At 36.4% G+C, this 53,574-nt stretch overlaps 4 protein-coding genes across 5 annotated transcripts; 1 reads left to right on the top strand and 3 right to left on the bottom strand.

The window, feature by feature from the left end:
* Positions 1-644: 644 nt before the first annotated feature.
* Positions 645-16,298, bottom strand: LOC114528017 (adhesive plaque matrix protein 2-like). 2 transcript variants are annotated; one of them, XM_028549638.1, is made up of 20 exons: positions 16,209-16,298; positions 12,273-12,350; positions 11,354-11,515; positions 10,935-11,102; positions 10,233-10,346; positions 9,755-9,871; positions 9,515-9,634; positions 9,153-9,266; positions 8,156-8,275; positions 7,446-7,559; positions 7,210-7,329; positions 6,998-7,111; positions 5,686-5,805; positions 4,797-4,910; positions 4,186-4,305; positions 3,725-3,838; positions 3,396-3,515; positions 2,291-2,513; positions 1,392-1,692; positions 645-1,165 (listed from the first exon to the last, which is right to left on the bottom strand). In XM_028549638.1, exons 2-19 carry the CDS (start codon positions 12,334-12,336, stop codon positions 1,410-1,412), a joined length of 2,421 nt encoding a protein of 806 aa, XP_028405439.1. In that variant the 5' UTR covers positions 12,337-12,350; positions 16,209-16,298; the 3' UTR covers positions 645-1,165; positions 1,392-1,409. The 2 variants fall into 2 exon arrangements, with proteins under 2 accessions (XP_028405439.1, XP_028405440.1); XM_028549639.1 differs by lacking the exon at positions 16,209-16,298 and adding an exon at positions 14,161-14,475.
* A 3,321-nt stretch (positions 16,299-19,619) lies between these two features.
* On the top strand, positions 19,620-21,502 carry LOC114526364 (ras-related protein Rab-9A-like). Its single transcript, XM_028547955.1, has 2 exons — positions 19,620-19,903; positions 20,726-21,502. Exons 1-2 carry the CDS (start codon positions 19,744-19,746, stop codon positions 21,187-21,189), a joined length of 624 nt encoding a protein of 207 aa, XP_028403756.1. The 5' UTR covers positions 19,620-19,743; the 3' UTR covers positions 21,190-21,502.
* Positions 21,503-25,528: 4,026 nt separating this feature from the next.
* On the bottom strand, positions 25,529-30,090 carry LOC114530456 (ubiquitin-like protein 3). Its single transcript, XM_028552057.1, has 5 exons — positions 29,806-30,090; positions 28,440-28,554; positions 26,666-26,752; positions 26,245-26,322; positions 25,529-25,563 (listed from the first exon to the last, which is right to left on the bottom strand). Exons 1-5 carry the CDS (start codon positions 29,857-29,859, stop codon positions 25,529-25,531), a joined length of 369 nt encoding a protein of 122 aa, XP_028407858.1. The 5' UTR covers positions 29,860-30,090.
* A 2,219-nt stretch (positions 30,091-32,309) lies between these two features.
* LOC114530441 (lactase-phlorizin hydrolase-like) lies at positions 32,310-51,508 on the bottom strand. The gene is given in 14 exon segments (XM_028552056.1): positions 32,310-32,790; positions 33,494-33,727; positions 34,315-34,499; positions 35,138-35,408; positions 36,067-36,215; positions 37,100-37,319; positions 41,365-41,665; positions 44,338-44,624; positions 45,360-45,593; positions 46,469-46,641; positions 47,256-47,526; positions 47,988-48,136; positions 49,102-49,321; positions 51,146-51,508. Coding segments are annotated over 14 exon segments (3,261 nt in total). The 5' UTR covers positions 51,435-51,508; the 3' UTR covers positions 32,310-32,512.
* Between the last annotated feature and the right edge of the window lie 2,066 nt (positions 51,509-53,574).

Here is a 53,574-nt window from a genome sequence, read left to right as displayed (position 1 = left end):
TTCACAGCTATAAATATAATTGCACACCAAGTCTTATTAAATAACTCTACTTCTCTTGCTCTCCCAAAAACTGCTCTCAAAATCTTTATGAATATGGTTAAGAAATGAAGTAAATCAAGAACATTTAAAAGTTTGTTTATATCTTGGACTGGTGCACAGTCAGCACAGAGTACAAGCATGCACACGAAGACACAGTTTCTTATTTTACTCAAACCTTTTTCCAAGGATTTTATATGAGAGAAAAATATTCGGCTGAGGAACAAGAACCTCCGCTTTAAAATTCGGGAGAAGTTCGCCATCATCAACAGACCATCCGAACTTGCGGTGAAATGCTGCATTTTTCTATTTAACTTAATCTTTTTCGACGAGTTTATATGAAAAAATATTTTCAAATAGAAAAACATCCCTTAAACATCCCTAGGCAGAGTTCTTGTGGAGAAAGGCTAGAGTTTTAAATTTCTGTTTTAAATGCAATGAGAGAAATTCCAGCATGGTTTTACATGTTACTAATGGTTACAGTTGTTGTATTTTAAATGAAATCAAGCCTGTCGAGTCTAAAAACTAAACATAATATAAACAGGGAAAGTGTAATTATTTCTTTGTTTTCATCATAACAAATTGTAATGTTACTTATTGTGCCAAATCAGGTTTCCTCGATTGCGTGTGCAACATAATGATATTCCAATTTTTTTTTTCATTTTTTGTTTCCTCTTTCCTATTATCTTTATCACGGGTTCGGCACCCATATAGGCAAAATATGTAGCTACTCTCCCCTGAGGAAAGCCCTAGCTAGGTCGAAAAATTAAAAGGTTTTTTGTCATCTTCAGGCAGTTGTTATACCACATTTGACGCGAAGTTGTTTGAAGACGCTGCCAGGCTACATTGTAATTAGGCTACATTCGAGTGTTATTTGACTTCACGCGCGAGATTAACTCTTCGTGTTTATTTAATTTTTTTATAAAACAACAAGTTGCGATTAGACATATCACAAATCCATTTCCTATGAATCTGAAAAATAATCACCTATCGGGAAGGACACAAAACGCTACTATAGCTACGTCACTGAACCTCAGTTAAAGGTTTTACTAAAATAACACGAAAATGTTGATAAAAGCAGTTCTTCATCAAACTCCACGCATGCGCACGCATATCCCAAGTGGTGGAACTGCAAATTAGAAAATAATTTACATATGAACTTTTAAGTTTGAGTCATTCACTTTTAAGTTTGAGCTTGTAATCTATAGGGATGTGATAACTGTGTAACTAGACTAGTTTTCGGTCACTTAGTTAACAGTTTTTGGTCATATAGACATACAGTCATTTAGTACGCACATGCAACGATGCACAACTCCCAAGGAGGACGTACCAGTTATACTACACGAATTACTAACCTTATTGAAATAAAAAATCTACAGTTCGCAGCATTTGAATTCCTCGATACAATACAGGAGGTCGCAAGTGGACCTGTATAGACCAGTTATATAATGACCAGGTTTTGAGCACGACACCATCCCCTGCCTATTGTAGTCGAATTTAGTCCAAACGTTCTCATTGTAGCAGGACTTGTAGGAATTCGGCGCCCCTCTGGGCTTGCAACACCACGCTTTCTCAATATTGTGCAAATTTTGTCCTCGTGAACGAGACAGGCCTGACAAATAGTACCCGGTTTTACACAAGTTCCATGTGTTTTTTCTATATTTATTCAAAAAAAAAGGAATAGTTTTCATGACGCAGTGAAATTTCAGTAGTGAAAAAATCAAAACACAGACAGTAGGTAATAACTAAATGAAGTAAAACCATGTTTGAAGGTTTCCTGTTTCCTGTTCGAAGGTAAACTGAACACTGACTTTCTTACCTTGAATTAGCTAGCTAGCTTATATATGATCTACGGTTATTGGTTAAAGAGAAAAGTAATGCCAGTAACCTGAGTTTTAGATTATAAAGGCTGTGCAAAATTTTTATGCAAGGAAGGATTTTTGTTCCCTAACGATGATTGTTGTGACATTACAAAGTCGAATAGATCTAGGATAAGCGGTGCTTTCTATGAATTCCACGAATTCTAGTGCATAGTTTTAGTAAAAATAAAAAAGAAAGAATGGGATGATAAAAGGAAATGAAATAAACTATGTGTTCGGAAGAGTTTCTATATGATGAAATTAACCTGAATATAGACGGAACAGTTTGATAAGATCCTGAATGTATTGAACAAAACGAGCATGCAAACTTCAGTCTGATATATTAGGATCGAATAGGTAGACTTATACGCTATAACCTAGTAAGCCAAAGTTACCTATCAAAACTTATGGTCCAATCCACCACCAAACATTCACTATTCATATACTTGTAACCTTCACAGCACTTGGCTCTTTCCAGATGTGATATGAAATCATTGAACGAAAATGCTGATTTGCTTCGGTAAAAGCCATCAATATAAGGAAATTTGCGATCACATTTTGACCATCCAGCTCTGTCAAAACTTCTCACCCAGTTTGCATTTGTGCATGAGCCAGTAGCTACAACAGTTGCAGAAAACGGTTTTAACAGTACATCAGAAACTAATGAGAAAGAGTCGGCATGGCTACGAGGCAATCGGTATGATAAATTGGTACGGATTTAGGCCACGAATCTCAATAATTAGGCTTCAAACTTTGTGAGAAAAAACTTTAACTAAAAATACATGCATGCAGCAACCCCTCGCCATTTTAAACAAAGCAAAATATTTCCTTTATAAACTCTTCCCAGTGTTTATATTGATTCTATTTGATCCCACATTTCATATTGTGTTTTGGAAACATTTTTTAAAACAAAATAGTTTGCAAAATGACAGTTAAATTGCGGACGTTTTTCACTGAAACACAAACGTTTTGTCTCAGGCAATCAGCAAGTTGCTAATTACCAGTATCCACTCGTTAAGTACCATGACCATTGAACGTCTATGGTCCATGAGATAAAATTTGGGCAACTTTTAACTGTTAGGAAAATTTAACTGTTTAAAGTTATTCAATAGTTTTCTCTTTGATAAAGACATTTACTTCATTAATTGTACGCAGTATAATAAATGTTTTGCCGAAATGCTTGCACAAAATAGCGGGAAAGTTATTGTTGCATACAAACTAGACAGCCCTGTAGAAACTTAAACAGGTCCAGAAAGGTAAACGAAAATACAGCTAAAGTGCAAAATGATGGATAAATGGCTAAATGCAAAATGATGGATAAAAGTCTAGCAGGACGGTATTTTGACAATCAATACAATCATCTATGTAATGAGTATTTCGTCCTAAAAGATCTCGACGATATGCTCTATAAAAATTGTACGATTTTATCTTTCTAATAAAAAAAATATCGTGCGATTTTGCTGGTGCAATTAAAGAGTGATGTGTTTAAAAGTTTATTACCTCGCCTTTCACAAGTTTTTCCAAAGAATCCGTAAGAACATTTGCATGAAAACGTGAACTTTTCCAAGTCACTTTGACATCTTCCACCGTTTTTACATGGACTACTTTTGCAAGGATCGACTAAGAATTATAAATACGCCAACATTCAACAACCATAGAATTTGTCACATAAATACAGGTGTATAACGTACAGAAAGTAATCTCCCCCCAAAAAAGTAAGTGACAGGAGAGAAAAACAACAAACTAAATGACAGGAGAGAAAAACAGGAAGGAAATCACAAATGACATTTTTATATAATTTTATAACAAGTAACTAAAAAGTAACCAACCTTTTAACTGACACATCTGGCCTTCGTAGTGTTCTGTACATTCACATTTGAAACCATCATCTGAATCGACGCACTTCCCGCCGTTTGCACAGGGAGAAGAGTCGCATGGGTTGACTGCATGTAATTAAAGGAATATGGTTGCTACTCAATTTTATATATTCCAGCTTTTCATCTCTTTGGGGTTCTCAACCCGGAATTATTTTCGTTGCTACTCGGTTGTTGTCGATGGGATGGATTTATGCGTAAGTTTTATCACGAATATAACCATGCACCGTTCCTTCAATAATTTAACTAAGGAAATTCAAATTATAACGAAAAAGTTGTTTTCTAATACATCCTTTTTTTGCTCTAAACACACAAAAGACCATGCAATAAAGGAGAGAGTAAAATTGTGCGACTTTACGTTTTTGTATAATTTCATTATACGTATGACCAAGTTATTATAGACAAAATATTCGTACCTTTCACTTCACATGTTTCCCCTTCAAATCCTTTCGAACATTTGCAAAGGAACGTGGAGTATTTCATGTCGCTCAAACATTTCCCTTCGTTCTTACACGGAGTACTGCTGCAGGGATCAACTGTAAAAAGTTTGATTTAGCTAATTGAATGCCTGACCATTGTCGAGTAATTTTGAATTACTATAGCTATATCCGCAGTGTTTTGCCTTGTGTGTATAATTATAACAGTTAGAACAGTTTAAAAGATACAATTGGAATGAACTGAGAGATTTGAGACAATCATTCCTCGTTTGATCTACTTTGTTATAGATATGGAATACATCCCTTTCCGTATACATACTAACTGATTATCGAGTGAGCGTGAAATGTGTACTGTGAGATATCAGACAGAGGCTTTTTAGTATGGCTTTTTTAGATACTGGTTCAGATACGGAATATACATACCACGGTTAGGGTATGGGTTTAGGGACCACTCGTCAACCAATCAGAATGGAGGATTTTGAAAACCCATATAATAAACTCTGAATACGCTTCTTTGTAACATGATATTGTTTGCGGTTGTCTCTAAGATGTCCAACAACATATGTAAACTCCAAATTAATGTGACATACCTATTGATTGACAAGTATCGCCTTCGAAGTGTGCTGTACATTCACACTTGAAATTGACTCCATTTTTCACACAATTTCCACCATTTTTACAAGGAGAAGACTCGCATGGATCGACTATAAAAATAATTATATTGGATTTAGTATATACAACACTGTTGGACGTACAGTATACTAATGAATACTGAAGGATAACTGCTCTGACATGTGGCGGTAATTTACGTAAAAAAGCAGTGCAACAATGCTCTGTGAAATCAGGTTGGTGAAATTACGATTATTTAAAAACTCGTTCTGTCAGTATACATCAGAATACATCTCCTTTGATGAATATTTTTTCGTCAAAGCAGCAAAATTATTGGTTGTTTTTAGCACTTTTTTAGTTGTTTTGACCAATTGGAAGAATGAATGATTAGCTAGTGACCAATTTACAGTTTGAAGAGCAATTTCGTTTCTTAATTATCGTTTCCGTTTCTTAAGAGTTCACTGAATTCTGGTAAATAGTACATCAAAATATCATAATTTAGCTCCCGAAATTCATATTTTGTATGCTTGCTAAATGATGATTTGCTAGTTGTAAATACTAAACTGTTTTTTAATACCTATGGGAATTATTTTTAATACCTATGGAATGCGATTAATTCTTAAATTGAGTATTTGCCATTGATTACAGCAGGTGTAAAATTATTGAACTTTACTGTACTTCTCTCGACCAATCAGCATCTCATAATTTTATCATGTAATAATAAATGCTTAATATCGCACTCCTACAGTCGGATGAAATTGCAGTATTTATCACTGCTCACAGGGGTGTTTTTCTTCATTTTTTTTCATCTAATATGGTTGATATGGCATCTACGAAGGGCATATAAGATTCCGTTTTACCCATTTTTACCTTTCTTTTCACATGTGTCTCCTTTATATTCCGTGGGGCATTTGCAGAAGTACGTGAAGTCGTGCAGGTTACTAAGACACTGTCCTCCATTTTCACATTGACTGTCCTTGCATGGATCAACTAAAAGGATACAGACTTCGATCAATTTGAATTCTCTAGCCTTTGCAAAAATATTCCACTAAAACTTATATATTGAATCAGTTACGGAAGGTGGGAGGGGGGGGGGGCTTGGCTAATATCACTGAGTCTCAAATATCGTATAATATAGGCGAAAACAAGAGATTTTCAAAATCTGATATAGAAACATTGTTAAAACAACTTTATTCTTCGTGTTATTCCCTGGCAAAATGTATGAATTATTCATATTTTAAACGAAGCTGCTTCCCCTGCAGTGTTCTGTAATATGTTCAAAAGCTATAATATATAATCTCCAAAATTACGAATCAGAATTTAGCGCACACAGTTTATGAATCTCGTGTTTGTGCATAAAAATCCATTCGAAGGGTTGGCACCGTAAAATGGTTTGGGGAGGATGTATAATCAGGGGGCCCCTTCTTAAATAAAGAGGTTAAGATACCCCGGTTTCGGTGTACGGGTACGGGTAGACATATTTTACTCATTGGAACTTCTTGTTGTTTGCACGTTTCGTGATACAAGTCATGCCTACCTCAAGAGGCTAAAGTCTACTGGGAATAAATTGTCGAGGTAATCGAGAAAAAGTTGAAAAACAATGATGGAAATTCGGTGAACAAAATAAGGCTACCCGTACCCGTATACCGGAACCGGGGAATCTTAACCTCTCTAATAACCAACCTCGTTTCCAGGGCCTTTTTGTGGGGGTTGGAGGTGGGAGGAGAGAAGAGAAAAGGCCCTGGCATCAGCAGTTCAAAATACCCACATTTCGTGAGTATTTCGAATAAGCATAAATTAACAGAATCAAAGTACAGAATCGAGGCTGTTGGAGTCTTTATGCCATTTAGCGCACCCTTTGATCGCACCCCTATTTATTTACTCGGTTAGGAATAATTAAAAAATATTCCGCTAATTACACATAAATTAGAAAGGGTCATTTAACTAATCAGAAGACAGGGGCGGCTGGCCGATCCCAGGGCCTTTTACCCCAACCCAGAATAAAGGTAAAATGCCCTGGGAACGAGGTTGTCTAATAACTACTTCAGCCGGGGGCCCATAGTAGGAGATTTACGACTGGCCACTGAGTTCGCTCGATCTGATAAAACAATAAGAGAACACAAAGATGCTTGCAATTAATCCTAGAAATCCTGCGTTTACACCAAACCAAAAAAGTACCAACCTATTGACTCGCAAGTATCGCCTTCATAATGCTCTGTGCAATTACACTGAAAATCATTTCCCTTATTTTTACATCTCCCACCGTTTTTACAAGGCGAAGACTCGCACGGATTTGCTGAAGCAAAGGTGAAAAACATATTAATAGTCAGAATTAGCAATCATTAAATTTGTTGATGAAAAAATCTCAATCCGTAAATTCTACTGTATTGTTACCTGTCTCCTCACAATGTTCTCCTTTATACCCTTCAGAACATTTGCATGTGAAAGAAAAATCTTCCAAGTTGCTCAAGCATTGTCCTCCGTTCTTACAAGACTCACTTTTGCATGGATCAACTATAATAGTTTTTTATTTAAACTTTTTAATCTTTTTGACAAATATCCCTTGTCTCTGTATTTAGAGGGATCATTGCACAACACAATTACACGCCAATGCAACATATTCTACAAACCTATTGATTCACAAGTATCCCCTTCGTAATTCTCAGTGCATTCACACTGAAAATCGTTTCCCTTGTTTTCACATTTTCCACCATTTTTGCAAGGAGTAGACTCGCATGGGTTATCTGTGGAAATTTAGAATAGAATTCAAGTATTATATAGCAGGTTTTTCCTGCTGACATACTTTATTTCAATTTCGAAAGATAAATATGGCATATAAATGCCGTTGAGGTGAAATATCAAATCAGTGAGATCACAGACTCCTACAGCCGCTTAAGATCATCTGAGTTTTTTAACCGCGCATATACACTTGTTATTATATGGCTTTTCAAAATCTTTTATTCCGATTGGTTGACGAGCAGTCCGTAAAAACCCATATTCGGACCGTGATCAGTATATTCTGTATCTGGACCTGTATACCGGTTGTCTGATTTTTAGCCATATAATAAACCGATTATTGACCTCGTTTGTTTGGTCCATGCTGTGAAATATCAGTCCGAGGTTTTTTCCATGCCTTGGTCTGATATTTCACAGTACAGATCACACGCTCGTAATTCTCAGTGCATTCACACTGAAAATCGTTTCCCTTGTTTTCACATTTTCCACTATTCTTGCAAGGATCGTTCGCTGTTGGAATAGATTTTAGATTTGAACATTTATAGCTTTGTTAATGGCCATCTTTTATTCGTAATTCAAATGAACATGCAAATCCCAGCTATACCTCTTTCTTCACATTTCACTCCTTCGTATCCTTCAGAGCACTTGCACGAGAAAGTGAAGTTTTCGAAGTTACTTAAACATTCTCCTCCATTTTCACATGGACTACTCTTACATGGATCGGCTAAAAGACAAAGAGTGTGAAATTAATCAACAGTGTGTTAAATACATTGAACGTCATGGTTCCTATCCACACTGAGGGTCGGATTTTGTATCTGTTCTCTGTAGTATGTTAATATACGCCTGGCATGCAAATGGACATGCCGATATAAATTCTTTGAGGATCTTTGATACAAGACTCGTGTTTTATGACCATTATACTTACAAAAACTGTTTGCCTCGACGCCCCTATACTTATATATATAGCTATATAGACATGTGCACATGCAACACGTTCCTTTCCCAGAGGTAGATTGCGCAATTAGTAGCATAAGAGTGATCCCCTACTGTCTGGAAATTTTTTTGAAAATGCACATTTCAACGTAATATAAGCATGTACGTGTTTGGCAAAAATTCAGCAGTTGGGGCGTATAAAATTTTGCCAGAGTATCTAGTTGCTATTTGATCTTTTTGTCTGAAAATTCTAAATAATATAAACAATACTAAAATTTATATATTTTCGCTCATTCCAAGAATGACTTTACTCTTACTACTGGGAGTGATATTCATACAATGATCGCCACTTCTCTAAACGTTCGACCATGAAAAACTTATCACTAAATCAAACCACCTGTTGTAGAGTGAATTATTTTGGTAAATGTTTTTTTTATAAATGGATGGAATTTTTCATATTAATAGATGCTCAAATTTCCTGTCCCAATGTTTATCTTACAATTTTCAAAAAATACAGAAAGCTATCTTTTCGCATATCTTATAGGCTATAAATTTTCATATAAAATTTCTTTATGGAACGTCAATCACGAACAACATGGTTCATGCATCAAAACAGTCAATGTCAATTAGTAATGTCGTTGACAATCATAAAATTGATAATTACAAACCTTTGCATTGACAAGTATCTCCTTCATAGTTACTTGAACATTTACACTGAAAATTCTGTCCAACGGCAGAACATTGTCCAGAATTTTCACAAGGCGAAGGATCGCATGGATCAACTATAAAAACATTTAAAACAGTTGAATTCTCATAATTTTGGGCCATAACTCCTTCACCTCGATGGTATTTTAGGTGTATATTCAAATACCAGGTTCTTTCACAAAAAAATACGCCATGAGGGCATATCGTTTATCAACATGTTAAACATATAAATCCTGCTAAAATTAATATTATCTTTATCTGGCAGCATAAATTTCTGGAATTTTTTCAAAAAACGATTTCTAAAAAATATACAACGTTGTTATACCTTCCTCTGCGCAAGCGCTTCCTTCAAATCCCTTTGGACACTGGCAATAGAACTCTTCTTTTTCGTAGTCGCTAAAACACTTCCCATCATTCTGACATGGAGAATTTTTGCAAGGGTCCACTAGGCAAGAAATAAATAACTTTCTTTGAGATTGAAGTAATTTCTGATGTGATGGACGCTTTAGCGGCTGTGTACACTTCAAGAAATATACATCCACAATCTAAGACGTTTATTAATTACCTATTTTCGTGCCACAATCGGTTCCCTTGTATCCTTCTAGGCAGTTGCACTTGTATGCCTCGCCGTCATTTTCACACTTTCCTCCGTTTTTACATGGCGAACTTTCACATGGAAGAACTATTTACGAGTAATGTATACGAGTAATGTTACTCTAGAATAAGCTTCGAAGAAGAAAAGGAACTGAAACAATAGAATTCTTTAAGTTTTGAACGAATATCATCAACGAAAAGTATATCGCCTACTGTCGCAAGTATTGTGTTATTATTTCTATTGTCCAAATATAATAGCACAAACTACAAATGAGTTTGTCGTCAATCGCTTAGACATACGACGATACGATTACATAGCATTATATTGTAATGATGAATACGGTCGGGAAAACCCGTGACTGTTACCAACCTCGAAAGCCAGGCTATTTTACCTACGCCTGTTATAGATGTGACTTTTAATCGGGGCGGTTTTATACTGTAACACTAACCTTTTTCTGAACAGGTTTTGCCTCTATACCCCGTTCGGCAATCACAGGTAAAATGCGATTTATCGCTTCGACACACGCCGTTGTTTTCGCATGGGTTTTTAAAACACGGCTCCGCTAAGAAGGAAGAGAAAAAGTGTTATTATCATGTCTCGTGACACGACTGGATACTTGGTTCTATATTAGGTGGATCAACTGGCCTATACACGACGCTCAAAAATAGGGCTTAATCGCGCCAGAATCTTTCCATATAACAAAGCATTGACGGCGGAAGATAGTGGGCATGGGAGGGTTAATATTCGTATATTAATGTTAGCAGACGGAAAAAGAAGTCAATTTCAAAAGGAACTAATAATGCTGAACATCAGTATATTTATATTAACCTTCTCCTCCCCCCCCCCCCCCCCCTTATAACGATTTTTCGTCGTCTGATGCTTCGTGTTACGATAAATGAATTTATGAAATCATGTAAATTCAGAAGTTATATACAACTATAATACAGAGAAACAAATAACTTTTAACGTTTGTAATAAATAGTTTAATATGTCGGCCTCAAAATGGCATGCTTCGTACATGCATGCACTAGAAATATATTCGATATAATACATGTCAATGCATGGGTTATATAGCCAACACATTAAAATTTTCCTGACAATCAGTCATACATACAAAAACCTCCTGATTTCAAGGATCAAATAACCATACCATACGATCGGCAGTTTCCTCTTGGTTCCCTATTAAAGTATTGGACAGACGATTTCGTGCCACACCATGCGTTCGAGTCCCAAACCATTGTACACGCGTGGTAAGTATATCCCCCGTACGTGAATGGGAACACGCAGCATTCGTCATTTGTAGTTTTAATTTGGCAAGCTAATAAGGAAACAATAGCACGATATAACTGGCTGCCAGAACCACACTTTTCAAATAAAATCTGTCTGTCAAATGCTAAAATTATTTTATGATTGCATGTCAATGATAGAGAGTATCAGTGCATATTGTAATTTACGCAAATTTTGTGCATCTTATACATCACGAATGCACTAAAGAAACTCTTCAAGAAAATGTTCGTTTTGCCATTTTGTCTACCGCTATATTTCGCTATCTCTTATAAGAAGACTTACTTTCGTATTTGCATGTACCAGATTTTTTATCTGCGTCGTAATTCGAAGTCAGCGAACACCATGGTTTGATACTGTCTTTGAACGTGCAAAAGTTATAGGTTTCACCTTTGTAAGTAAATGGAAATACGCAGCAGTCACCGTCCTCCGTTTTGATAGAACATTCTGAAAAAAATGAAAAAATATATGGGTTATAATGTGAACTGGCATGAGTGGGAATTGAGTGTACATAGTTTTTATTCTATGAGGCAGCTAATACAGGCCCCTAACTCTATGATCGCTTATATATTTTATATTTTATATTAATTATGTTAAGTTAAGTTATATTAATTATGTTAGTTTTATATTATCTTATATTAAGTTAATATAACAGAAATTAGCATTGACAGAAATTGAAGAAACATCGAAACAAGAACGAATCTAGCTAATGAATCCATTCAGTACCCAGTCGCTTTTTTCTCTAAGAAAAGAATAGAGTGCTTCATGCATGAGGGGTTGCGGGCTTTCAGTACAAACATGTTGGTTGTGTGTCATGCGATGTCAGGGCAGATTATGGCAATTTTGTCATGTATTAGTGTAATACCTTAATTTTTAAGGGCTTAAATGTTAATGCATGCAGCTAACTAAAAAAGGCCCCAACTCTAAGCGTGCAAAGTTTGTTGGAGGCAGAGGGTTCAAGCCTGCATGGCATGCAAGACTTCCACTGAGAGCTAGAGTATTGATTTACCATTTCGTCATAAGGAATGGCCTGAGTTAAAATCTCTACTATATAGAAATAAGTACACTCATACCGTTCCCACTCATGCATACATCCATAGTATGGGAATGGCAATTAGTATGGATATCACAAACTTATATATACTAATTCTTTAAACAGTTTTAACAAAACTTATTATATACCACTAATAAGAAGTGTACAAACCTGATTTTACTTCGGCGAGAGAGACAGCCAAAACTACCATCGTCATCAAGTATCCTTGCTTCATTTTGACACTAAATCCTTTGAAACAAAGTCTTTATGTTTTATTATTAATGTGAAAACGTTTATCGGTGGAAGTATCAAGTATCCTCGCAAGTATCGACTTCAATGACATTTAAAACCTGAACTAGCTATATCAGCTGTAAATTAAGGGTTTTAAATTCGAGTGAAATAATACACAACTCGAATTCAAGAAAGGTCTACAGTTGTGTGTCAAAAATGTGTCAAGTATATCGACCCTTCGGTAGAAATCGAACCTTGCGACTGAAGTGGTGTGTTGTGTATTTATGATTCGTAATGCCTTCGAATAGGCGAGGGCCGGTAAAACAATTAAGACTTTGTGGCACTGTGCTTTGAAGGCTGGACCATAAATAGGCTGCGTGGACTATAGAATGGCTACGTTCACACTGTGCCGGACGAATTTGGGACCGTGTTCGAATTTCTTTTATTTTGTCATGCATGCATGTGAACGCGTAGGACCATTTTTATCTATTTTTACTGTGCCATCATCTTTACTGGATGAATTCGAGTGCGGTCCCAAATTCTTCTCAGAGTTGCAAAAAGAGTTCAACCTTCCTCCGGTAGGATTTCAAGTTTTGGTTTTTACAAAACAAAATATTTGGTTTTTTGGTACATGCATGTGATCAATTAGAGTGTTCAACTTTGAACCTTCCTCACAAACTTCATTCAAAGCAAACCTTACTCCGGGTGGCACCCGCGTACCCGCAGCTTTTTTGCAACTCTGATTCTTCTGGTACCATCTGAAGGTAACCTGAGCCGTAATGTTACAATATCGTCTGCATTCAGTGTTAGCTTGCCATGAATAACAAGTATAGTTTAATTTGCACCCCAAAATGGCGTGAAGCCACAATGACGAACTTCGACTTCAGTCAATTGAGAGAGATTAAAAGACGGGTATGTCAAAACAAGTGTTAACACTATACAGATAAGGTTTCTGTCGTTGAAATGGGTATATCATACGTTTAATTAATTCTGTGAGGAAATATTTTGGAAAATAAAACAGTGTGGGTATATAGAGTTTTTCGTGTGCAATTACAGTTTTAAAATAAAAACATTTTTTGTTAATGGCGATAATTATATCATTTATATGAATCATTAAAACAAAGCAAAACAGTGTGGACGTGGTAGCTACTTAATTTTCGCGCGAATTCACTTCATAACATAAGCCACACAGACAGGCAAATAAAGTTTAACCTTTTATCATATTCTTGTTGAATATTTAAGAATAATACATTTTGATTGCTCTGGCACGTTCATAAGGATTTCAAATTTTGAATCCAGACCGATTTCATTTATATGCTTCTGAAGCTGATAATTCGCGTCGCGTTGCTGTATCGCGTGCGGTCTGTGTCGACCCTTCTTCTATAGGCGTAACTTTGCCTGCGAAGCGCCATTTTTTATTGTCTGCTTGCTTTCATGCAGAACTAATGTTAGAAAACAAAGAGAAACTTCGCTACACGCGGAAAATTTTGCCTAGTGGAGAACAAGCTTAAAGTCCGCCCCGCGCACGAGAGCTACCAGCTGAGCTTACGACCTCGCGAGGCAGTTAGATCAGCCCGAAAACCATCCGCACACGTGAGAAACTTGTCCCTCGTGGCGAATTCCTTACGAAAACTATCACTTTGCTGAGCTAACAACCTCGCGAGGTCTTTAGCTCAGCTTATCATTGCTCACGGGTGCGGCGAGCTTAACACTCTTGGCTGATAACCGATACGCTCATAATTACCAACGATGCATGCGAACAACATTAATTTATGCGTAACCAAGCCCATTACTGAGGTTTAGGAATCACTCAAACACTAATAATTACCTTCGCCGCTTCACTGTTAAGTGACTTTGAATTAAAATACATCCTACATCCTAAATAAAACACTGCTTTGAATTAAAATACGTCCGCTACACAGATTAATTCATAAATATCTCAGTGCTTTAAAACGAGACTGCAGTTTTTGACAACACACTTAGGAAATTGCAGAGAAATGGTGTCTAAATCAATGTAATTGTAAGCCAACCGTAGTGGTGATGTGGGCTGACTTGTATTGAGAATTGTTTTCCTTAAGAGCGGAACGGAATTTCCATTAAGAGGCGATAATCAAATGCAAAAATAGCTGCAGCCCGGTTTTGTAGAGCTCTTAAGCCGGTTTTCCACTAGCGATATTTTTCGCGCGTAGCGACATTTTACTTTTGTTTCAGAGCTCTCAACTGCAACCATCTGGAACAAATTGCTCAAATAACAAAGGAATAATGTCGCTTCGCGCGAAAAATATCGCTAGTGGAAAACCGGCTTTAACCGGATATTGCGGATAGCGGTTAAATCGTAGTGAACTCAAATGGCGATTGTGATTGGCCAACTATGTCACAGACAACTATAGGTGCTACCAATATTGCGACCATTGAACTGCGCATATAATTGATTGGATGTAGTAGAATTATAACGTTATCGATATTCGATAAAAGTATGATAGGAAATGAATTATTTGTGTACTTAACATTTTATTTCATTTTCATTTTACCACTAGGTTGTACATTATTAACATCAAGATCAATGCCAGCAGACAGCATACGTTTGGGAATTTTGGGTAACAAGCTAAGGAGTTATGCTGTATGTAATTACTGCGTGGGGGTCACTTAACTTGTATGTAAATTGCAATTGAGGGGAAAAAATTATCAGTGTATGTTTTTGGACATAAAATTATAATTGGTTACATATATCATGCATCCAATAGTAAAGTTAAGGCGCTCTTACACAATCAAGTCCTCTTACCGGATAAGTTTTGAAATGTATTTGATTATGCGCTTTGCATGTGCAACTTTATTTTGCTGTGGTTGAATGCACATACATGCAAATGCGAAAAAAAGTTGTAATAGGTTGTAATAGATCCCGAGAGATTTTACTAGATAAATTTGTTCGTGTTATGTTTTTTATTCCTTTCTTTTTCCCTAGTTTTCTTCCAACTTTGGGCATTCTTGGCGCAGTACGCAATCCGAGCGCAATTTCTGAGGGAAATTCTCATGCAAGAATTGCAATTCAACTTGCTAATCTGTACTAGCTATAGTCGTGAATGGTTGACCGGTTCTTAGCACGTTTCATATTTACCAATATTAAAGACAAATTAAATGACTGCAATGCTGCGATGTTACAAGTATTACAATCGCTTCAGTTTCTTTCGGGCGGTTTTTTCAAGTCTCGGGTAGTTTTCTATACTCTCGGGCGGTGTCGGGCGGTTTTTAGCAGGACCGAGTTAACGCCAGAGATTTATTGCCGATATTGGCGTGGCAAAGGCAGCGAACATTTCTCGTATATGCGGTCCTTGTTGTGAGATACCGAATTTGGATGTGAACACGAATATGTAAATATATACCCTCTGAATTAGAAATCTAACGAGTAAAATCTCCGGTCCAAATTTTAAAATTTAGTTTATTGAGTGACATTATAGTGTGATTTTCTGCATGAAGTATATTGGCTATGATAACCGATCAAAATAAACGGATTTATCCTACCATCGTTGAACTAGGATAAAAAGCCCGAGGAATACTTCACATTATTAACACCCAGATATCAAAGTTTGATAAATTTCACACAAAGTTACTCCCGAATTACTGGACGGGCAAACAACTCTAGCACAATTCAAGCTACGTACGATTACCAGTGATCAGGCGTAAGACTTCAAAAATTTAATCCACAGCCGGTTGTAAAAACTTTCCCAACGACAACGTGAACTATAGCTAACTATACGCATGAACGCAATCATATATACTAACATGCCTGTCAACCATCATCCAAACATTTGGATCTTATAACCACATACTACATTTGCACGTCTTAGTTAGGATAAAGTAGAAATAATATCAACATACCTAACACTTATTTCTGTACCACTTTCTCAGGTGACGGGATGAAGCATTTGAGGACAATGTTAGCTTGAATCAACCATATCATATAATAGATTGTCCTGGTCGAGTGATTTTATGACGAACATGCATTCTTAAGCCGGTTTTCCACTTGCGATATTTTTCGCGCGAAGCGACATTATTCCTTTGTATTTGAGCAATTTGTTCCAGATGGCTGCAGTTGAGAGCTCTGAAACAAAAGTAAAATGTCGCTTCGCGCGAAGCGACATTTTCCACTAGCGATATTTTTCGCGCGAAGCGACATTTTACTTTTGTTTCAGAGCTCTCAATTGCAACCATCTGGAACAAATTGCTCATGCAAATACAAAGGAGTAAAGTCGCTTCACGCGAAAAATATCGCCAGTGGAAAACCGGCTTTATTTCGCAAAGGAAGAATGACCCATAAGCGATATTCATATTGAAATGAAGCGTTGAACTGCATGCATGCGCGAACAAACACAGAGAATAGACGTAAAACTCATACAAAGCGACAAACTGGGGTTAACTTTAACTATATGGGTCTATGTAAGGGTAAGGCCTACTGGCCTAGGTTAATCGTTGCATTTTTAATTTTTATAGGGTCGAATACAATTCAAACGATAAATAATGAGATGATAAGATGAGATGATAAGATGAGATGATATATCATCAACCATTTCTTTTAATAGGGTACTCATACTATGCTCCCTATACAGCATCCTAGATATTGTATTATCTTAGTTTTGACCTCCCATAATAATCAAGGAAATCGGACCGTTCAGAAGTGTTTCCAAAGAATCCTTAAGATAGGATATATTAGCGCTTATATATAGCGCTTCAGGCTATATGTGAACGAAGGGACTTTTTCCCCTAAAGGCGGTGTTACACTATGCAACTTTTCTTGCAACTTGCAATGCAATTCTACTTCTGAAGCATCTAATGTTGACGAGTACAAACATTTCTTACGATCTGCTAACGTTTTCTTATACATTTCGAAAACTCGGCTTTACAAATTTTACGTGTCTGAAAATTATAAATGCATTCCAAGTACAAGGAAACTTGCTTTAGCGTAACAACAGCGTCGTAAAGCCCGCCGCATGCACACTGCGCTACTATAGCTGAGGTAAAGACCACGCGTGGCTTAACGCTCAGCAAGTCAATCTGGCGGATAGTTTTTCGTGAGGAATTCTTCTCGAGAGGCAGGTTTCTCACGTGTGCGGATGGGTTCAGGCTGAGCTAACTGCCTCGCGAGCCATTAGCTCAGGCTGCTCAGAGCTATCATGCAGCTGAGTAATCAAATACACGCGCAAAAACACATGTTGTCGCAACATTGTTACTGTAACAGTAGTGACACCTAACACTTAATGCACCTATTGTTAACGACAATGTTCACAATATTATTCATTTGAAAAAAAAGCCCAGAGAGCCTCTATGGAGTAGACACACTTAGTTTAAACAGCCGTTGTTTTTCTTCAACATGTGATAAATGGACTTGCGATGCCAACACTTCCCTTGCGATAGTAACTTCTAGTAATATAATTTTCCTTTCTATACACTTTATTTATTGCTTCTGTGGACATTATATGTATACATTCCACAGTACCCTTTTTGCAGCAGATTGGGATCTATAGTGCTAGCGAAATGCAATCTAAGATGACATCTGCTGAGAGGATTCTTGCTTATACAGAAATTGACCCAGAGAAAAGACATGGAATAAGCGACCAAGCCCCTTAAGACTGGCCAGAATTCAGTATATAGAATAGATTTTGAAAATGTTTCATTGCGATATTATGAAAATAGGCCCAAATTAAAGTCTTAAAAGAAAGTATCATTTAAAATTATTGCGTCAGAAAAGATTGGTGTGGTAGGAAGGACTGGAGCTGGTAAATCTTCTATAGTCAACGCCCTCGTGAGAATTGCAGAAACTGAGGGAAGAATTATCATAGATAATACGGATATTGCGTATATGAATCTTCAATCAACCCGTCAACATATTTCTATCATTTCACAGTCTCCTGTGCTTTTTAACGGTTCCATTAGAGAGGACCTGGATCCAACAAGTATATTCGACGACTCCGAAATTTGGCATGTTTTTAATCAGATGCAATTGGACTATGTTTGTTGGCCGTTTACCAAATTTGGTGGCTCAAATTTTAGCATCGGTCAACGACAGCTGCTCCATCTCGCAAGAGTTTTGTTGAAACAAAACAAAATAATCATTTTTGATGAAGCTGTGGGAAAGGTAGACAAAGAAACTGCAGAACAAATTCAGAGTGTTATTTTTGAAGTGTTCAAAGATTGTACAATAATAATGGTATCACATCGTGCGGATGCAATTCGAAAGTGTGACAGAATTATGGTGTTGGACCAAGGTTCCATTGTCGAGTTTGATAAGCAAGATGTTCTGCTTGACAAGATTCGGATACCTCGCGGAACTTTTAAAGGCAGGAAATCAGGGTGAAATCTTGTAAGTGTGGAACAAAGTTCGGCCCAAAAAAATAAAGCAGAAAAATGTAACTTAGCGTGCTTGACTTGCTAGACACTTTTGTAGTCAAAGACCGATCACTTAAATTTATGGAACGCTTTTAAACTGTTATCAGAAGCTTTACAAGCAAGATTTTCACTGTTTCAATATCTTGTTGTAACCATCGAATTTAGACCGACTTGCTGAAGATCTTATCGTTACTTTCTCATTTTGAAACTTTTTGTTGTATAGGGAATAGGGCTGCTTTCCACTGTCGCGTTTTTTGTACATACGTATACGCGGTAAAATTTAAAAGCATTTAAATGATACCTATGGAATCAACGATTGAACAGATGCTTGGGTTGTATTCTGTTGATGATTATCATGATTTGGTGGATTTTCTCGCATAAAATTAATTATAAAACAACTTGGCAGTGAAACAACGCGGCAGTGAAAAGCAGCCTATCGTTGCTGTATTTTAATACCTGCCCAATAATACGACAGAGACGATAAGCAGTTACAAAATAAACAAGGAAATAGTAAATCAACGCAGTTTATTCTCTTAAAAAGCAGAAGTAAACTTTGTAGAGTCAACCAAGAGGGCGCCGAATGACTGATTATGACGTCATACGTAATTCAAGAACGGCCAAGAATGGGTTACATTTTGAGACGCTTTTGGCTCGCTATACTCGAATAAGATGTGAGAGAAGAGAGTTTATGTTCAGAAATATGCGAAACATGCGGAATTTGAGCAATTTAAAAACAGGTAGACTACCATTGTTATAAGCAGAACCGATGAGGGGACGGTAACCCCCCTTAAACGACACAAGTTTACTTTTGACATGATCGAAATAAAGTATTTGCGAAAGCTTCACTGCTGACCGCTTATGTCACCTGACTGAGGTCGACTCAGTGAAGCTAAACAGGAAATGTCAAGAATTAAAAATCACATGATGTTTTATATACATTGACATTGTATTGCAAAAGATTCCAAATCAAATACTTCTTGATGAAAATAGGTTAAAATGACATAAACTTTGGCGCATTAATTCTGGCGTCATGACAAGTAAGCCGTCTCTTTTAAAAGTCGTACTGTTAGGTGATGGAGGAGTCGGGAAATCGTCGCTTATGAATCGATTTGTCAGTGATAAGTTCGACAGTCAGTCCTTCCATACCATCGGTGTGGAATTTCTCAACAAAGACGTTTCAGTTGAAGGAGGTAAGCTACTAAGTTTGCCTATATATGAAATAATGTTGGCTAAGCTGAACGCATTGCTTGTTTGCGTTTTAAAAACGAAAAATTGAAGTAAATTTGAAAATTCTACTCCGGAACGTCACTATTTCAAATATAATTTTTAAATTGCACCTGATCTACACCATCAATCCGAAAATCCCTCATCCCTTCCTGTTTCTTTGTGATGTTTATATAGCTCTGTTTACACTGCCCTAAAATTTGGTATTAGCGCTTGTACTAATTTTTCGTTTGCTACGCCTGAAGTTATGTTTGGGTATTCCAAGGAATAAAAATATCTATATCTGTGCTATTACTGCTATATCAAATGTTTATATGGTATGGATAGGACAAATTCAGTTTGGCAATAATTTCTTTGGATTAGGTCAATACTGTAGGTGAATGGAATCCATAGTTAATGGATGTTAATTTCACTCATGACTTAAAGGATATATATTTATTCAGTTTTACTTCCTGTACCATCAATTATATCTTAATTAGTATTTCCTATGAATTATGTGTGATAAACAGGTACTGCAAAACCCATGGCACTCACTAGATATATCCAACCTCGAACATGTTTCGAATACTGAATTAATGCATGGGAACCCTCTTTAGTTGGTACCCTTAAAATTCATTATTGTGAACAATGACCGCCCCACTGACATCAATTGCAAATTGGCTTTGGAAACCATTTTATTCTAAATACTCTGTTGTGCCAACAACACTGCAACATTACATGTATCAGCTGTCTATGACAAAGAAGTCTATGCATAATGCTAGATTGATTTTCTTTGGAATATTTTATAGGGACTTTCACACTTCAAATTTGGGATACAGCTGGACAAGAAAGATTTAAAAGCTTGAGAACACCATTTTATAGAGGATCAGATATTTGTTTACTTGTTTTTGCTGTGAATGATAAGCAGAGTCTTGAGAATCTTGCACAGTGGAAAAAGGAATTCCTTTATTATGCTGATGTAAAGGACCCTGAAAACTTTCCTTTCCTTGTCCTTGGTAACAAGGTTGACATGGAAGAAGAGAGGATGGTGAATGAGGATGATGCCAAGTCATGGTGTCAAATTAATGGTGAACTACCATACTTTGAAACAAGTGCCAAAGACAACACCAATGTGGATTTATCTTTCAGTTCTTCTGTGAAAAGACATTTAGAGCTGGAGCAAAAGTTAGACAGACAGATGAAGAACCTTGCCCCTGGAGGGGTTAATCTTTCCAATCATGAGAAAAACAAGAAAGCTTCATCCTGCTGTTAATGTTAGTGGAATTCGTACAAATGTAATGATGAATGGCAATATTAGTAATGATGCAGTAGCAATGTATACACTTGGTAAACCATACCAGTGCATTCATATAATTCACATGTCAGTATAAGTGTGACCCGTAAAGGAATTCTCCATATTTGCTGACTGACAAAACCATGGGACATCTGTCAATATTTCATAATATATAGGAAACAGATTTTGTAGAAAATATTAATAATTTGAAATCTAAACAAATGCAACATAATATGCAAGAATATTATGAGTGGTTTTAAATGAAATAAATTGGAATTCCTGAAAAATTGCCTATAATGCTTGCCTGTAAAATCCTAGGCATACAATAAAAATAATATCAGTACCCTACCTAGTATCTAGGTGCTTTATACCCCCATTTTAACTACAGCAGAATGTGGTATACTGGACCTTTGTAGGGTGGGATATACTGGTATATGGTATCTTTCATCTTTATAAGGTTGAATATACTGTAATATGTTCCAGTATAACCAGAGAGCAGCATAGCAGCATCTTCAAACAACTTAGCAAATTTGGTTAACTCTCCTGACAAAGGCCCTTAGGTCGAAACATAGAGAAGTGTTTTGTCTATTTTAGGCAGTTGTTATACCACATTTGATGATATACTGTAATATGGTATACAGGGTGTCCCAAAAAAACGAAAACTATTGAAATCACCCATAACAATGCCATTGTTAGAGTTTGAATGCCTAAGCACTCTGTTGCGCCCACAAATGTATAAATCGGGGTTGCCATAAGCATTTTTATGCATGCATATGATGCAGTCAAATTTGCTTGTTCGCAAAAATGACGATATTTATTAACAATATTTACAATTTACAAATATGGATAACAATATTTAAATGTGCATCTCAAGCACCATGACCTTCGACATGTCCCCTTTCTCTAGCAACACAAAGCATTTAGCATTTTATAAGTTGCATTAAATCCCCACGGGCTGAAATTCGTGAACACGGCATTCAAATTTCAACAATGAGTGATTTCAATAGTTTTCGTTTTTTTTGGGACACCCTGTATTCGAACCTTGGTTTGGTTGAATATACTGAAATTGGTTCAAAATACCATATCCGTCAGCCGAAATGTTGGCTCTGCCCTTGTGCCAAACATGGTATCTACAATTAGCAATATAATTTTACAGGAAAATCTCCGTTTGACATAATATTTTATTTTTCCTTTGCGGTTTTGCCACTAAGAAGCAACACAAAGAAACACAAAGATAGTTTAGCACTGGTGATATGTTATTTCCTGGATTTGTAAAAATTTTGGCTTTAGCGTTTAGACCATCTTATCACAGAAAATATTAATACTGACACTGCATTATGGAGGGTTTTTTCACACGTTTGAATCGCCTGTTTTATATGAGTCAAATGACTGAAATGAGTTTGAGTCTATTAGTTTTGAGTTAGGGTCTAAATTTTAATTGGTCAATCAACTGGGAGTTACATGGGAATTTTCCAAAATATGTGATCATTTTAAAAAATTGCTTTTTCGGGACGCCGTATTAAAACAAAGATTTCGTGCGGAAATAGAAGTGGTACAAAAAATATTAAGCAATTCATTTGCTTACATTTTTCTGTTGATATACGGAGTTCATCAAATATTTTGGTCAACTTTCCAGACAAAAATGCGTGGCCACACAATTTCACAAGAGTTTCAGTCTTAACAATAGAGACAACTCAAAACGCATCTCAAATTTCTAAAGTTATTCACTTATCACTACAAATGTATGTATAAATGCATGATTTTTTATTTCCTTCATGAACGTCTGTTCACGGCTTTTTAACAGTACGAAAGTTGTCACTTCCGAAATAGAAGCAGTTTTACACCTATGTGCTCATTAAAAACAACACAAAAAATATTTAATAACTCGGACCCGAATAATACTTTTGAAGATCCTTTATTCGCCTCATATATAGGCACTCTTATTCCTATATTGACAGGTAAAATACTTGTCATTCTTACCAGGTTAATGAGATCGGAGCAGAGACCAAGACCAAAAGACCAAAGTAAATTTGAATTGTTTTTAGGCGAACGTATAGTGTTCTTCATCGTTGACCCGCGGTGCTCGCTCTGCCGTTTCAACATTTAAGTGTAAAAATATAGCTCACAAATACAATGATGGCCATCCACAGCAGTTTAGCAAATCCAAAAGCAACTACTCCATTTGAACTTTCTTCAACAGAAATAACCACTCGGATTACCTTTACTTTAGCAATATTTTGTGAACAAAACACTGAGTCTTCTGTAACACGGATGGCATAATGGCATGTTCGACGACTTCGACAACAGAAATTTGCGGGGGTTGCTGGTTGTGTCTATTTTTGCCGCTCATTGGCATTGCTGAGTTACACAAAAGCAAAGTTTCATCGATAAAAATTCAAGGCAATCTTAGAAATCAACAAAAATATTTGATCTTAAATCTCAATAGCCTGGTTTTTAACTCGCAACAGTAAAATGCAATTGCAAAATACACACAGAGTCACATGAAAGTAGCACTGTCCGATTTTATAAACGCCCTGTTAACTGTCCCGTAAGGGAAGGCTACCATACCAGTTTCATAAAGCCTTTTTAAAGGGTAGAAAGTAACACTGATAGCGGGAACGGACGCAATGGTTTAACTAGATGCATGTATTTTCTAGATTTTCGCATAATGATGGTTTTTTATTCGGTTTGTTGAATTACTTTTCCACAAAAACAAGGATGACCCTCTCAATAAACCTTATCCAGTCTACGTTTTCGAATCTATTAGACTTGCTCTGAAAATGCTAGGAAATGTTAATCGCGCTTTTCACATTTCAGCACGAAGTATAAAAATGGCAGTTCACCACTCAAGAAAATACCCATTACCAACCCTACTTATAATAAACGATAAATAAAAGCAAGAATTACAAATACAAGGCAAGGTAACTAATCGATCTGCTTTAAATTGAATTGGCTTTAGTGTTTATCCTGAATATCAGTCCTGTTACAATGGTATTCTATAATTGGTTAAACACCACAGCGTTCAATCAAACAAAATTTTCAACTTGAAAGTAACGCAGGAACCGATATTGTGGAATTGATTCCTAGAATTCTTACTGGAGAAATAGAGTACGTTGCCGAGATGGCATATGTTGCAATGTTAAGGTGGCTCGTTATACAGCAAACTTCACCCTGTATAAGAACATTACTAAATGATTTCTATACGGTCAGTATATTCTTATTATTCATTCAATTACAAACAAATTTCACCGAGTATTTCCACTTGCGTTAGAGTCAATAAATCTTTAACATTATATTGTCCGGCGATACATTTTCAAATCTCGCATGCTGTATTTCGCCGCAGTCCGCAAAAAAATTCATTAAAATCAAAAAACTTTGCAATGGCAAAAGACTTCACAGCTAGTGCAAGTAAAACACACGATAGCAACGACCTATGTTTTACTACACAGAGCACGACAAAGTCTGATGTATTGCCATTATTGAACATTTCAAAGTTTTATAACTTGGACTTTTGAAAACTGTAAAGAGCCACCTTTGACACGCAAGCTTGTGATTTTGTAAACCATGCAGGCGAGATATTAATCTTTTAAGCGAGTTAGGACGCTCGTATACAACGACGTTTCACATACGATCACAAAGTATAGCGCTATTCCATCGTGCAAAATAACAGAAGAAGCGAATAGTGTCCAACAGTAGTGTATCCACCACAAAAGCAGTTTTTTTTGCCGCGCGAAGAACTTACGTACTAATCCGCATAGACTCTGACACCCGAGGTTCTCGTTATAAATGGCAGCCGGATTTATCGTACAAAACCTTTGTTGTGGCTACCAAATACTTAATCTAAATTAATCGCTTTGTTGCAGCTAATTCTCCATCAACAGGGTGTTCCGAGAAATTATGCATTAAAATGACAATTACCGAAGTATTGTAACTGTATGCACTTTTGGTTTGCTTCGCTTATTTGTTATCTTATATTGTTCAAAACATATGATATTTTGGACGAACAGGAATATCATGCAAGTTCATTCGATTATTCAGAATAATAATCTCATTATTTCAATGAAAATTTAAATTAATATATCATTTTATCAGGTTTCATTTTTTTGGGACACCCTGCATATGAATATTCGCACAGCTGCATGTACACTACTGTACAGTACCTTAATGTCACTTTATTAAGCGCACCTGCATGCTGTGTTCAGTTTAACACGCGAAAAGGTTGCTGTGCAAAAAAATTTGTACATAATTTTACAGGTTAAAAGTAAACATTTGATATTCGATTCACGCCATTTTGTTCGGCTCTCTGCGAATGGGTATACTACAAAATATTACAGTTATCTCTCTTGCTTTGACCTTAATAAAACAAAGGACTTTGTTTTTTTATCTATTTATTTAAAAACTTCATGTACATGAAAAACAATGACATAGGCAGGTAACAACAGGGCTATAACACCCTAGCGAACGCCACCCACCGCCCACCTTGTCCTTGGTGGTTTGCTCTTAAAAATTTCCACCGAATTTATATCGAACATAACAGTGTAAGTTACTATACCCTAAAAAGTGAATTAGGCCCGTTTCGGATGTGACATGAAAAGTTTGACATCGAAGGCCCCAGTTAAACGATATTGGATTAGTTTTCGTACCGGATTATCTACGTTGATTCGATATATATATATATACGGTATCGGCTTTGTCTTGCTTACATGATAACGGTATTGATTCAAAATACAAACAAAATGGTGGACAACGAAGGGCGAGCAAAAAAAGTACAAAAAATCGGTAACCTTTGCAAGCGCTTGATGTCTATTTATTTTTCCCGCCAAACATACTACATATACATACGGGATTAGAGCGATTACGCGGAGACAGAAATGTACTGGATCATTTTTATTCCACGTAGCGTACCGGATTACTTGTAACTGCAACGCATATCTGATATGAAAAGTAATCCGGTACGCTACTAATTCGGTATCGTATACCTATAGTATTCCAGGCAAAACCCGTTTTGTGCTGTATGTAGCTAGTTCTACCTACCTTGTGAAGGAGGCTCGGGTAAATTTTCTCTGGCCACTAAATGCATCACACTACGCTTCCCTAACGGAAGATTTAAAGCTGAAAAAGAGAAAATGTTGAGAGAAGTTAATTTATATACAAAAAACACGATGTTTGCTCACGCGCTCAAAATAAAGGACGGTGAAAAATGAAACAGAAAAAAAATTGGGAACGCAGACGTCTAGAACTGTTGTGGTTGAGCTGGACAGTTACAATCATGCTTTTTAGCAATGGTCTAAAAAGTTAAGTAGCACCACTGATTACATGCAGCTAAAGACAGGCTACATATCTTGACATAAATATTCTTATTTTCAACTGATTTTCAACTGAAAATAGGACTGCTCTGAATTTAGTTGTACTTGGAGAAAGGATACCACATGTAAACATAAATCAATGCAGATACCTCCTATAGATACACTTCCATGAAGAAATCTTCCCTGATGAATTAATTTTAGTACATTGGCTGAAGTTACTGTAGCCTCCTTCCATTCTAAATAGAAAATACACAATGCATATCGTTATATGCATATGTATATGGGGATTTGGTCTGATAATAACAACTTATTTTAATACAGAATTTCAAATAAAATATTTTAGTATTCAAAAGTTTATGCTCTGATACAACATTTACGAGCTAAATACTATATAGCCTTGTTCATTTATGCAAATTAAATATAGGTGTGCCGATAAGTTTTGGCCGTCTGTTGTTTTATGAATGAAGGCCCGGGTTGTGGCTTACAAAATCGACTTATCCCTATGCAGAATTAGAAATGACGAGTGTGAAATGTCTGGATATATGCGAAAATGCCAATAGCATTGCAATCCTACAAGTATAACGTACGTGGATTCATTCATATATAAATCCACGAGTCTGAATTGCGTCATGACGTCATCCATGCAAAATTTCAAGATCTCACAATGGGACGTGATATATAACTGGAGCACCAAGAAAGACCACCCCAAGAAAGACCACCCCAAGAAAAGACCGAGCAGTCGAGCACTCATGCGTGCCAGCGAGAGCGATAGATTTAAAACAGCTCCCCAGCACAGACGAAACCTAATAGCAGAAGGCACACTCGTGTCTGTATCAACAATAAAGAGACGTCTGAAAGAAGGTAACATGAATGGACGAATAGCAAGAAAGAAACCATTGATAAGTGAAGTCAATGCGCTGGCCCGTCTAAAATACGCTTCAGCGAAGAGGCATACTAAGTACTGATTTAGCCTGAAAAAGGTTGTTGTGTGATGTGCCATTGATAATTGTGCAACTGTGCATAAATGAACAAGGCTGTATAGTATGTAGCTCGTAAATGTTGTATTAGAGCATAAACTTTTGAATACTAAAATATTTTATTTGAAATTCTGTTGTATTATCAGACGAAATCCTCACTAGACAAAAAAATAATCAAAAAACTACATGTCCAATAACTTTTGAGCGCACCTGTATATACAGTATATATATACCAAATATGCACTAAGAGTGTGCGATATACCGAAGTATACATACATACATACATACATACAAACATAATACTATTTAAACACGCTAGCCTCATCAGCATTGCTGTTTTACATGAGGGGCGTATTTACATTAAAAATATACAAACAAGAGATTACATAGAAAATACAGAACAGAATATACAACAAGCAGGCAATAGACAAAGATATGAGAATGAGGATAGGTCAGCTTCATCTCAAAATAAATTTTATTACCCGCTTAAATGATTGAATAGAATCCACAGTTTTTGCTTCAAAAGGTAGACTATTCCAATGCGAAACTCCATTGTATTTGAAAGTTTTTTTCAGAAATTTTCTTAGGTTTTGGTAATATTAAATCTGTTTCACAATTTTGAAGATCATAGGGGGAATCACCCTCATTGCATTGCCGAAATAAAGGTTTTAAATTTGGAACAAATTCAGCACATCATCAGATCGAATATCAAAAGTAGACCCTGTTATAACTCAAACCTTGTTCATCAGAAGAGATGTTAGATAATGGCAGGTGTGATTGATTGTGATATATATATATATATATATATATATATATATATATATATATATATATATATATATATACTATTAATAATTGATTGTGATATATATATATATATATATATATATACTATTAATATTATAATAATATATATTATTATACTTGTAAGTACTAATACTTTTACCTTCTGGCCAGTGATCAAAGACATACTGACAAATGTAAGCAGCTGTATCATCAGGAGTAAAAAAAAAGTCTAGTCTTTTGACTGGTAATGTGACCCAAATCAATTGTAAACAAATCTAAAAGATGAAATTATTTCAATGAATATTTACCATGTAACAATGTTTGTGCCTATCAATGAATTAGCAATGATATATAGATTATATTGGAAATGTATGTAACCTGGGGCAAGGACATTTGCTGGATATTCAGGATACTTTTTTAAAACAAATAGATGGCACCAAAATCCAATTATATCCACGTATATGTATATACTATATTTTATATTCCCTTACTACAAAACCTTTTGTAGTAGGCTAAAAAGACCAGATACTCTGGAAAAGCAGAACGGGTGTTATGGCCAAAAAAACCATCCTGGATGGCTAAAAAACATTTTCACCTGACTGTAGACTAAGCCGGATAAAAATGAGTCTAATTCAAAGAAAATTACCCATTTATCTCTGTTTGCCTTGTAATTAATTATGTTCATGCACTACCATAGAATTCCCATTGCTTTCAAGGCACAGCCAATCTTGGTTGGAATTGGCTATGAATTGGCCATTGGGAGGTAATAAATCAAGCATCAAAAACAGAATACAGTTGACATTGCTAGGAAAAGTGTGTGTAATTTAAAAAAAGTTTCCAGAAAAATTTCCAGAAAAATTCTACCATATAGTATATATATACTGAAATATGTGTAGCACATTTTTGAATTTTATTTTTGTATGCAAATGAAGAAGATGCCATAGTCAAATATTCGATGCACAATTAACGATATTGAGATAAAATATACTAGCTAGTTGCGACAATAATATTTGAAAGAGTTCCTTTTTTAAACCCTGAACAACTTTGAAGTGCTTTCTCTATTCTCACTCCATTGATGTGATTAAGTATATTGACAAGTAAAAGCTGTTTTTATTGAAAAAAATTGTACATTAAATTGCGGTAAGAGTATCTTTGGAATATGATGTCCCAATTTCACCGCACAGTGTACAAGCTGTTAGCTGTCATACACTTCACCAGGGTTTTTTCGTTCAAGGGAAAACGCTGTGTTTCAAGTGAGAGGAGTTTATATCTGAACGAAACAGTCACCAAAACCTAAGCCAGTATGATAATGAGGGTCACAATTTAAAGCCTGTTAAAACACAAACAATTCAGATCTCCAGGAAACGGGAATATATAACGTGCCATGTCGCACATAAAATTACAAATCCAGAAATTAAAATAAAGTTTATTACTGCATTAACAAAAGACGTTCGTACGACACTATAATTTCGTTTAAACAGTTAATACAGCACATACTGACATAGGCAACATTTTATTGGGCAAACCTTATCTGATGGCAGACCAGAACCCTTTTTGCGTTGTGTGACAACATCCGACATATCCACGAAGATCTCTCAAGCCAGGGAGACCACAAAAATGCCGAATGTTTCAATTGTTCCCGACGGTTCTGTTGCCCGTGAAAACGGGAAGAACCTCAAAGCAATACGTTTGTTCTCGTCTAGTATTAAAAATTCTTAAAATTACACAGGAACATAGTAAAAATCCACGATAAAAATCCAACCATTATTCCTCTTTTATGTACATTGTTGGCTTGAGAGATTAGTTGCCAACTGTTGAGCGCGACTAGCATTATGGGGAATAGGAATGTTTTCCCGGGGATTGTTCACAGGGCATTTGAAGTATTGGTTATTTTCTCCGCTCGGGGTTTGTTCTGGAACATGCAATATAGAGGAAGTGTGGTGCAAAGTGCAAACATATTGGCGACTGTGATCAACGTAAAGTGAAATGAAGATTGTCTTACCGCGTGATATAATATTAGAGAACATACTGTCGTAGCCTGCTTTCCCCCTAGCCATAATTCCAGGGGTGGGTTGTTCAAAAGAGAGTTAGCTTAACCCTGGGTTAACTAAAATTTTTACATCACATGTTTTCTCATAAATATTTTGTGGATAAATAGAAGTCTTATTTGCAAAGTATTGAAACAAACAGCAGTGCGCTGCAGAACCATATAAACCAAAACAGCTGAGCAAAATTTAACCCGAGGCTAACGCTAACCTAACCTAGCTTTGAACAACCCGCCCCAGGCTGTTGGCAGGCTAATACTGCCTAACTAAGGAGGATTATCCTCCGGACCGTATCCTGAAGAGTTTATTTTATGCATATGTTTTCAACCAAAACTAATTGTCGTAAGCACAAAAAAAATAAAGCACTAAAAATTTAAGGCCTTTGTATCCTAATTTGAAAAGGTCTATTGCATGAGACGAAGCAGAATGATTTATTCCATATTAATTTTTGTACTTCATATACCCGGCTATTTCCTTTTTGGACCAGGAACTGGTCCCTAACCGCTGCTAGTCTTGTTGTTGTTGTTAGGGGGCGACGCTCTTTAAAAAAACCCTAAGGCTCTTTCATTACTTGTTTGATCGGAATGAAACTTGGCACAATTATTCTAAGCAATATTCCGCATCGATTGACGGAGTTCGAATTTTTACTTTTGACCTTTGAAGCAAGTTACAAGCAATTCTTGATATATTTGCAGCAAATAATATATACATATCATTAATATTCAGCCTATATACAGAGTGTATCAAAAAAAACGCAACCACTTAATATTCATGAATATCCTCTTTGTTCTACAACACAAAAGACGTTTGGCCCCTGGAATGCGAGAAAGCTTGTAATCATATTCTAGCGGCACTGCGGCACAATCGTCGGTAAACAAAGTCGGGTGCGTAAACCAACGAGCTGAATTGAAAGTACTTAACGAGCAAAATTTTATTTACAATTTATTTTACAAGGTCGACAGTTAGCATTCAAGTTATCATGCACGACAATAAGAACTCGTTGTTCGGTTGTTAGCTGCAACATTATTAGTTTAGCTGATTCGACTATTAGCAGTTGAACTGTACGATTAGAAGCCATTTTAAAATCCCAGGGGCATAAAATCTATTGAGCTTATGAACAATATGAATTTTAGAATATTAAGTGGTTGCGTTTTTTTTGAGACACCCTGTATAAGTAAACGGAAACGATTAGAAATACATTGTCCTCTCCATTGTTATAAATACAATGCAGTTCAGAAATTAAACTCGGTTACGCAGTTCCTGGTCCCTATAGTACGATCGTACTTGTTCATATCTAATATGAATCTGAATGTGAAATTGAATATGACATCCTTGAGCCGACGGTTACTATAGTAACTATACAGCTTTTTCGAGTGGGTGGGTGAAGAACTATATATTTCAGTGATTGTTCACATGCGACAGACGCGCATAATTTTAGTTTTAAGCCATGCAAGGTATCAAGCCAGAAAACAGAAAGCCATGCGTTTCTCTAATATTCTATCCAATCACGTATTACTTTCAGGTCATAATCTAAGTTTATATCTGGATTAGAATTCGAATAATATTGTTTGCATGTCATAAGAATATACCCTTCGACGCCCCATATTTTCTGGACCTTGGCCATACCCTCGCCGGTTTTAGGTCCAAACAAATAGTTGATTGAAACCTCACTGATTGCTCTTAAGGTGATCTATCCGGCTAATGATCTATCCGGCTTCACGAGTTTACACATCGAGAGACCCATAACCCAGGCTGCAGCCGTGTGGCCTATATATGGTTATGAAGGAAAACCTAAATGCGAAAGTGAAACCCCCACGTACCCAATTTCGCATTTTCACAAAAAGTATGATCCAACTACAACAAAACGAAATTTGTATGTCGACTCTACAGTGAACTTCGACGAGTCCATAATCAGATACAAAGTAAAAATACGATGATTTAGTAGAAATTATAATTAAGCTTCTAAAAATTAATTACAAATCAAACAATAATCAAATACAAAATTTGCGTATAAAGGGGGAAGACAAACATTTATTTGCTGCAAAAATTGTGAACCGGCAAAATTCCATGAAAAATCAAATGTTCACATATAATTAATCATCAGTCTCTTTTAAATCACTTTATATAGGTACTTTCTTCATTACACACTAAATGACTATTATAGCAATTCAAATTTCAGCAAAAGAAATTATATGTGCAAAAGCATGGCGATCAAAATTACCACAAGGATGTGCTGATTCCTGGCACCAGGCGTACCACTATCAGGCTTGGGAGTTGTCGTTTTATTCGTCGGGAAAACCTTTGCGGGGAAACCGTTGTCTGCGACAATTTTTGCGTACACCTTTGACGATTGTTTCGGAACACGTTTTCTTTCGGGGTCGCTAAAGTTAACCCTGTGAATCCCAAAACGCTCGTGATATCCTGTGTGCCATTCAAAGTTATCCATCAAAGACCAGGCAAAGTAGCCTAGAAAATATCGTTTGGTTATTCGTGAAAGATATTTGATATACGCACTGCCCAGTAAATAAAATTATATAAGCAAAAGATATGCTTGCGGGCTTAATCTTTCAATCTATAAAATAATCCATGAAATTTATGAAACCAAAGTCTCTAACAGTGTTCATTGATTGCTGCATTGAAGATCCAAGCTTCGCTGCAGGCTGTCATTTTTGAATCAGTAAACCACGATTATCATTTGTTATTGCGAATAAACCATGATTTTCAGGAGTTATTGCGAATAAATTATGATTGCTATGATCTGTCGCCATGCAGGCAGAAGGAAACCACGTGATTTATTTTGACCAATCACGTGAGTTGATTTAGATCAATGCACAAAGATTGTGTATTAACAATCAATAATATAAATATTTTCGCGATCGTGCATAATATTGGTATGCATGAATGATAGATCACTGCCACTGTTTAGGTGTATCGTACAAAATTTACTGGCCTTGGCAACCTGGCCAAACTCAGTATCTGTTTAGCCTGCGTTTACAGATGACATGCTATATAGCATCCTGCACTAAATTAATAAATCTATATACCGTAACTACATTTTGTATTATCCATTATTGTATTTCATGTCTACCTAAATGCTGCGAAAGTTTAAGCCCCCTAAATAAAAAATCTTTGAAATCTATATGACAGTTATAAGAAACAAAGGATATACCTTTGACATTAACACCATCCAGCCGCGAAGCTTTCAAGGCTTCATTAATATACTCCGTGTAATAACCAACTCTTTCAGTATCATTTAGCGCTGCTTCGCCGACCCTCACATCTTCCCCTTTCTCACTCCATCCGTTCTCGGTGATATAAATTTCCGGGTTCCCATAGTTCTTCTTTATATAAGACAGGAGATTCCGTAGTCCTTGAGGAACTTTATTCAACCACGAGGGAGCACCTGTATAATATGATTATAGAGTTATGACTTATGTAAAATTAGCTTCATATACTGCATGTACACACTACACACACTATATTTTATCCACCTAGTTCAAAATGTTTATCAAAATATAGCATAAGATTGCAAGAGAGGAAAATACTATACAGCTATTATAGGAAACTGCAGATTTCTGTCGTTGAAATTAATCTGGGTAAAAAATCAACGCAGGTAGCGGTTAGCAGGTAGATAACGCGTTGTTAAAATTTTTGTCACTAAAATGGGAATTTTTATTTAATGCCACGTGATCAAAAACAACCAATTAAAAGACATCATATTAATAAGGTGTTATCATTGGAAAAATGTTTTTTGGTTTGGGGTGGTAAGGGGTGTATAAAAGCTTAATGGAGTAGTGAAATCAACTATCTATGAAAAATAATAAAATCATTATGTATTTTTTCTGCTTTTTCATCACATTAAAAAAAAATTGACTTAGAAATGCATGACACAAGCAGAGTGGGAAACGACGGGCAGACACCGCTGGTGGGGGATTGCATTGGCATGACATGTGCGTTCACGATATAGCTATACATTTCGATTTTTCATACCACGTAACCATGATCCATTTGTGTAGGTGTATATCTCTCTATCAACCCAGTAATTCCAGTCCACAGCAGAAATGTTTTTGAAGTGCGTAAGATTACCACACATTGTTGACGTGTAATGGTTTAATCCAAAGAAATCGGCTGTTCTATTTAACATTTTTTTCTCTTCTTCAGTGAACTGCGGAAGCCTGCAGCATGCAAGAGAAAAATTAATACAAACGTCGTGCGTATTTTGCGGCGTGTCTTTCCAAGAACGAAGCAACATACATTCTGAAACATTTAATGTCAGTTTAGAATCTCAGCATTCAGAATAAAAATTATTGAATATTTGGTTGAACATAATGTGAAGAATTGTCAAGGGCAACGAGGTTTGCCGTTTTTTTGTTTTATTATTTATTATTCATATTCAAAGAATGAAAATTACAACCGTTTGTCCACTCATTTGTGTCAGTTTCCCGTCTTATATGAGCTGAACTCTAATTTCCTTAAGTCATGAGTCCTTATTAAAAACGAATATCAGAATATTCGTAAAAGACGAATATCATGCAGTCCATGGCATGAGCTAACATGCAGTATATAAGGAACCGCGGTCATCAGTTATGGCTCTACCTATTTAATTGTGTTAAAGAAAGTTTACCCCGCTTCTAGACGCATGATTATTGATCATCGTACATTCATACATCTTTGGTTAAAAATTTCTCCCCTTAGAATTTTGATTTTCCCACCCCACACATGCTTAATTTTTCGTTACCCTTCCTAGCTTAACCTTCAATAAAAAATTACCGGTTCCTATAATTGTTGGGTTTAGTGAAACATCTTTTAGTACCTGTTTGGAATTCCCTCCATTTGGGAGTGTTTCGCTATCAAAGTTTTCATCACCTCTGGATAATCTCCATTGACGTAGATTGGATTTGCAAACCACCCCAAGAAAAACTCCATGCCACGTTTTGTCGCCTCGAAAAACCGTTGCTTGTTCTCCTGCGGAAAATGCCAGTCAGCATTCAATACAATTGAGATTCTACCTTTCTGTTTTTCTCGAAATTCCTTGTCGTACACATGCCAAGCCTTGCCATGGGCTAGCAATAAGGTGTGAGCCGCTAGGGAAAAAGTAATTATAAGTGTTATCATTGAAGTTTTTTTGCATGTGTAATTAGTCAGCTTATATATATGCAAGTGCCATTTTTAACACAAACGGTATGATTAACATCAAAAGAGTGGGTTAGGGATTGTGATCGGTGAAAAACAAAAACTTTACTTCCGATCAACGTACCTGCATGTTGTCAAAAACGTCACTTGATAAAGCTCACTATATTATCTGTGCAAGGCAGAAAGTAGTACAACCAGATCGAGGAACAGCAGTCATCAGGGGATGGCAGTAATGATAGCTAACTTCGCTTTTAGTCATGCAAGTTGGTTAGTACAAATCACATAAGATCAGCAGTATACGCGCTTAATTGGAACGTAAGCGCGTATACAAATATACATGTAAGCGCGAACACACAAAACAATGTTTAAACTGAAATCTTAGTGTAATAGAACAACTACTCATTTTTAACTAAATATTTTATCAAACATTACACGACTTAATTAAAGGGTATAATGATGTAATTAGGACATCGTAAAAGCCAGAATGGGTAAAAAAGATCTACATTTACTTCCATTATTCTGATTGGGTGCTGTATTTAAAACATCGCATAATTCTATTCCTCCTCCACGAATTGCCTAGGTATTCCTACCTTAATAGCTAAAGATTACCTAGGTATGGTCCATCTTTCATCCGTTTAATACCAGGGGCGTGTACGCCAGTGCCATAACCTATGATAGCCGAAACCCAAGGCTCGTTCAATGTAGCCCAAAATTTAACTCGGTCGCCAAAATTCTTGAAGCAAACTCTTGCGTAATCCCTTAAACGTTAAAAAACGCATGGTTTAACTGGACTGACTAAAGATCAGTTACTAGCAAGTTTTATAGTATTATAACTGCCTTAAATATGGAAACAGCCAGAAACAATGCTCTCGAAAGAATCGGGGATGGGTACAATTTCCCTCTTTTTAGCCCGTTTTAAACGCAATTTTGGTCGGGTTTAAGAGTTTTCAATTTTTCCACAGCACAACATTTATAGCCTGTACGTCCGACCGATTATCTTTAGGAGGGAATGTTTTTAGTTAAACAGCATCCAGGGCGGCGAAAAAGTCACGTCCATTTTTCAGGAAAAGTATGAGAAATTAAACATTACGCTCCCAGCTTGGAAATCGAGGTATGTTACACCGCGAAAAATCATCTGGTCATGTAGTACATAATTTATACTGTTTTCTGATTAGCAAACTTGAATGTGGACACTCTAATAGATAAATATCGACACCCTAAAGTTGTTCATACAGATTGCCATGAATTTTTATTGTCTTTGATTGTCTTTGCACTCCCTGCTAGATAGCAGCTTGCATGCACGGTACACTTCAACTCTTTATCAGAGAGGTCTGACTGGAGTTTCAACATGCAAACCGTTAATTAGGGTTGAGATATGCTATGCTTGGATTGAAAACCTAAAGCAGGCCGGTTCTTCCGGATCGTCAATTTTTAGTGTTCTTGGAAGGTATGAATAGTGATAAATCAATGCAATCTTGAATTCGAATTTGCTTCACTGCAAACCTCAATCCATGCCATCGTTTGTACAGACTGTAAAAGTATACGAACAGTATAGGTCGAAATAGTTTCGTTTTGCATTGTTTCTCTAATTGATCTAACAGATGAACCCCCTCCTTTAATGCATCTTCACCAAATTCCTTACCTGAAAATATTACTTATACTAAAGTTGAGCCATCCTCCCATATCTTCCAGGGCTTGTGGTAGATCCCAGTGATACAACGTAACCATCGGTTTGATATCATTCTTCAATAATTCGTCGATCAGATTGTTGTAGTATTCGATTCCTTTGGGATTGACATTGTCCGCGGTGCCGTTCGGAAGAATCCTTGCCCACGAGAGGGAAAATCTGTAATATTTGACACCTACAAAATAGGAAGATTAGCACAAATGCATGGATTATGTAGCATGAATTGGAATGAAGAATTCGACCAGTTTGCCAATTCGACCTCATTGCATGTCAGAAGGCGTATATATTATATATATACTGTTATATTATAATAAAATACTGTATACATATATTGTTATATTATATATAATAAAATACTATTTTTTCATCCCCCTTCATGATTCCGGATCGGTGGATCAAACACGATAATCGGACATGTGTTATTATCATGGATAATCGCACATGTGTTATTATCGCTTTTCAAAATGGCGGATTCGTCAATAAAACACTGCGTATATAATAAATAAGCATATTTCTGTTTTTCATTGTTTCAAGTCAACCTAACCTGGGAAAATGGCATATACCATGCATATACAGGCATATACCATGCAAGTATTCGTCCTTCAGTTTATATGTCTGATATCAGACTTGAAGGTCACTTAATTCTCGAAGAAGTATTTAAAGTTCAAGAAGCTGATGTCTATGCATCTGTGGATTTAGCGTAGCGCTCAGGCACACAAATGGAAAAAATAGAAAATCAGGAAAAATTGCAGTTCCGAAGATACATCATTTAACTGCAAAAATAAAGAAGCAGTAGCGCCATAAGGCTGATTATTAATACCTGTCGACATGGTTATAAGGCAAACATTGATATGTAAAAATCAATGAAACAAATATAGAATTTATTCAATTTCAATTTTATTCAATATAACAACAATAAAACTGATAAGACTAGATTGTATGCAGAAGTCAATCGTAGTGCGAATAAAGGCTGCGTAAATTTTAAATAAGTCACTTCATATTTGTAAGCTGACACCAGAATGGGAACCGGATCAGTCAGTGGAGGGAGTTGTAAATTTTATCTATTATATATTGCATAATGCGAATTTAATTTGAATAAGCATGGTTTAATGGTTTAGTTCCCTAAGTCTAAGTAGTTTTAAAGGGTTGGAATGCACACTGCACAAATGACTGCGCTTTTATTGTTATAAATCAGCTTCAGCTGTATTTCGTTATTTATTTTTGAAAGGTCCTTCCTTTCAAACCTTAAATATGCTAATGCGACATACGTGCACAAAATTTTTTTTCGTTCATTATTTTACCTGGAAGAAAAACTAACAATTAGTAAAATGTAAAAAAAAACCTATAATGGCAAAAAAAATTATCGAAAAAAATGTCATTTTTGCATTTTTCAAAAATGTGGCGTTATAGAATTTTTTTATATTTTGTTAATTGTTAGTTTTTCTCCCAAGTAAAATAATGCACGAAAAAAAATTGGGGGTCACCGTGCTTCTTTTCCAACTATCCGAGGCAATTGGTCATTTTGGAGTGAATTTTGTACACGTATGTCGCCATAGCAACGGACGATCTGTTACTAAAACTAATACGATTCAAAAGTAGAGACATCAAAATATATAAACCCCCCAATATCTCTAGAATAAATCATAAAATTGCATTCTTTGAACGTGTCAAAGTGATGAACAGTGGAATTTTTGAAAACTGTATCGAGCCGCCTTAAGATAGTAGGATCGTTACAGTTCCTAAGTTCTAATATTAATGTTTTGAATGTTCTCTTTTTGGTCTTTTCTTGCTCTTCGAATCTACGTTGCTCTCTGTCCTTTCAGATTCTTGTTGTTTTCTGTCCTTTCTTTTGTCGTTGGTTCAGTAATGTTGAGCTTCTTTAACGTTTAATATGGCTTTTACTCCGTTAGTCCACTGAGGGTGCGGGTGTTGTGCGCTTCCTTTTATAATAAAATTATTGGGCAAGACGCCCAATGCAAAGTGATGTGATTCGCACTATCCAATCAACGTTGTGTCTTACAAGTGGGAGTTGGCGTTAGAAGCTTGGTCCAGCTCTCGTATTTTGTTTACTTAAGGGCGTTAACGCACTATTCGAGTTGGTCTTTTGCTTAATCGATCATTGTTAAAACTTGTTCACAACTTAAAATATTTATCATCAACTTAACGAACGATTGTCAAATTATTACTTTGTGAACCATATCTCAAACTTATAAACTATTTTACCAACAATTTCATCGAATTAAGCTTTTCGTCACCTAAGGCTTCAAGTGCTTAACTGAGCAAAATAAAACAAAGAAACGATTGACACAAACTAGTATCCGCCTAGAACTTATGTTCTTGAATCTTGACACTTGTACTTTGTACAACGGTACTATTGTTTGGGAGGAAATCCCATGGGCTGTCACCTCGGATGGGTCATAATAATATTTACTTTATACGTCATTTTATGTGACAAGTTCCCCAAGGAATTTCCTCGTCGATATTGACCTTGTATTTTTTTACAATGCTCTGTAGATAAATTATATATGCGCATTTCGTAACACATGAAAGTGCGCTTCTAGACTAAACAATATTAGTATACACCCGACTATTGTCTATTACAAATCCTACATTCTGATTGGCTACTCAACCATTGTTTATTCGTGATGGTGCACGCTTGGGAAAATTTCGCTCGCGCGACCGCATAAAATTGAATTAATTTTCGGTGTATTGATTATTTTCTCGAAATTAATATATCTAGGCTGTATACTAAAACAATTAGACAACTCGCCTTCGTTGTCTATGAGAGAATAGTCAACTCAGGCTTCGCCTAGCTTCGTTGAGTATTCGCTCATAGACAACTCGGACTCGTTGTTAAATAGTTCATCTCCTTGATGTATAACTTTGACCAGAGATACAAGAGCAGTTAAATTGATCGACAAGCAGCCAGGATTGCACACTTGCCCTTGTGTGAATACAGGAAACAGATACTGATAGCAGTAGGCTGCTTATCATAAATGACGTATATTTTTGTGTTTTAATGTCTTTCAAAAATGTTAACGAACGTTCAAACTATTTTGAAATTTGTTTCGATCACATTGTTGATTTTCCGTACTAAATGCATAATAAATTTCTATTGAATGCACTTTTTGAATTATTACCTTATTGATGTTACATTCGTGCCATTCATAGTTGTCTATACTTATTTGAATTGTGTAAGACGTTAATGAACTTCTTGTTTATTCAAATGACATGCGAATGCTGTAATGTGAACCATGTGTTTAAAAATATGGGGAAAATGTGCACGAAAAATGTCCAAATATAAAATATCACATACATTTTGACAATTTAATAACAAAATCTATAGTATAGCTGAATACTATATCATATAGATTCTTTTATTCAGTAGTCAAAATCTGTTGAAATCCTCAAAAGAACGCCAGCAATTTTCATGTTGCTATGTTTTCGCCAATTGAGAAAATGATCATACAGGAGATAACAAACAATTGCAATGATAAATAAAACAGCGTGACACTCTAATCAAAGGCGAGTCAGTGTTGATCTAGTTCAAAAACTGTTACTAAAAAAATCCTCTCAGCTTACATCTGGCTTTTTTTTCACAACAGCATTTTCTTGGTCACAGTCCGCAATTACATGCGTGAAGCTTAAAAATCCAACCTTATAGTGATACGTTTAAAACCTTGTATAAACCCTAAAATTACTCTTAGAATATTGTTCTCAAGAGGATTGTTCTCAAGAGGGTTGATATATATATATATATATATATATATATATATATATATATATATATATATATATATATATATATATATATATATATATATATATATATATATATATAAGCAAGAACATCATTCAGGTTCAAAATTAATCGGTTTTGGAAACTGAAAAATTCGCGAAAATCTTGATCCGACGCGTGTAAGTTAACTTCCGTATATAAGGGCGATTCTCCATTACGTCCGCTACGCCCGCGCGGGCGAAGCGCGCTTTGTTTTTCAGACCCGTCACGGTTGCATGGACAGAATTTCAAAGGCCGCTTCGCCCGCGAACACGGACGGACAGCAGGTCGTATGAGAAAAATGAAGATATTCCATTGTAAACATTAGCTATGGATTGAAAAGCGTAAATCTTATGCCCTTATAAATAAGTATAGACATTACAAGCATTTTCCAGAACAATAGGTCTGGTATGAACGTAGATTGGATTTTAAAAGGACTCACCCAAAGATTTGAGAAGCTTCACATCTTCCTTATACTTGTGATAACTATCGCACGCTACGTCTCCAGTATGATTTCCCCATACATTTCCTGGTGTGTGAGTGAATGTGTCCCAAATATTCACGCCTTTGCCATCGATATTCCAAGCACCTTCGATCTGGTACGCGGAGCTTGCGCAGCCCCAAATAAAATCATCTGGGAACGTGCCTCGATACAACTTCACATCATTTCCACACACTGCGTCACTCAGGCACAGTACTAAAGCGATAATGAGTATTTCTTGTACTGCCATGACTATTGCTTGTTATCCAGTAATAGCGTGCCACCAAGTATGTGCCACGGCTTATTGCCCTTGATGCAATATTAATTGTGTTTCTTTAAAGCGCACTGCATGTGGCCTTTGATTGATATCAATGGCCTCATCCCTCACATTCCATGGAAAAGTCAAGGAGTATATTTCAAGGATTCACGAAGATGAATGCACCGCAACGCCGGTCAGAGCCGACTCACGTAGTCTCAAATTAACCTCGACGCATTTACGTGTTTCGCTTTGCCATTGACTATTCTTCCATGTCACCATGTGAATGCTAGTGGGTAATTTATCGCTTAAAAATAACATTCCTTTTCGTCGCCTGCTAACTTTCCTCTTATATGAATCTCGATTTTTCCACATGCTTCCATAATGACAAAAACTTTCATCATTTGCGCTTTCCTTTAAGCGGCCAAAATGGTCAAACCAGTCATATTTTGAAATGGGATAGGCAGATGTAAATAACGATATACTTGACTAAAGATACCTTGAACTAGTTTACCAGTTGCCTGTCTGTACTGACATACAAAGGACCGCATAAAGAAACCCATTACTAAATTTCTATTGTCCACATTTAACCTCTATAATAGCGCATATTCGCTCTCAGTTAAGCAGACCTCTCTCGGGTAAGCGTACACCTCTTTCAGGCATAAGGGCAGAAAATCCAATCCTTTCATAAAATACCTATCACATGTGGTTGGCGTACACCTCTGGCAGCGAAAGCGGACACCTCACAAGTGGTCTTATTAGCATAAACAAATAAGCTCACGCTGGCAAAACAGATGGTGCAATTAGGTGCTGTTTACACGAGCCCGGTCACCCGAGATTCAACGAAGCGTAAGAGGACTTTAAGTTATTGAAATAAGTCTTTATGACACCAAACAAGCACATGCTATTGTTGTGCTGATTATACGACTGCCAGGATCATGTTATCTGCTCATTTCAATACCTCAAAATCATTTACATTTATATTATTATCACAATTCACAAAATGACTGCAGATTGCAGTGTTTTAGTTCTGACGAATGCTTTCAAAAAACTAGTTGTAATAGTATTTATTCGTATTGTTCGTAATGTCAGTCGACGGTTCAAACATTTAGGTATTAATAAGTATAATTTATAAGCATTCGTATGTCTAAAACTGCGAAAACATCGATCATATATCTTGCTTTCACATAGGAATTTAAAAATACATATCGCACCAAGGAATATGCATGTAAATGTTGCACCGTAGTAATAATGTCTTCTGTGCATATATATTTTGCATCCTTCGTATTGTTTGTAAAATGTGGCTTGTATTGTCGGATAATTACATTTCGTCATACATTACTGGGTCAAGTGCGCAATGCATACTGGGTCATCGAGGTCCAAAACGCGACCGACACACGACGAAACCCAGTAAGTAATTAACTTCACATCTACCTGAGTAATTAATTTCTCATCTACAGGTGCTCCAAGTGACAATATACAAGGTGTATCAAAAAACGCAACATTAAATATTCATAAATACTCTATCTTTTGTCTTCGACTAAAGAAAGCGACCAAAGCGAATATTTTATACACCCTGTAAAAATTCTTCTGAAACCTGTCTTAATCGGGCGTGTATTTTACTGTGTTGCAAAAAGATACCCTTAGCTTTGCCAGTTGAACCGTGACTTTTTTGACTATTTTTCACTGGCCAGTTGCAGCTCATAGTAGGTAAATATTACTTTTGCGAACAAACAAGTCTCATTCTTTTTGTACATAAAAATGCTTATAGCCAGGTTATGTCAAACATTTATTCACACCAGAGTTTTTCAGCCGCGCCAGTAGAAGGGTTCCGAAAAATTTAAGCCACTTGCTAAGTCACTTGCTAATATTTCTCTGTTGACAGAACTCTTAACTTCCTGTAACTGTATTTTTATTATTCTTATTGTGCAATAAAACAGGAAGCTGTCAATTTCAATGACCAATGAAATTTGAGCCATCCTGATTGGGTAATGAAGACTAACTTCCTAAATCGCTAGTACTGTAAGCAAATGAATTTTTTGCAACGCTTCTATTGCCCCAACTGTACAGAGGTCCTGTGCATGCTTTAAATTCTAACATGTCAACAGACAGTACCTGTGCAGGGCCAGGTGTGTCCCCAAAACGCTCGTCTTTGAAATTCAAGTTAATATGTGTGTTTTAAAATCCATCGAGTTTCTAATATCTTCTCTGCAAAACAAGCTCATTGATTGAATATATACCTTTACGTAAATATAACAATTTGTGTTGGGTTTATTAGATTTCTGAAGATTAGGCCTGTTTCAGACGTCGAACTTTTCATGTGCCGAACCTAATGTTAATGAGCTAAAGTCTTTTTTTAAGCATTCGATTCCGTCAGCACATGAAATGTTCGACATCTCAAAAGGGCCTTAATTAAATTTATTTTGGCTACACAATTGACGAGTCTAACGGTCAAGAATGAGAAAATTTTTGAGGACAACATCTAATCATTTGCAAAAGTTGTGAATGATTAAATCAAATGTTACATATATAACTAATGTCTAATCATCCCTTATAAACTCACTTTTTCACATTTTTTTATACAAAGCGCTAATTCCTCTTTGCAATAGCTATAACAATCAGTTGGATTTATATAATCGTGAAATACCAAGGTGTCCACTAAATACTGTTTCAAATCAGAGCAAAAAAAACACGTGAAAAAACATCGCCATCAAAATCACCTCAAAGATGTACTGATTCTTTGCACCAGGCGTACCACTATCAGGCTTGGGAGTTGTCGTTTTATTCGTCGGGAAAACCATTGCGGGAAAACCGTTGTCTGCGACAATTTTTGCGTACACCTTTGACGATTGTTTCGGAACACGTCTTCGTTCGGGGTCGCTAAAGTTAACCCTGTGAATCCCAAAACGTTCGTGATATCCTGTGTGCCATTCAAAGTTATCCATCAACGACCAAGCAAAGTAACCTAAAATGAGAAGATATGATGTAAAATATTAAATGATCATCATTGTTAACCGTGCCTAATTATTGGTAGTGTGCAGTGATAAAAGTAGAATGTGCAGTTATAAATTTAATTTCCGCATGCAAACAAGCAGCAAAATTTGACTTGAATTAAATCAATAGCCGGTCTAGTTAAAACTTATATTAGTAATGGTAATATTCTATAGTACGTAGTGACTATATTATAAAGCAATTCATACTAGTCGCTGTTTTCGAATATAACTATTATGCATGCCACCCATATGTATAGTGGCATAAAGGAGTTTACGATCTACGACGCGGTTAGCTCTACGTCGACGTTGCTAGAAATAAGTTACGGGAAATTACTTACGCTGCCAGGACTTTGAAACAATCAAACGTTTCAACTGTGCCAAGAACCTCGGATGTCTGGTTGATATTGGTTTTCATATGAGCTGTAAAACAGCTATCACGCGTTGCCGCTGCTTTAATTCATGTCATCGAGAGGCCGTGAAAATGACTCATTTAAAGCCATCGTATAAGAATGACAACGCTGTCTTGGGACAACAAATTATGCATACCTATTGTCTCGCGTATGGAATTTCTATGTTTTGCAAGCGCGTCGTCGAGCTGGCGCCGTCGTGAATCGTAAACTCCCTATACGATGTGAGGTCGTGTTATCATTGTTAAACATTCGTCGCGTGAAGTAACATTCCTGGAAGTTCCAATAAAAACACCATACCTTTTACATTAACACCATCCAGCCGCGAAGCCTTCAGAGCTTCATTGATATACTCCGTGTAATAACCAACTCTTTCGGTATCATTCAGCGCTGCTTCTCCGACCCTCATATCTTCCCCCTTCTCACTCCAACCGTTTTCGGTGATATAAATTTCTGGGTCGCCATAATTCTTTTTTATATAAGAGAGAAGTTGACGCAGTCCTTGTGGAGCCTTGTACAACCATGAGGGAGCACCTGTACATTGAAAAACGGCAACACCTAAACGCTGGCTAGGTACTGCATACGATATCTATCAGAGTTTAAAGATCCATGGAAAATTTTCAATAGATAGCTATCGGGGATATTTTAGAGTAATTTACCCAAGGTATAGGTATGTGGAATTAAAAAAATGTATAGATCTATTTGAAAAATAGGAGTAAGGCTAGTCAGTTACTGGTTAAAACGTATCCTCCCAGGTTTTTCATGAAATTGTGAAGTAGAACTATAGCGCTAAGTTGCGCTAAATTAAACCAGGGCGCTTATATACTATATTAACGGCAACCTAGCTGATTAAAACTGATTAAACCTAGCTGATTAAACCACGAGCGTCGTACGTTGTAGAAGAATTTTTCCGACTTGGATGCCTCGCTATCCAAGTTGAATGGGCCCCGTTTTCACGTAGTCGGATATAAGTGTAACCGGCAATGTTCTTACTCAGTTAAGCTAGATATGTTAAAAGAAAAGGTTGGTTGTATAAACCTTTATCCGGCTACGCGGAAACGGGGCCTATTCAACTTGGACCAAATCCTTTAATTTCAAGCATCTCATCCACCACTTGTAACTCGCTGGGTTCCTGAATGCCGTAATCCAGACGCATATAGCTGTAGTATAAATTCATTCACATTCATACCTATATAGAGTGTGACTAAAATTCTGTAATTCCTGATGAATAGTAAAGTTAATCATTGGAAAGTTTTGAGGTGTAAATTGATGTAAAATTAAGCTTTTATTCGTGTGGAAACTGATCCCGTATAATGCAATCGTTACGACGTTATTGAATCGCTCGATGAGTTTACTGTTTTGGTGTGATTGAACTTTCAGAATACAGGCTTTCACATTGCATATAGTACCTGGAAGCCACGAACTCTTCCTGAAGGTTTGGATCTCGTTGTCAATCCAATAATTCCAATCAGCCTTGCCGTAGTCAATGTCTCTACACATCACCGATGTATAATGATTGAGGCCAAAGAAATCTGTTGTCCCATTCAACATTTTCTTCTCTTCTTCAGTGAATTGTGGAAGTCTATGCAAGAATTGTTAAGAAAATTCAATTGCAACTCATAAACTACAGCAGGGGCGGATGTTGTTAAGGTTAAATGTAAAAAATGAAAATGTGTATAATGAGACGTCGAAAAGTAATTCGTACCTGAACTAATAAGGGATGGTGGATGCCCCGCAGCCGCGAATAAATTTGAAATAATGCTCCCTCCCGAGACACAAAAATTCTTATACTTTCAAAATAACATCCCTGATGAGTTTTATGTTATCGTTTTATGAGACTATTCTATTTAGCAAACTTTTTATTAAGAATGCCCCTCCCCCCTCCTAATTCAGATTAAACGCCAGCTCCTGACGTGATCCTAACTGATCTTGTACATGCAAAAAAGCCTCGATCATCTTTTATCTATAGTAATTTCGAACTGAATTGCATCCATGCAGTTAATGGGGAATGTTTTGAAATTTCTCAAGCGGAATGTTTTGAAATTTTTCAAGCTATGCTTTTCGACTATGTATCGTGTGTGCAGGGCGTCTCAATTAAGAATACATAAAAACGGTTTTAAAAACGCTCGAGAGCAACGCTCGTATGCACAAGCCATAGAAAGAAATATTCGGCGCTCCGTCCGACATTTGCTATACCTGTTTGATTCCCTATTCAATGTTGAATGCCTCGCTATCAACGTTTTCATCACTTCGGGATAATCTCCGTTAACGTAGACAGGATTTGCAAACCAACCCAATGTCCATGCCATTCCACGTTCGACAGCCTTCAAATCGGCCTCTTTATTTGTCTCAGGAAAATGGTAGTCGGAATTCAAAACGATTGAGACTCTGCCTTTTTGTTGCTTTCAAAATTCCTTGTCGTACACATGCCACGCTTTTCCGTGAGCAAGCAATAACGTGTGGCCCGCTGAGGAAGAAATAATTTTTACGTCGTACTAAATACTTCCATAAAAACTGGTCGTAATCAGTAATTATTAATCATCAGTAAGACGACGTAGGTCTATCAAATTTTCCTTGATAATTTTTTGGAGGTACCTCTGACCATGCATGCCTCTCAATTGATACTTTTCACGAGACCCTCAGTGGCGCTGGTGCCAGCCTGACTTGCAGGCATTGGCTTTTGCAAAAAATAGACAAATAGAACAATAATTTTAAGGGAACGAAACAAGTAGCAGCCTTTTGTATTTTATTTCTTTTAGATAGGTCTATCAAATTTTGAGGCACCTCTCACTTGACATCCTGCACGACACCTTCTGCTGTGTCAGTGCTACGTTAAGTTTACCCTTTTTTAAATTTAATGATTTATCTCTTACGAATGAAGTGGAAATTTTTTTTACTCTACTGTATGTCATTGTTCTATCTGATTACCTAAGTAAGGTCCGTCTTTTGGCCGTTCGATACCAGGCGCATGAACACCGTTGCCATAACCTATGACAGCAGAAACCCACGGTTCATTGAGAGTAGCCCAAAATTTCACTCGATCGCCAAAATTCTTGAAGCAAACTCTTGCATATTCGCTAGGAAAGTATAGATGAAAATATAACATTTTTTGGCGTGAGCCTTAAAAACAGAGTTTTTGAACTAACATTAATTTCTTCAGAAGATCACTGGCTGACTAGTACTCAGTAGGAACGTAATTGCCAAGTGTTTGCCAATAGCGACGCCATCTCGAATTGAGATCTATTAAGGGTCATATCTCCTGATATAAAAGCGGTTGATAAGCGGTGAATAAAATTTTCCAAAACTTGTAGTGTCCTCCAAATTTTATGCAAAACATAAATTGACAGGGTGTATCGTCTACTTCTCAGTCTTCTCTAATTTAAAACCCTTCGGAAAGGCCCGACTATCCAGAATCACCCAAAATGTATTTTTAAGATTTGGAATTAAAGATGGCGTCGCTATTGTTGAATACTGAGCTGTATTGTCCACAAGATCATCAGAGCAATTAAATTTATTTACAAGCATCGATTCTATATATACACAAAAAATTTAAGAAACGGTCACAAATGGTCAAATAGCGAATGATATAAGATAAAAGGATGAGAACGACTTGTCAGCGATATAGTATATTTAATATAGTTATAGTTGTCTGCTACAAAACAATAGTTAGAATAGGTCAAGAGGAGTTTACACAACGTTCCATTTAAGACAGAATAAAGCTTTGAAATCTATAGGCTGTCACGAACAAGTAAATCAGATTCAATTTCTGTGGAATGTAAAAGACTGAACGTGAAATATTATGCTTATAGTTGTATAGATGATGCGAGTATGCCTGGCATATGATAGAAACAAACCTCAGCTTGTAGCTAAATTGTCTTACTCGTCAGAGATTAATCTCTCCCAGGGCCAAAAATGGTCAAACTGCATGGTCATATGTTAATGGAATGAAATATACATGCATGCATGTCTTTCCAATGGTCGACCGCTGCGCGATCTCGTCTTCTGCTAACGAGCTGAGATTAAAACAATATCAAGTCTGTACCTGAATGCATCGCTAATGTTTACGTTGAGCCATCCACCAATATCTTCCAAAGGTTGTGGCAAATCCCAATGGTACAACGTGACCATGGGTTTAATGTCATTTTTCAACAATTCGTTAATCAGGTTGTTGTAGTATTCTATACCCTTGGGGTTCACGTAATCTGCCGTAGCGTTCGGAAGTATTCGTGACCAAGAGAGTGAAAATCTATAATATTGCACGCCTACAGTAAAAGAAGATATCCGGTGACATCGATTCAGTAAACTTGTAGCAAGCTAGAAGCACCAAATAATGTTCAGCGTTAAAAGTTTCATCAAAAACCATATGGCTTTCCATAATTAGACTGCATGGTGCATGTCTGCATGACATTTTTATTCTTCAAACCAGTTTGTCTGCGCTCTATGAAACGGTGTATTATAAGCGAGGAACCCATGTTCATAATCGGCGAAATGTATTCAACAGAATAGATCAGCACATATTATATTATGTAGATACATTTCTCAAAATGTTAGAAAATAAAATTTTCAAGAGCTATTCTTTTAACACAATAAAGCAAAGCTTATTAATTCCAGATGTGACTGTTAAATTTGCCTACATTTTTTAACTAACAACGTTGGAGATACAATTCCCATGCAAAAGGCAATGGTTTTAGACGTTGGTACACAAACAAAGTTAACGTTAGTATTAAAATGTTGAACATGATCTCATTTCGTTAGCTCTGCTTTTCATATAGAAAGTGACCAGCAAATAGCGGCACGATTTTCCCAACGATGCATGCGTGCATGCGCGTACGCCTTGAAGACATTGACAAAGTATAAATGTTTTTGCTACACATGCATACACCCTGTTATAATTACATAAGGTCTTAAGTATATATATATATATATAAAAATCACCGGCCAAAATATACTAATGCACTAGATGTGACAAATTAATCAATTACTACTTTCACGCACTGATAACGCATGTATTCTTCGCTAATACGTACGCATATCATGGTTCAGATATCTGGATGAAGGTCCGCATGATATATAGGGCCTTAAATAATAGCCAAATAGAGGTGCAAAATTATGTTTACGATTCTGAACTTTTAGGTTACCTGCTTAGCCTCTCTCGTTCCCTAAAACTTTCTGTCATGCAGTGAAGTAACAAAATTGGGAGAGGCTTACTGACCAAACTTTATATTACTGCGTCGCGCACAGCGCGAACACAGTCTAAAGTTGCCGTCGGTGTTTTTTTTTCGTGTTTTTTACGTTTTCGACCCGGTCTTCCTGGCCACGCAGGTCAACTAAGATACTCGTATTTTGAACTCGTCTGATTTCGTATCGAAATATTTTCGTGCTAAGCACACTTCAAATAGTAACCTAAGCCTAGTAACTCCCACAAAAGAAATATTTTACTGAAACAGGATAAGACATGCTACTAATATTAAGTTGTTTATTACAATTATCACACTAAGACATGTCAATTATCGCACTAAGACATATTACTAATTATTAAGTTACTTTTGAAACACTTTATAGATTCACAGTTTTTTTGATTGGATGTTAATTTGTTCCAAGCCACTGCACCTCTGTACGAAAAAGATTTTTTACCAAAATTTGTATTTGGCTTAGGTGGTAAAAGATAATGCTCAGCCTGTCTAGTTTGATAGTCACGCACCGCGTTTGTTTTCGTGAAAAGGTCAATAAGATAGTCGGAACTAGGCTATTTTTTACCTGATACATTGTATAGTGCATAATTGGTTATTTCTTTTAACACTCAAATTCGGTATCTCAAGTTCATTAAGTATGTCTACAGACCTATAGTCATAACCACGCTTTGCAATGATACGGACTGCCCTGTTTTGTATAAGATCTATATAAACATCTCGTCTAAATAAAATGTCTCTCAATTTTTAACATACACGCCTTTACCTTACTGCTTGAATATTTTAATGTTGTTATAATCATTATCCATTTACTGCGGGACATTTCATCTCATCAGTTATGGCCTGTTTTGTTGCACAATATAAAAGCAACATTATCTCACGGCTCACTTGACTCACCTAAGGATTTGAGAAGCTTCACATCTTCTTTATACTTGTGATAACTATCGCACGCTACGTCTCCAGTATGATTTCCCCATACATTTCCTGGTGTGTGAGTGAACGTGTCCCAAATATTCACGCCTTTGCCATCGATATTCCAAGCACCTTCGATTTGGTACGCTGAGCTTGCGCAGCCCCAAATAAAATCATCTGGAAACACGCCTCGATACAACTGTGTTTGACCGTTGATGCGTTTGGAATTTAAACATAACGCAATGAAAATAATAAGCGTATATCGCGAGTCCATGACTACGCCTTCTTAGCAATTGCCAACATAGATATATTATATATCTGTGTCATCTGATCCTTGTCCTTCCGAAATGACGCTTTTTTAGAATCGCCAGCGTGAATTTATCAGCACTGCACGTCAATGAAAATAAACATCATATGTAGGAGTCTTGCAACCGCTGTTACTCGAAGGTTTAAAAATAACAACTTTTTCTATCGCAAGGTGCAGTCAGTGAAGTGAAATTGCTTTGTCGGTAAAATTGTATTTTTTAAGTGCAATGCGTGCAACTGAGCAGTGCAAATTGTACAACTACCAGTAGACTTTCAACTCAAATTTTCTCCAGCCGTGTGTTTATTACCGTGGATTGATTACATACCCTCGCAATCGCCGAATCAGTCGCGTGCACACCAAAGAGGTATTAAAATGCGAGGTAATCTAATATTTGCGCCTCGGGCCTTTTTCGCGCGTTGTGGCCTTCCCCTTTGTCCTTATCACTGAGCGTAATTTGGAAAATTTAAACATATATATCCCGACTTCCCCCGCGACCTTTTCCTCGACCTACCTCACGACCCTCGATTTACTACCCTAGACTCTTGACCGAAGCCCATCAATTCCCAAACTCCCAACTTCATATATATATATATATATATATATATATATATAATTATATATATATATATATAGATATATAGATAGATACCCGAAATCTAATTAGAATTGCATATGTTGTGTAATATGATTGAAATCCCATGCAAATGTAATCATATGCAATTCTAATTAGACTTCGAGTATCTATCTATCTATCTATCTGCGGCCAACGTTTTTGCAAATGGGTATATATATATATATATATATATATATATATATATATATATATATATATATATATATATATATATATATATATATATATATATATATATATATATATATATATTGGATAAGTACCCATCATCAACGACGTGGTTAACGCCTCAAAGTTCTCGTGATGGTTCCATTGACCGACATCCTTCAATGCATGAATTACTCTACTTCTACCGGGTGTCCCAAAAAAGTACTCCGGTTTGCAGCGGCGTAGCCAGAACGATAATTGGGGGGGGTCCATATTCATATATTCGTGATACGCAGGATTAATTTCTTTTCAAATCAATTGTCTTTACAGTCTGTTTACATGAATATATGAATATGGACCCCCCCAATTATCGATGCTGGCTACGCCAGTGCCGGTTTGATCGATAATAACGTTTTAAACAGTGAAGCCATTACCCTGAAATAATGTGTCTAAATCATTGCAGCATAGCAGCAAATGAGAGAAGCATTGCTCGCATTTAAGAAACATTTGGACATTATCCTAACTTATGTTTTAATAAATTATCGCGAAAATTTGTTGCGGTATAGCATAATGAATAGTTTATTAAGTGCCTATACTTACTGTTAATACGACGATGAGCGCGAGGTCTGTACCGAGAAATATCGTACCGAGGCCTTTTTCAACAGACCGAGCTCGAAGAGTGAGGTTTGTACAAAAAGATCAAGGTCCGATATTTCTCGGTAAAGACCGAGAAAGCGAGGTTAATAAAAAGTTTATTATATGGGATAAGGCATGCATTTGGACTTGAAACAAACAAGAAATGCATGAATTCGTATTAGTAGCCTGGTACGCATTTGATAAAAACAAAAACAAAATATTGAATTATTTAGTTTACCTAAACTGTTTGGGGACGTCTTTTTTAATTTCAACAGCAATTAAATTTTCTCTTGAGCATTTATTTGGGCCTTTTTCATTCAGAATTTCTCTGTTTTTCATCTCGTAATGGATCGCCGGTGACGTCGGTCCATTACTGGAAAGTGCTGTTCCATCACGGGAAAATAATGGACCGCTGAGTGTTCTTCTCAGCCAATCACTGAGCTCCATTTCACCGGAAGTGACGCTTGCCATATAATAATAGTGCATGCGTCCGAGCAAAGATTATTATAATTAATTAATATTTTTATAGAGCGTATTTTGCATATTTTAAAGACATCCCGGAATAATGTCCGATTTTGAAAAGTAATATAATCATGAATGTTTTTCAAAAATACAACTATAAAATATCAAAATCTAAGTTAGTCTTTCCTCTAGTAATAATGAAAGTTGTTTCAATTATTACTTAAATTA

This window comes from Dendronephthya gigantea, unplaced genomic scaffold (genome assembly GCF_004324835.1).
Source record: "Dendronephthya gigantea isolate DGI-Jeju-01 unplaced genomic scaffold, DenGig_1.0 000001F, whole genome shotgun sequence".
NCBI classification, from domain to species: domain Eukaryota; kingdom Metazoa; phylum Cnidaria; class Anthozoa; order Malacalcyonacea; family Nephtheidae; genus Dendronephthya; species Dendronephthya gigantea.
The sequence above is the reverse complement of the archived record's forward strand: the minus strand, read 5'-3'. Positions and strand labels throughout refer to the sequence as shown.

What these genes read in the sequence shown, in the direction of transcription:
- LOC114526364 (XM_028547955.1), top strand. Translation starts at nt 19,744, where the DNA reads ATGACAAGTAAGCCGTCTCTTTTAAAAGTCGTACTGTTAGGTGATGGA. An exon ending in AGACGTTTCAGTTGAAGGAG is followed by an intron (nt 19,904 to 20,725) that starts GTAAGCTACTAA and finishes AATATTTTATAG; the next exon opens with GGACTTTCACACTTCAAATT.
- LOC114528017 (XM_028549638.1), bottom strand. Translation starts at nt 12,336, where the DNA reads ATGAAGCAAGGATACTTGATGACGATGGTAGTTTTGGCTGTCTCTCTC. An exon ending in TGGTACATGCAAATACGAAA is followed by an intron (nt 11,103 to 11,353) that starts GTAAGTCTTCTT and finishes TTTCCTTATTAG; the next exon opens with CTTGCCAAATTAAAACTACA. An exon ending in CGATACTTGCGAGTCAATAG is followed by an intron (nt 5,806 to 6,997) that starts GTTGGTACTTTT and finishes GTATCCTTTTAG; the next exon opens with TTGATCCATGCAAGGACAGT.
- LOC114530456 (XM_028552057.1), bottom strand. Translation starts at nt 29,859, where the DNA reads ATGTCGGATGTTGTCACACAACGCAAAAAGGGTTCTGGTCTGCCATCA. An exon ending in CTGGTCTGCCATCAGATAAG is followed by an intron (nt 28,555 to 29,805) that starts GTTTGCCCAATA and finishes TTCATCTTTTAG; the next exon opens with ATTTGTTTACAATTGATTTG. An exon ending in ACCCGAGCCTCCTTCACAAG is followed by an intron (nt 25,564 to 26,244) that starts GTAGGTAGAACT and finishes TGTTTTATTAAG; the next exon opens with GTCAAAGCAAGAGAGATAAC.